At 44.6% G+C, this 72089-nt stretch overlaps 2 non-coding genes across 2 annotated transcripts; one reads left to right on the forward strand and one right to left on the reverse strand.

The window, feature by feature from the left end:
- Nucleotides 1–19667: 19667 nt before the first annotated feature.
- Trnat-ugu (transfer RNA threonine (anticodon UGU)) lies at nucleotides 19668–19742 on the reverse strand. Its single transcript has one exon. It is a non-coding gene; the product is annotated as a tRNA-Thr (tRNA).
- Nucleotides 19743–20179: 437 nt separating this feature from the next.
- Trnat-ugu (transfer RNA threonine (anticodon UGU)) lies at nucleotides 20180–20254 on the forward strand. The gene has a single exon. It is a non-coding gene; the product is annotated as a tRNA-Thr (tRNA).
- Nucleotides 20255–72089: the final 51835 nt, after the last annotated feature.

Here is a 72089-nt window from a genome sequence, read left to right on the forward strand (position 1 = left end):
TGACTAACAATAACCTATACCTTTCATGAATCACTTATCTCACAAAAATCTTCGTTACTCAAACTACTGCAATACAGCGTGCACCAATACTGCCAGATAAATAAAAGAATCTAACTACTGAAGGCACTAACTACTGATAGGCATAGTAAGCAAATGAATGATTTTGATGGAGAACAAATAATGTATTTATCTTAATAGTTATATATATAAGTTCATGACATCCGGTCTTACAAATTTCGTTTTTCTGACGTACACACGTCCAGATCGTCTGCTCTCAAAACTCTGCCATCTCTCTCCCCACATCCACCACTGCTGGTGGCTCACCTCCAACTGCACAACGCTACGCGCTGTTCACATCCAACTGCCCAACACTACAATAGCAAGTATTCCAACAACGCAAACCAGCCACAGACTGCACACAGCACAGTCAGTGATTTTCATACAGAGCACTACGTGGCGTTACCAACATAAAAACCTAAACAGCCTACTTACACTCTAACAAACAATTCCAAACTTGAGATCTTCAAACTCCCATATAGGAATTCCCTCAAAATAAATATAATGAACCAATTACAGCTAAAGGGTGACTTAATAAAACTTGAGCACTAGTGCCAAACTAAGATGCCATTACATGCTACGGTCGCAGGTTCGAATCCTGCCTCGGGCATGGATGTGTGTGATGTCCTTAGGTTAGTTAGGTTTAAGTAGTTCTAAGTTCTAGGGGACTGATGACCACAGATGTTAAGTCCCATAGTGCTCAGAGCCATTTGAACCATTTTTTGCCATTACATAATATGAAAGAATCACTTAATTAAAACTACAACAGAGACACTGATCTCCAAAAATAAATGTTTATGTACTCAGACGTGTTAACAAAAAGAATTACTAGAAAAAGCTGCACAAGGAACTCAGCGGATGCTTTGCAGCATAAGGTTTAGCAGTTGCCAGTCCGTAATACTTATGAAAACAAGTTCATATACAAACAGGTTACATACAAAATATATATCTACCAGCTTAACTTTACTTGACGGAAGAAAGATAAATAATAAACTTTCGAAGGGAATATGTGAACAGCTCCGGTAGTGGCCAGGTTGTTAAACACTGCCAGGCCTAGATCGCGGATGACATTTCACTCCCCGCCAAGGCGCTGGCACAATTAAAGTTTCAGCCCGAATCACAAAGACATTCCAATAACTCTGAAACATAGAAACACTGGGCAGAACCTTTGACTCACTTACACATGGACAACTGTATTAACAGAGTGCAGGCTTTAAAAACAGCAACGTAAAATCATTTGATTGCAAGAGACACCAAAAAAACTTCCGAGAAAATTTTCAAGTAACGGCCACCTTTTAACAACTAGGCTAAGAAAGTCTCCCATACTAATAATAAAGTTTAAAATCTCTGAGTGGGTCGGTGAACAAACAATTACGATGACTTAATCCATATCACGTACAAAATACGAGGGAGCGGGTTCCACAGCTTCACTGACTCCCTTCAAATTTTGTTCCCAGCGGAGTCACAGAACTTGTATCTCCAAGCTGCCCATGTCGGAAAAACGCCCAACCAATTTCACACCACAATATGTAATTGTCATCACACTTGTTCGGCAGCCGTTGACACTCGTCTCCTCCGCGAATGACACCACATCTCGAGGGTTCCGTCGAAGGCTAACAACCCACTCGTTTCACCTGCGAAGCCGCAAGATAAGACACGCGAAAAGTGGAGATAGTTTACCTCAACCACAATCGATCTCAACGACACATGAACAAAATAAGACAGGCGTCAGCTCGCCACGGCTCAATTTGGGTTCGATAACCTTAGCAGTTTGGTCCCTTAGGAATTCACACATTTGTTAACAATTCTCAACAAATGGAATCGAAATTCACTAAACAACTCGCTGCGGTCACGTTTAATGCTCGTATTAGCTGCAGCATGCACATCAGAGCGCTCAGAACACTACTGAACGCACACTGGCTGTCAGAGAATACCTGATGTAGGTGCGCAGAACCAGCCTAAAGTCGACCGCCATCGTTCGTGACTCCCAACTATAGTTCCGCAGGTGCTGGGTGAGAGACCTGACGATAACCAGGGCCCGGCTGTTCTCACACCCTGCCCCATCTCACCACGGCCCTGATGGCGGTTTCCTCAGGAAAAAATGTAGGGTGACCTTCGTCATGGGTGTAACTACATATCGCACCCTCCTCATATTTAGTGGTAAAATAGCCTGTCAAAAACGGAACATAGATCAAACATGAAAAGTGGAAGAAGGTGTACTGAACTGTGAAAAAAGAAGCAAAATATAAAACAGTGAACGGTCCAAGTTCAAGAGCGCGTTACAAGTATAACAGCGTCGTCGTCGTGTGCTCACGGGGTTGGACTGCAAAGTGGGAGAACCTATAACACTACCGTCTGCTACTGCTGTACCATTACCTTAAAGCTGGAAGCAGGATGTGAAATAAAACTATTTTATTAAAGGAATTATGGTACAACGCAACAGAGCAGTGTTACCCTCTGAGAGGAATTTTGTTATGTTTACCGTGTTGTACCTACTGGAGGTGGCTTATCGGATATGAAAATCAGAATTACGTAAATATTTGAACAGTAACAAACAAAATTTTGCCTATCTGCACTGTTTAACGTTTAAAGAAAACGGTCGCCAGCCTAACTAGGCAAGAGAATGATTAACATTCTCGTTCAAGAAAATAGTTATTAGTAATTTTAACGGATAAACACAACCTATACTTTGTCACACGCGAGTGCAATGAACTCTGACACATACATATGTTTACGGTAAGATTGAAACTAACAGTTAGAGCAGCACAAACTATTTGCAACATTATAACAGATACCGAAACACACTATTACTTTCAGGGCTTACACAAACTGAATGGTCTTTATAACGTTATTACTATTCAATGCAGAATCATTAATTGGATATAGGTTAAGTCTCTCTCAGTTAAATACTTTACTATTGAAAACGAAAGTTAATTGGAATCCACTAACAGGTTGCTTCTCACTATCATTTGAATAAAGATGTTATGGTTTTCGTAATTAGTGGTCTTTCCGTTACTTGTTACCGAGCATTAACACAATAGACAAACTGTGGATCCTGTTATACTATTAATATGCACTTCTAATACACAAGAGAGACAAACACTTAGCAAACATGAGTATATAACGTTTAACAACTGCAGTTTTCCGCTTTTACTACCGTCAGACACAAAATTAACATATATGTAAGATACTGACTCACCTTCTGCGATTTACAAAAGGCAGTAATGTGATCATTTACTAAGCAAAACTTTATAAGCCTCAGTCTTAAGAACTTTTAATTTGAAGTTGGCAACAACACATTAATAAGCAGTTTTACTAGGAAAATTATTTTTATCAAGCATCATTAACTTTAACTCACTCTCTTGCCACATTAACTTTAACTTTCTTTTTACTATGTTCAAGAGGCATCAATTAGCAAAACACTAGGCTTTAATGTTCTTTCAGTAAGGACACTCGGAAATCACTTTAGTTCAAACGGAGAGGAACCTGAGAGGTGTTATGATGAGGAGAAAATTCAAGGTAGGTACATAAATTCAGATATAAATTACCTTATATTTGAGCACATTAACACATCCATTAAGCTGATCCTTCACTGTACATCATTGTAGCATTCCGATGCAATGATTGCGCAGTGTGGTGGCAACTGCACGTTGGTAGGTGGAATTGCAGATAGAATTGCTGGACTCTGTCATTTCTTGGTGGCGATGATAAATACAAATTCCAGAATAGTTCCAGCTATTTATCCATCCATCCGAGGCATTGGAAAGCGGCAGGAAAAGCCTCTCTCGGAACCAGCACAATATGCAACATTTTACATGGCAGTGCACAGTTTGGTAGCTCGTCCCCGACTCGTAGCTCGTCCCCGACTGACTCTTGTTCCACCTTTTCTACCTAGGCCAACCACAATTTGCGCGCGCTACACAGTTCCGTTCCCGAGGGGAACCACAACAACTTTTACATACAGAATAACTAAGAACCCTAAGTGAGGATCAGCAGTTCACATAACAGCAAACAAATACAATAAATAAAGCAGAACATTTGCGCATATTGACATTTCTACCAAAAATTATTAACACAAAATTACAATTATATACAGTAAGTTTTGTTTCCTCCAAATGGGACAAAGAATTTAAATGACACATACACCACTTTGCATAGAACCAAACCATGACGTCAAAGTTTTACAAAGAAAGGAGTATACAATTTTGTGTTATCGATTCAAACAAACACATTTACAGAAGCTCAACGATGTAATATTAAATAAAACAAAAGCAAAATAAATCAGTAGAGTATTAGAGCTATGGTGTTACAAACCATGTTCAAATATCCCTCGCGCACCTCTTTCTTTTTTCACAAATTTATGAACTGTCCGTTCAGTCACTGACCTGTGTGTTCTCTTCCTACAGTCTTACAAGGGAACCTCCCCATCGCACCCCCCTCAGATTTAGTTATAAGTTGGCACAGTGGATAGGCCCTGAAAAACTGAACACAGATCAATCGAGAAAACAGGTAGAAGTTGTGTGGAACTATGAAAATAAGCAAAATATACAAACTGAGTAGTCCATGTGCCAGATAAGCAACTTCATGTAGAGCGCAGACTCAGGAGCGCCGTGGTCCCGTGGTTAGCGTGAGCAGCTGCGGAACGAGAGGTCCTTGGTTCAAGTCTTCCCTCAAGTGAAAAACTTACTTCTTTTTTTTTCGCAAAGTTATGATCTGTCCGTTGGTTCATTGACGTCTCTGTTCACTGTAATAAGTTTAGTGTCTGTGTTTTGCGACCTCACCGCAAAACCGTGCGATTAATAGACGAAAGGACGTGCCTCTCCAATGGGAACCGATAACATTTGTTAGCAAGGTCATAAGTCAACCGATTCCTCCACAGGAAAACATGTATGATATATTCTATACGACACTGGTGACGGCATTTGCGTCACATAATTGTCTGAAAATCAAAAATTAAAATACTCATTCGAGGGAGGATTTGAACCAAGGACCTTTCGTTCTGCAGCTGCTCACGCTAACCACGAGACCATGGCGCTCCTGCCCACGAGTTGTCCTTGATGTTGCTTATGTTGCACATGGACTACTCAGTTTGTATATTTTGCTTATTTTTTTCTTAGTTCCACACAACTTCTTCCTGTTTTCTAGATTGATCTGTGTTCAGTTTTTCAAGGCCTATCCACTGTGCCAACTTATAACTAAATCTGAGGGGGTTGCGATGGGGAGGTTCCCTTGTTAGTAGTTGTCACACAGTACATTGGTTACACACTGGATCTGCAAAGAGAGGGGGATAGGCATGTGTATTCATGTACAGAGATATGTAAACAGACAGAATAAGGCTCTGCGGTCGGCGACGCCATTATACACACATCAAAAAAAGTTTTGCATCACCCCGGTTCCCAGAACTCCAGAAGAAAGACGTTGACTGTGGATATTGTATCACAGACACAGTCCCTTTGACTGTTCAGAGATGTCACTAAACTCGCCCAAAGATGTAAACAACCATACATGAGCAGCGCCTATTAGACGGAGGGGGTCCGACAGGCGATCAGTTCCAGTCATTCCACCTGGAAAGAGGTACACAGCTCGTGTTGTCTGTAGTTCAACCACGCCTAGACGGTCAATAGCGCGATTCGATCGCGTCCGAATTATTACTTTATGCCAGGAAGGGCTCTCAACAAGGGAAGTGACCAGGCGTCTCGGAGTGAACCCAAGCGATGTTATTCGGGCACGGAGGAGATAGAGATAGGAACTGTCGATGAAATGCCTCACTCAGGCCACCCAAGAGATATTACTGCAGTGGACGACTGCTACCTACGGATTATGGCTCGGAGGAACCCTGACAGCAACGCCACCGAGTTGAATAATGCTTTTCGTGAAGCCACAGGACGTCGTGTTACGACTCAAACTGTGCGCAATAGGCTACATGATGTGCAACTTCACTGCCGACGTCCGTGGCAAGGCCCTTTTGCAACCACGACATCATGCAGCGCGGTACAAATGGGCCCAACAACATGCCGAATGGACCGCTCAGGATTGGCATCACGTTCTCTTCACCGATGAGTGTTGCATATGCCTTCAAGCAGACAACCGTCGGAGACGTGTTTGGAGGCAACCCGGTCAGGCTAAACGCCTTAGACACTCTGTCCAGCGAGTGCAGCATGGTGGAGGTTACCTGCTGTTTTGGGGTGGCCGACGTAAACCGCTGGTGGTCATGGAAGGCACCGTAATGGATGTACGATACCTGAATGCCGTCCTTCGACCGACAAATGCTTCAAATGGCTCTGAGCACTATGGGACTTAACATCTGAGGTTGGTTGGTTGGTTTGTCGGATTAAAGGGACCTGACTGCTACGGTCATCGGTCTCTTAACATCTGAGGTCATCAGTCCTCTAGACTTAGACCTAATTAAACCTAACTAACCTAAGGACATCAAAAATGGTTCAAATGGCTCTGAGCAGTGTGGGACTTAGCATCTGAGGTCATCAGTCCCCTAGAACTTAGAACCACTTAAACCTGACTAACCTAAGGACATCACACACATCCATGCCCCAGGCAGGACTCGAGCCTGCGACAGGAGCGGTCACGCGGTTCCAGACTGAAGCGCCTAGAACCGCTCGGCCACACCAGCCGGCAAAGAGGACCTGCTACTGGGTATTAGAGCTTACGGTGTGTACAGCAGTCTGGACAACCACCTCTGAACGTCTCGCTGTATTGTGGTACAACATGCAACGTGTGGTTTTCATGAGGAATAAAAAGGGCGGGCCGGCCGAAGTGGCCGTGCGGTTAAAGGCGCTGCAGTCTGGAACCGCAAGACCGCTACGGTCGCAGGTTCGAATCCTGCCTCGGGCATGGATGTTTGTGATGTCCTTAGGTTAGTTAGGTTTAACTAGTTCTAAGTTCTAGGGGACTAATGACCTCAGCAGTTGAGTCCCATAGTGCTCAGAGCCATTTGAACCATTTTTAAAAAGGGCGGAAATGATGTTTATGTTGATCTCTATTCCAGTTTTCTGTACAGGTTGCGGAACTCTCGGAAGCGAGGTGATGCAAAATTCTTTTTGATCTCCGCAAGACAACAAGTGTGTGGCGCAGGTGTCAGATCCGTTACTGCTACTACAATGTCAAGTTATCCAGATTTAAGTGAGTTGGAATGTGGTGTTATAGTCTGTGCACGAGCAATGGGACACAGCATCTGCGAGGTAGCAGTCAACTGGGGTTTTTCCTGTACGACCAAACCTCCGACATCGCTGCGGCCGGAAAAAGATTCTACAAGAACGGGACCAACGACGACCGAAGAGAATCTTTCAACGTAACAGAAGTGTAACACTTCCGCCAATTACTTGCAATGCTGGGCCATCAACAGTTGTCAGAGAGCGAAGCATTTAACGAAACATCATTGATAGGGGTTTTCGGAGCCGAAGGCTGTACCGTTGATGACCGCACGGCACAAAGCCTTACGCCTCGCCTAGGTCCATCAGTCCAGTCATTGGACTGTTGATGATTGGAAACATGTTGCCTGGTCGGACGAATCTCGTTTCACATTGTATCGAACGGAAAGACGGGTACTGCTGTGGAGACAATCTCATGAATCCATGGATCCTGCATGCCAGCAGAGGACTGTTCAAGCTGTTGGAGGCTCTGTAATGGTCTGGGGCGTGTGCAGTTGGAGTGATATGGGATCCCTGATACGTCTAGATACGTCTCTGACAGGTGACACTTACGTAAGCATTCTGTCTGATCACTTGTATCCATTCATACCCATTGTGCATTTCACACACTTGGGCAATTCCAGCAGGACAGTGGGACACCCCACACGTCCAGAATTGCTACAGAGTGGCTCCAGGAACACTCTTTTGCGGTTAAACACTTCCGCTGGCCACCAGACTCCCCAGACATGAACATTATTGAGCATATCTGGGACGCCTTGCAACGTGCTGTTCAGAAGAGATCTCCAGCTCCTCGTATTCTTACGGATTTATGGACAACCATGCAGGATTCATGGTGACAGTTCCCTCCAGCATTACTTCAGACATTAGTCGAGTCCATGCCGCTTCTTGTTGCGAGACTGCTGCGTGCTCGCGGGGACCCTACACGATATTAGGCAGGTGTACCAGTTTCTTTGGCTCTACAGTGTAGAATACGACTCATGTGGTAAGAATGTATTACCGCCGGACGTAAATGTGACGAGTGCTGGGAGCAGGTGAGATGCCGCATAGACCTATCACAGAAATGGAAACAGCAAATAAACTGGTGTGAACTATGTTCCAATAAAGGAATTCAACAGTCAAACTTCAAAAACTTCAAAAACCGAACGCAAGAGTCGTAACATGCGGCACTTGTGTGGAACAAATAGGAGCTACGTTCGTCTGGAGGTCCCTTCCTTACACCTCACTGTCGCAAACGAACGTTACACCACGACACAGACACAAACTTAAATACAGCTAACAAACATGCCAGTGACCGGACAGACAGTCCATAATTTTGTGAAAAAAAAAGGAGGAACAAGGGGGATCTGAACATTGATATCCCCCGTCGTAGCCCACTCCGCAATCATCTACATCTACATCTACGTGATTACTCTGCAATTCACATTTAAGTGCTTGGCAGAGGGTTCATCTCCCTACCATTCCACTCCAGAACAGCGCGCGGGAAAAACGAACACCTAAACCTTTCTGTTCGAGCTCTGATTTCTCTTATTTTATTTTGATGATCATTCCCACCTATGTAGGTTGGGCTCAACAACATATTTTCGCATTCTGAAGAGAAAGTTGGCGACTGAAATTTCGTAAATAGATCTCGGCGCGACGAAAAACGTCTTTGCTTTAATGACTTCCATCCCAACTCGCGTATCATATCTGCCACACTCTCTCTCCTATTACGTGATAATACAAAACGAGCTGCCCTTTTTTGCACCCTTTCGATGTCCTGCATCAATCCCACCTGGTAAGGATCCCACACCGAGCAGCAATATTCTAACAGAGGACGAACGAGTGTAGTGTAAGCTGTCTCTTTAGTGAACTTGTTGCATCTTCTATGTCCTGCCAGGAAACGTAACCTTTGGCTCGCCTTCCCCACAATATTATTTATGTGGTCTTTCCAACTGAAGTTGTTCGTAATTTTAACACCCAGGTACTTAGTTGAATTGACAGCCTTGAGAATTGTACTATTTATCGAGTAATCGAATTCCAAAGGATTTCTTTTGGAATTCATGTGGATCACCTCACACTTTTCGTTATTTAGCGTCAACTGCCACCTGCCACACCATACAGCAATCTTTTCTAAATCGCTTTGAAACTGATACTGGTCTTCGGATGACCTTACTAGACGGTAAATTACACCATCATCTGCGAAAAACCTAAGAGAACTGCTCAGATTGTCACCCAGGTCATTTATATAGATCAGGAACAGCAGAGGTCCCAGGACGCTTCCCTGGGTACACCTGATATCACGTCAGTTTTACTAGATGATTTGCCGTCTATTACTTCGAACTGCGACCTTCCTGACAGGAAATCACGAATCCAGTCGCACAACTGAGACAATACCCCATAGGCCCGCAACTTGATTAGAAGTCGCTTGTGAGGAACGGTTTCAAAAGCTTTCCGGAAATCTAGAAATACGGAATCAACTTGAGATCCCCTGTCGATAGCCATAATGCCGGGGCTGCTCATATTCGCTCGATGTCGCACGTCTTGAGCGTGGACCTGTTCATTGTTTATGTTTTGCTTCTTTTTTCACAGTTCAGTACAATTTCTTCCTGTTTTCACGCTTGACATATGCTCATTGTCTGACTGGTTATCCACTGGGCCATCTTATCACTAAATCTGAGAGGGATTAGATAGGAAGTTTCCCATGTCAGAAGTCTCCTTTGGTGGTCACAGCGCCGCCTACTGGCAATAATGAAAAATTCTTGTTAGCTTGTATGAGAAGAGTTACATTCGTGTTCGACAACATGGAAGAAAAACTATTTCAGTGCCATTTTCTGACCACTAACAGCTTTCTGTACTAAAAGACTGAAAATTCCATTATTTGTTCATTCAACAGGTGCTACATGTTGTTGTGATCTTCAGTCGAAAGACTGGTTTGATGTTACTCTATCCCGTCCAAGCCTCCTCTTCTCCAAGTAACTACTGCAACCTACATCCTTCTGAATTTGCTTAGGGTATTCATCTCTTGGCTTCCCTCTTTGATTTTTACCCTCCACGCTTCCCTCCAATACTAAACTGGTGACCCCTTCATGCCTCAGAACGTGTCCTACAAACTGATACCTCCACGCTTCCCTCCAATACTAAACTGGTGACCCCTTCATGCCTCAGAACGTGTCCTACAAACTGATACCTTCTTATAGCCCCACAAATTCCTCTTCTCCCTAATTCTATTCAGTACCTCCTCATTAGTTATGTGGTCTACCCATCTAATCTACAGCATTCTTCTGTAGCACCACATCTCAAAAGCTTCTATTCTCTTATTGTCTACACTGTTTATCATCCATGTTTCACTTCCATACATGGCTACATTCCATATAAATACTTTCAGGAAGGACTTCCTGACACTTAAATCTGTACTGAATGTTAACAAATTTCTCTTCTTCAGAAACGCTTTCCTTGCCATCGCCAGTCTACATATCCTCTCTCCTTCGACCATAATCAGCTATTTTTCTGCCCAAATAACAAAATCCACCTGCTAATTTAAGTGTCTCAGTTCCTAATCTAATTCCCTCAGCTTCATCTCCTTTAATACGACTAAATTCCATTATCCTCGTGCTACATATTAAGGTAAAATAGCAGGTGCGTCCTTTCATGAATGAACATTCGACATTGCCTCTTAACATTGAGCTACAAATAATTTGTCAATTAAAGACCAACACGAAGGGCACACAGGGAGTACGCAGTTTCTCAACACCTCATATTTCATCCATTACGTTACAGGGGCAAGAAAGGAAGAGAAGTTTAGAATATTATCAAGAGCGGGCAGGTAGGTTAGAAAATTTAAAAAGGGAAATGGATAGGTTAAAGTTAGATATAGTGGGCATTAGTGAAGTTCAGTGGCAAGAGGAACAAGACTTTTGGTCAGTTGAATACAGGGATATAAATACAAACTCAAATAGGGGTAATGCAGGAGTAGGTTTAATAATGAATAAAAAATAGGGGTGCGGGTAAGCTACTACAAACAGCATGGTGAACGCATTATTGTGGCGCCGGCCGGTGTGGCCGAGCGGTTCTAGGCGTTACAGTCTGGAACCGCGCTACCGCTACGGTCGCAGGTTCGAATTCTGTCTCGGGCATGGATGTGTGTGATGTCGTTAGGTTAGTTAGGTTTAAGTAGTTCTAAGTTCTAGGGGACTGATCAACTCAGAAGTTAAGTCCCATAGTGCTCAGAGCCATTTGATTTGAACCATTGTTGTGGCCAAGATAGACACGAAGCCCACGCCTACTACAGTAGTACAAGTTTATATGCCAATTATCTCTGCAGATGACGAAGAAATTGATGAAATGTATGATGAGATAAAAGAAGTTATTCAGATAGTGAATGGAGATGAAAATTTAATAGTCGTGGGTGACTGGAATACGATAGTGGGAAAAGGGAGAGGGGAGAGAAGTAAACGTAGTAGGTGAATATAAATTCGGGCTAAGAAATGAAAGAGAAAGCAGCCTGGTAGAATTTTGCACAGAGCGTAACTTAATCATAGCTAACACTTGGTTCAAGAAACATGAAAGAAGGTTGTATACATCGTAGAAGCATGGAGATACTAGAAGGTATCAGATAGATTATATAATACAAAATTGTTAAGGCTTTCGTGGCCACTTGTTGACAAACTGCCTATTGGCTTCTGTCTCGGGTTCTTCGGCCGACGTTCATCTAATGATTTTTCTGACGTTTCGCCAGCACGAGTGGCTGGCATTGTCAAAGCTTCACCCTCCATTGCCGGTGGTGAACTGGAGCCGAGCTCGCGGCCGCAGACTATATGTACCTGGCGCGCCAACGTCCGAGGGCTTCTCCGCGGTCATTTCCGGTGCAGTTCTCCTCCTGCTACCTGCGACGGTCGTTCGCTGCAGTACGGGAAGCCAGCATCCGTTTACCTTAAGGCTTTCCTCTTTCTTGTTTAAACTGTTCGCGTGTTTTTGTATTTCTACAGCTTCTCTGAACAAGCGCGTGTGATAGTGCTTCTCTACAGCCAGAACTTCCGTGTCGGCGAATTTTATTACGTGGTCGGTCTCACTCAGTGGGTGCTCTGCCACGGCCGATTTCTCCACCTGCCCCAACCTGCAATGTCGCTTATGCTCTTTGATCCTGGTGTTAATGGATCGTCCAGTCATTCCGACATAAACTTTTCCGCATGTGCATGGTATACGGTATATTCCCGACATTGCAAGTGGGTCTCTTTTCTCCTTCGCCGATCTAAGACACTCTTTGATCTTCCTTGTCGGTTTGAAAATCGTCTTTACGCCATGTTTGCGCAATATACGGCCGATTCTGTCCGTCACTCTGGGAATGTATGGCAGAAAGGCCGTACCCGACGTTTCTTTTTCTGGTTCCTTACTTCGCAGAGTGTTTGGCTTTGTTACACTTCTAATGTAATTTGTGGAGTACCCATTGCTCCTCAGGACAGTTTCCAGGTGTTGCATTTCTCGTTTGAGGTGTTGCGGCTCACATATTCGTCCTGCTCTCGTTACGAGCGTACTAATCATGCCTCTTTTCTGTTGGTTTGACAGTTTGTGCAGGTATCGGTCCGTGTGTGTCGGTTTTCGATACACGCTGTGTCCCAGGTTTTCGCCGTCCCTTGTGACCAGCACATCTAGAAATGGCAGTTTCTTGTCCTTTTCTACTTCCACGGTAAATGTTATGTTGGCATGGAGGCTGTTCAAGTGTCTTAGGAAGTCACCGAGCTGTTCTTCACCATGGCTCCACACCACGAAAGTATCATCGACGTACCTGTACCACACCTTAGGTTTCCAAGTCGCCGAGTCCAGTGCCTGTGCTTCGAATTGTTCCATGAAGAAGTTGGCCACCACTGGACTGAGAGGACTACCCATGGCGACGCCTTCCAGCTGTTCGTAGAAATCGCCATTCCACGTGAAATAGCTCGTGGTGAGACATGCACGGAAGAGCTTTTTGATGTCTTGCGGGAACATGGAACCGATGTGCTCCAGAGCGTCGCTGAGTGGCACTTTCGTAAATAACGAAACAACATCAAAACTGACCAGGATGTCGTTTGGTGCAAGTTTCAGTTTCTTCAGCTTCTCAATGAAATGTCCTGAGTCCTTAATGTATGTGTCGATCTTCCCCACGTGTGGCTGGAGCAGAGAGGCCAAGTGTTTTGCCAGTTTATATGTCGGTGAGCCAGGAGCGCTAACGATCGGTCTCAGTGGTTGTTCTTATGGATCTTGGGTAATCCATACAGCCGAGGTGGTAGGGCTTCTGTGTTGCGCAGGTTTATCTGTATGTCCGCCGGCAGAGAAGACGCCTTGATTAATCGATTCGTATTATGAGCAAAAGATCCGAGACCTATTAGATCCGACGACGTACTGAAAACTAAGCGCAGATCCGACGCAGCGTATCACACGGAATACTTGCCTCACCCTGCGTTCCTTTCATGATCTCTACAGGCCTTCTTGTAACGTACCCTCTCCTATTTAAGTGCCTCCTCGTCATATGTTGCACCATTAGTTACGTGTGGTCTCTGGACATAAAAAAAATGGCTCTGAGCACTATGGGACTCAACATCTGAAGTCATCAGTTCCCTAGAGTTAGAACTACTTAAACCTAATCTAAGGACATCACACACATCCATGTCCGAGGCAGGATTCGAACCTGCGACCGTAGCAGCAGCGAGGTTCCGCACTGAAACGTCTAGAACCGCTCGGCCACAGCGGCCGGCTCTCTGGACATTTGTCAGTTAGTTCATGTCACATTTATCTGTTTTTTTAAGTTGTGGGCGAGCTTATACAGGGTGTTACAAAAAGGTACGGCCGAACTTTCAGGAAACATTCCTCACACACAAAGAAAGAAAATATGTTATGTGGACATGTGTCCGGAAACGCTTACTTTCCATGTTAGAGCTCATTTTATTACTTCTCTTCAAATCATATTAATCATGGAATGGAAACACACAGCAACAGAACGTACCAGCGTGACTTCAAGCACTTTGTTACAGGAAATGTTCAAAATGTCCTCCATGCATCCAACCTCCGTCGCATGGAATCCCTGATGCGCTTATGCAGCCATGGAGAATGGCGCATTGTATCACAGCCGTCCACAATACGAGCACGAAGAGTCTCTACATTTGGTACCGGGGTTGCGTAGAAAAGAGCTTTCAAATGCCCCCATAAATGAAAGTCAAGAGGGTTGAGGTCAGGAGAGCGTGGAGGCCATGGAATTGTTCCGCCTCTACCAATCCATCGGTCACCGAATCTGTTGTTCAGAAGCGTACAAACACTTCGACTGAAATGTGCAGGAGCTCCATCGTTCATGAACCACATGTTGTGTCGTACTTGTAAAGGCACATGTTCTAGCAGCACAGGTAGAGTATCCCGTATGAAATCACGATAACGTGCTCCATTGAACGTAGGTGGAAGAACGAAATTAAAATGAGCTCTAACATGGAAATTAATCGTTTCCGGACACATGTCCACATAACATCTTTTCTTTATTTGTGTGTGAGGAATGTTTCCTGAAAGTTTGGCCATACCTATTTGTAACACCCTGTATAACATTATTTATTGTATTCTGCTGCTTGTGTGATGTTTGTGGAAGAGTTGTTTATCAACACTATTTATTCTATTACACCTACTATTGATGATGCCTCTTGTTACATTCTGCTCTATATTACTAAATCCATCGTACTTCGTTTTTCAATACTATGTAAATAACCTTGGGGGCCAAACTGGTCATGATATATAAAATAAAAATAAAAATGTATCTGATGCTGTCATTTTGCTTCAAAACATTGTTCTGCCAGACTAAGGAAGGCTGCTCACCGCCACCACGAATTAGATTAAGGGATATGGAAAATGGACGCAAAAATAATGAAACACAGCAGGAGTAGAAAGACAATCTGGTAAAATATCATCTCAAAGACGATAGGTCAACTTCTTTCCATCGATTTTCCATGATCGACACTTGGCCTGCATTCGACTATGCACTCCACTTTGAAGTACTTTTTTCACAACTCCATTTTATTATTTGATGCTACTGTACTATTAGATGCAAGGTATGTTTCCTTTGACCAGTCTTTTCTTGAACTCTCCCTTGACTAGAATATCATGTATATACAGTGTTTCACTTGTTCTACGCCTATGTCATTCTCATTGCTGATTGCTGCTAGTATCTTGTTGTTCTCTGCATTTCTACTGTTCCATCACCTTCATCTTGACTTTATGGATCCCTTACCATTATTGTGTATTAGTAGATTGTTCATTCTGTGCTAGTAGATTGTTCATTTCACACTCTTACTTTCTGCCAGAGGGGTTACGTCGTCTGCATTCATAAATACTTATCAAGATGATACTGTGCACAAGTTAAACTGACTTGTTAGTGTAAGTTATACAGTATGTGAGCGCAAAAGATATCTTCAGGTCAGCAATTTTTACCGCATCAGATGGGAGTGACGGACATCAAGCTTCCTGAACTTTCTAGAAAAGTTTCTTGACCTATCGGAAAAATTGTGTTGCGAGATTTTGCTAATAAATTTACGAAAAATAAAAATCCGTACACTAGCTGCGAAAATAAATGCCTTTAAATGTTTTAATGTATCTACATCTATAATCCGCAAGCCACCTTACGGTATTGAAACAGCTCCATTGCGAGTTTGTTAGTTGCATTTCTGGATTTTGTACATGCTTTGGATATCTCAAACGCTAAGCAACGATTTGAATTGCTTATTATTCGCGCGCAGTCTTTGGTCAGAGTAGCTGTGTCGCTGGAAAAAGCGCTTGTTTTATAATCGCTGCTTGGCAGCGAGGAGCGCGGGAGTTCTATCGTTTGAAGAGTAGCGAGACAGACGCCGAGCAGATGACTTGTGGCAATGTAGACGTAATGTTAAGTACATCTGTGTTTAAGTAAAATAATTAGTGACCGAATATTGTGAAACAGAGGAGAAAGATTCGATTAGTGTTGTAGGATGAAATGAGATGTAATGAGATTAGAAAAGCATGTGAAGAGGAATGAAGTAATATCTTTTATTTAGATGCATTGTAGTCGCGCGTAGTTTGGGGCCATTACTGAGAGAGACATCCATATCAGTGAACTTCATATTCTTATTAAAGCGTGAATAATCTTCATCATAAGGTATTTTTCATGTTAATTAATTATTTGTCTAACATTTCTGAGAGTAAGAATTTGATATCGATGTTGCCCTTTGTCAGTGTTAATGACTGTTGTAACAAGAATTTCATACAAATAATAATATATCGCATACTTTAAAAATAGGTAATTAAATAATTACTTCCCCTAAAACATTGTCCACATCCTCAATCCAAGTCATTTTTATTTAAAGGGTATGTGTATGAAATAGTTTACTTGTTGCCTGGAGCATTGCTGTGAGCTCTCAGCAACTGTAGTTAGAAATTTGCAGCTGACGCACAGAGAGCAGCAAGTACTGCATTTCTAAGCAATTACTTTAATACGTGAGATATTTTCATTTCAGGATCAGTTTGTTACGAAAATTATCAACCATTTCATGAACAACATTTTTAGGCACAACATTAAAGCACATAGATCACTTTGTTTAATTAAAGAGATTAATAGCGAAGTTCAGGATTTAACGAAGTTTGCACATTTTTAGGAAGATTATGAAACGGGTCAAATTAATGTTGTATTCTCGCAGGCGGATATATGTGGTACATCTCGCAGTGCGAAATGCACTGTCATCCATAGCTAAACAACAATCAAGTCAGTACGAGTTCAAAATCAAATGAAAATAATTTTTAATGTCGTGGAGGGCACATCAAGTATCACTATGGTCTTTCCCCCTTCCTATTATATTTGTGAATGGTGCTCCATAGAGCGCTAATATCTGTGCTTTAGCAGTCGTTGCAATTATGTAAGAAGCTTGTATTAACCCTGCCTGGAAAGAGACTGATGAACAGTTCTCAAGCACTCGTCGAACAACTGTTTTGTAAACCACTTCTCTCATGAATTTAGTGCATTTTGTAAGTTTTCTTTCTTTAAATCTCAGATCTGCTTTTTTACGGCTATTGTTACGTGGTCTTTCCACTACATGTCGGTCTTGACGTATACTCCCAGATACCATACGTCTGTCCTGTTTCTACTGACTTATCGAGTTTTTCACCTGTCTAAGCGTAATATGTTGCATTTGTTTATGAGAGACAAAGGATAATCCATACTCCAGGCGTTTATACTATTCAGGTCTGCTTTTCGCTACCGTTCTCTGACGTTGTACAATACACTTCCTTAAACACCGACGGAAAAAATTCGCCACGCCCAGAAGACGTTTTGCGACATAAACGAAAGTTGATAGGCGTGTTTCTACACCTGAAAGATGGTGTCTATTCAAATTTTGCGCCAGTCGCGTAAGAGTGGCGCTAGTAACGTCATTATGTAGTATCGCGGAACAGTAAAGAGTTGGAAACGTGGAATATTGTCAAAGTTTCGTTGCCTATGCCGAGAGCCAGAGGCAGTAGGTTAGCCAAGAGGTCCACATGTATCGGAATGTGTCGTCACGTAGGGGCAATGGTCTGGCTACACACAACAGGCGAGGGAGAATTGCTTAGCATGCGGGTATGTGTTAGACGGAGACTTTCGTAGAGTGTAAGACAGAGGTATAGCGTCAGCTGTACTGCATTTCACAACTTCGCGTATGTCTGTCGTAACGACATGTAACTCTGTCGCAAGAACACCTAAGGGGCGAGTACGACAGATGAATCAGCAGTATAAGTGGAACGAATGTGTTCATTACAAACGAGCATGACGTCAGGACGTCGCTCTTGCTTCCTTTCAATACGCCAGCTTTGACAGCAACAAGGCACTCGCAGTTAGACTTGCAGTTAGATGTGTACTGGGATGCTGCGTAGCGCTCGGCTCGGTGATCGACATGTTAATCTTTATTAAGGAGATGTTGCAGTAAGGGCGGCCCATCCAGCAGCAGACATGAGGAGACAGTACCAGCTCTGGTCCTCTCTGCTGCCGCTGTCAATCATCAACCCAGGATTAGCAGACATCGTGGCAGACTCGCTCGCCGCCAATGCTGACCACATCAGTTAGCCGTCGTCGAGATCGTGCGGGGCTTAGGCCCTGTGCATCCGCCGTCACAACCGGTTGAGCCGACGACGCTGGGGGACTGCAGCTCGTTCCGCCCGTCCACCGCGGACGAGCCACCAGGAGGAGCAGGGAAGAAGACGGGGTGGGATAGAGTACACTCCGCACTACAAGAACGCCTCTCGTGCCGACAGCGTCGGGACTCCAACCCGGAGCCTCCTACGCCTACGCGCAGCGACCTGCTGTCCGCAGCCGAGCCGGCCGGCCAGCCGAGCGGCACCAGCCACGCGCGGCCGAAGTACGAAGTAAGGACATTCCTTCGCTACTTCACAGCATGCGGCGCTGCACTAGCAAGACTGTGCGGCCCGGAGCTGGTGTCATCGCTACGAGTCAGCGAGGACTCGGGAAGGTCGTTGATATCACCAAGCCACATTGTACTCGCCAGGAATAAAGGTGTTACGAATTAATAACGTTTCTTTGGCGTTTATGACGCGTCCACAGTCATTTCCTAGCATCCTGACAACTGGAGAGGTCACCGCTCGGCCTCCAGTCCACCGCAGGCGACCGGGACCACCGGGGCGCCTACAATTATGAGGATGCATATCAGGATTGCTTGAAAATTCACGCAGTAACGGTGGGAGCATTAGTTAACTTTGAAATTGGACGTGGTGTGTTGATATTAGTCAAGAACGCCTTTAAGGCGACAAAGACGCCTTTATCAACACTTGAGGTCGTGTAATAGATCTGCGAGAAGCTGGCTGTTTCTTTTGCGATATTGCAGAAAGTATAGCCAGTGTACACAACTGATGCAGCAGTGGTCACGAGAACGTAGTGGTGTTAAGCGAGAGATCATTGAAGGGCAGGATGGAGGTTCCGGCGATGGCCGCGCGATGGTTAGAAGAAGGCCAGTGCAGGGCTTGCAACGATCCTCTCTGAATCCTAGACACACTGGACCTACACTTGGAGTTATGGTCGGTGAGGCTATTTCGTATGAAGGCAGGAGCACTCTCGTGGCTATTCCACACACCCTGCCGCAAATCTGTACGTCAGTCTTGTGTTTCGACATGATGTGCTGCCATTCATGGACAGCATTCGAGGGGTGTTTTCCAACAATATAACGGTCGCCCGCATACCGCTGTTGTAACCCAGCATTCTATACAGCGTGTCGACATGTTGCCTTGACCTGCTCGATCACCAGATGTCTCCAGCCGAGCACATGCGGGACATCATTGGACGGCAATTCCAGCACCATATACAAACGCCATAAAACGTCCGTGTATTGACCGACCAATGCGTTATAAACCACCGTGGGATACTCTCGAAATTAAATGATAATTAAATGGACACCATAGCTGCAAGCAGGCGTTGATACACTTCATTGGGGACATGTTGAAAATGTGTGCCCCGACCGGGACTCGAACCCGGGATCTCCTGCTTACATGGCAGACGCTCTATCCATCTGAGCCACCGCGGGCACAAAGGATAGTGCGTCTGCACGGACTTCTCCCTTGCACGCTCCCCGGGTTCGAGTCCCGGTCGGGGCACACATTTTCAACATGTCCCCAATGAAGTGTATCAACGCCTGCTTCCTGCTAGGGTGTCCATTTAATTATCATTTGATTTCTAGCAAAGCTGCATGGCCATTGACGGTAACTGTTCTTTCGGGAACAGATACTACCGTCATATATAGTTAAAAAAGTATGGGTTTCCGGCCTTTGACCTTCTTGTGGGAACGCACACGCTATGCCCGAACTCGTACGGGACTTGGTAGATTAATCTGCCACGAGTAATGAGTATGATGGGCAAACATCTATTAGGCGCACTACGAATGTAGTGTTGTGGACATGTTGGGAATGTGGATCTCACGGGGAGCGTGCAAGGGATAAGTCGCTGCAGACGCACTATCCTCTGTGCCCGCGGTGGCTCAGATGGATAGAGCGTCTGCCATGTAAGCAGGAGATCCCGGGTTCGACTCCCGGTCGGGGCACACATTTTCAACATGTCCCCAATGAAGTGTATCAACGCCTGCTTGCAGCTAGGGTGTCCATTTAATTATCATTTGATTTCTAGCAAAGCTAGACGGTAACTGTTCTTTCGGGAACAGATACTACCGTCATATATACCCTCGAAATTAATTTACATCTGATGATTTCACTCTTTTAAGACCGAAGTGTTGAATTCTCTTCACCACCAAAGCTTCCACAGGTGTTGGATGACTTGTGCCTCTTAGCTGACAGCTCGACACAATTCTCGACTGGTACTGGCCCGCGAACTTCGACACTGTTACGTGGAATGATATCAGCGTGGTACTTCGTCTGATGAACCAGGTTTAGTTGTATATAGCTAAGAGTGTGGTCCATAAACTTGTGCATCCTGCATGTCAACAATGTTATGTCCAGGTATGGATCGCTTAGTTATGGTTTGGATCCCACTGTCCGGCTGCAGGGACCAGTCACAGAAATTGCATCTTTTTCCGATACTGCATTATAGTAATGGAGATGTCAGGTTTCAACAACACAACGTGACTTTTCCTCGCTCTTTGGTTGAAAATATGTGGCTTGATGCGCAGTGAGTGTTCCAGATCGCTAGATCTTAACCCAGTCGAACTTTTATTGGATGTACGCTCATTGAATACAACACCAACTACACAAGAACTATAGTGAGTAGCATTTTACGATGTGTGAATCACTACCTCACCAAAACGATTCCAAGTGACACTATAGACGGAGCAAGGGCAGCACTGATCTTTATGCTCGCACTGTCAGGTCCTGTTACTTTCCTGTTTCAACTTTAAGCCTTCACAGCGTGAGATTTGAACAGTGATCGACTATAGCATGGCCGGCCGCTGTAGCCGAGCGGTTCTAGGCACTTCAGTCTGAAACCGCGCAACCGCTACGGTAGCAGGTTCGAATTCTGCCTCGGGCATGGGTGTGTGTGATGACTTTAGGTTAATTAGGTTTAAGTAGTTTTAAGTCCTAGAGGACTGATGACCTCAGATGTTAAGTTCCATAGTGCTCAGAGCCATTTGAACCATTTGACTATAGCATGCTTACGGCTTTCTCTCTTTCGGTGTTTATTATGAACTGATCTTCACTTACGACGGCATTACTGTGCCTCTGAGTTTCTGCCCAGGCGCTCATTGCAAGTAGTCTCGTTACACGCAGCTATTTATGACCATTCGGAGGTGCAGTGTGTTGAAATGATCATTTCATTATTGCATGGCGGGTGATAGTAAACTATTGCTACATGTGCCGAGTAGGATAGTAAAGAGTGACTCGCCTTTAATAGTACATCCAGTGCTTTCGCATGCCGGCCGCGGTGGTCTCGCGGTTCTAGGCGCGCAGTCCGGAACCGTGGGACTGCTACGGTCGCAGGTTCGAATCCTGCCTCGGGCATGGATGTGTGTGATGTCCTTAGGTTAGTTAGGTTTAAGTAGTTCTAAGTTCTAGGGGACTGATAACCACAGCAGTTGAGTCCCATAGTGCTCAGAGCCATTTGAACCATTTTGCTTTCGCATGACGTATGCCTAGTCAGTGTTCAGCGTCTCTACTATGCAGAAATAATTATTTAACTAATACAGAAAACTTACTGGCGCAATGAAAATTACAGGCTGGAAGAGTGCCTGGTGGTGATGTGAAACTAACTCCTGATTTGAGTAAAACATGTGCCTCAGTGTTGTGATGATAGGGGCCACCCCCAGGAATTATCACTCTCCCTGTTATGCACAAGTATGTGTGATTGTAAAAGAGTCTGTTTGGCCCCGTCTTTAGAGACAATTCATGAGCTAGCCCCTACACATAATTTACAGTATACTGAATATGTCCCTCAAAAATGTACTTAAGTGCTAGATATTGAAATGTGGTTCTGTAATTACTGATCAAATGGTTCAAATGGCTCTAAGCACTACGGGACTTAACATCTGAGGTCATCAGTCCCCTAGACTTAGAACTACTTAAACCTAACTAACCTAAGGACATCACACACATCCATATCCGAGGCAGGATTCGAACCTGCGACCGTAGGAGCAGCGCGGTTGCGGACTGAAGCGTCTAGAACCGCTAGGCCACAGCGGCCGGCTGTAATTACTGAAATGATAGCAGGATGCAGCATGAGATGTATTGACTTAAGGACCAAATAAATCCAGTCTTCAAATGTTATGACAATACGTGGCTATTAAAATAAATGACAAGTACAGCAAGTTTCCATGAATAATTAGTTATCAAAGTTGAAGGGGAGGGGATGATTATCCTAACATACTGATAATTCGCTAATTTGTGGTACTGTGATCGAGTAACAGAACTCGTCTATAGAATCCCCCCTGTAAATTAGATCCGCTGTGTGCACAGTACGGGCAGGCACAGTGGTAGGGGTGTCAAAATAACTGACTCAAGTCTCTACTTTGCCGTAGGTTAGTGGGCAAGTCTGGATAATATACCGGATTGTCTACCTTTCTGCCCGATACTCGCAGATATTTTTAGTCTCCACTTATACACTGTGTCTGCACGTCTGCCTTGGCTGATTCTAATTCGATTTAGAATTACCAAGTATTTCCTATGAAGATCAAAGCCAGAATTTTTGGAGGTCCACACTTACTTCCCCGACTTTCTTCTGGCATTGCCTGCGTGACTCCTATATGTATGCAAGATACATGCTGATTTTACTGGTGTACAGGGTGTCCCAGAAATATTGCAACAAACTTCAAGGGATTGTAGAGGGCGTCTTGAGGAACAAATCGAGGTTTGCAACCCGTCTCGGGAAGCGTCATCCAGCGACGCTACAGAGAATCGGAGTTAAAAGCGCCGGAGCCTGTCACTACATCACCACTTCGGCACAAACTTGACTTCGTATGCTGATGGTCAGTAGGCGCAACCCTTCGCAATGTTGTTTGTTACTCAGTGATCTCGACTGACTGCCACGATGGCCAGAGTAGAATATGGAGCTAATTATGTCCTTTTCTGCAATGGATGCGATGCTCTTTTGCTTCGGCTTTCATACACAATTTATTTTTCTCCTGGAACCCTCTAAAAACCCCAATGTTTTTTGGTATGCACGGGAAAAATAAACTGTGGATGGAAACCGGTATCCAAATTCATAGGAGACAAAGCCTGTCTACGCAGCGGCTAACACCATCTTTTCCCCTGCTGATCGTGGGAGTCAATCGCGAACACTGAAAAACAACATTGGGTGACGTTCCGATTACGGTCCGACAGCGGACAAAGTCACGTTTGTTGCCGAACTGGTGGTCAAGTAGCCGGCTCCGGCGTTCTGTAGAGTCGTTGAATGACGATTCCGGGCACGGGTTCCCATCTCCATTTGTTCTTCAAGACATAGTAGAACCCCTTGAAGTTTGTCGCTGCATTTCTGAGAGACTCGATATAGACACCTAATAGTGATATGTGTCAAGTTATAATAATTCATTTGAAGTAGCTGTGTTTTTCCTAATACACACATATAATCTAGAATTAATCAGCATAACTGTCAGTTTGAATAAATTATCATTAGTTTTACTGCGTTGTTAGTGTAGTTCACAGGAGTAGCCAGCAGTGATTGCTCCCACCTGTCAGTGTATTACTTGACTCGTCCGAAATGCCTGAAAGCTCTACTTTATGGCGGGATTCGCGTAACTCTATATGTGAGTGAATGAATGAATGGATGAATGGCCGAGCCAAGCGAAAATCTGGGAAAAAGCTAACTGGAGACCCCAAGCTAATTTCGTTCCTCTATTTACCATCATACACCATTTACAGCATTCATCGACGCATTCTCTACTTAACGCTTTCATTTATGAGAGAAGAAGCAAATGCTCGAGAATTCATATTTAAAACCCGAAGAGGTGTTGTGTGAGCAGTACGTTTACGGGATGTATGTGCAAACTTCTAGCTGCCAGCCACATCGGCGTTGGTCGGACTATCGTGAAACTCATGTGGGGAGAGATTTATCAATAAGACTTGGCCATGAAAGGCGAAGTTCAAAGAATACAGCGTGGAACGTTCTTGTCTAGCAAAAAATGCATCCTTGTCGTAAACAACATGTGCGGGAAAATGCGAAAAAAATTTTTTTTGGTGTCATAGCACTCGGGCCTTAAGTCGAAGATCGTAGACATGTCAACACTCGACCCTCCTCGCACGCGCTCTTGCACGGGTTCAGGCTATCGCACGACATTTCCAGGTAACGCTATTATCTACCTGAGCACGAGGCCTGACAGACACACTCAAGAAATGTATAGAGTGGAACGTCACACGTACGTCCCGCATCTTGGAACCGACTCGGCTACGTCTCATTGCCTTCCTTTGGTCTTGTTGTCTGGATGTTCTTCATTTGTTTGACGACGACTTGTACAACACATCATTCTTGCAGTCCGCTGGGAGCCACACCGCTGCGAAGTTTCCCGCCGCTACCTATCGCCACCATGCCACTGCCATTTCCTTCCCGTCACATCGTTATGATGTTAGTTTTCGACATAGTATAATTCTCGACCTACACTTCAGTCTGACACTAACTTGTGTATAGTACAAAGAAAAAGTGAATAAATACACTTGAGCTAGGATAAAATAATGATGTTTATCATGCTCAGCTTCCAAAACGCATTAATGTTAAGTGTATGAAAATACTTGAAGGTGTTATTTAAGGTGCATTTACTAAGGCACAACCTGTTTCATTCTATACGAAAATCCCCAGGAGATGAAGTTGCATTTTAAATCGTGACAGTGGCACATCTCCGCCAGTTTGTCACCCAAGGACGCTCGTATAGAATGAAACCGGTTGAAGATAATCAAATGCACCTGAAATAACAGTTGTGCTGGTTTTATTAACATTCAATAATAAAATTTCACATCACATAAATTTTTACAATAAATATCAAATAAGTCATTTATAAGATTACAAAATAAGTAAAATAAAAACTATAACAAAAAAAAAGATTTTCTATCCCTGGTGACCAAATGGATTATTATCGATCGCACTGCCGAAATTTCCTGCGGTTTGTATTGTAATCTCCCCCTCCTTCCTAATTCCAGTTATTGCCTACTATAAGCAAAGTCTGTTATGAAAAATTTTAGAAGAGCGAAGATTACAATAAACTTTCTAGTTTACTAAACTTTTCGTGTAGAGTTGGCTCCTGTTCTTCTTGTCTAGGGAACTGATTATTGAAGGTGAAATTCTCACGTTTTAGGCCCTCGTGGTTGAATTTATCTAAATAAGTTAAAAGATTGTTGTTGCAGAATTTTTGTTGTTGCGTTTATATATCTTGTCACATTTTAGTATATCATACAGTCTTTTGAATTTTCACATTTACAATGCCGAAATTACATTGTACGCCAAAATATAAAAATACGTCCGATTACGTCAGAGGCATGCGTACTACAACCTCACTTTATGGTAATAACCATATTCCAAAGGTTTAACAATTTTTCTTGACAAATGAATTTCTATCAGTTTCGATTATTATTTCATAAATGAATCCAGAAATAAACACAATACACAGTACTAGATTGCGTATTTAATAATAGAAATTTTAAGTGTTCCAAATAATTCGTAATTTCAAATGTTTCTAAAAACTATTTTAACTGTACATTCAGAACTAGTATTTATCGATTATAACATCCTAAATTAAGTAATTTCTTTTCATAAATTTTAGCTTGAAATATAACATACCGTGTATAAAATTATATCAAAGTTTTCAGAAAACCAGTTTAGATAATACTGACCTGTCCAAAATTTGAAAAATAATACTGGTATCGACAACAACTGTCGAGGAAAGGTAATGCTAGAGGAGGATGTCCCGTTACTCACTGACGAGGTCAAGATCATTGAACATATTTGCGGCTACGCCGTCCGCTCTTCATCTTGTCCACTGTGGACACCAAAAGAGGTTGATCTGTCCTTGGTGACCAAATGGAATACTGGCCGCAGGGCCGAAGTTTCCTCCAGCTTGCATTGTTCAAGGGCGAGGTCACTTTTGACCATTCTAACACATCCTTCGGTTCGCCGTCGCCTCATTGTCTTGTCTACCGCGGACAGCAGAGCCAGTACCCAGTGGACGAGGTTTTTGTCCGGACGGGGGAAGATTTGTTGGTCTTTATGAAATCCATCTGACAAGAATTCAAAAGCGTGGAGTTCTGCCACGTCATTTATCGGTTTCCTAAGTGTGTGTTTCAGTTTACTAAGCGTGCATCTGCTCATTAGTCAGGGGCCGCGTATTATATCGCGGAATCATTCGTTGAAGGCTTTCAACAAATGTGGCCGAGGTTTAAATGGAGCCAATAAATTACATGCGTTTTTGAACAATGTTTTTGTTGGACTTTTTCTCTGTTGATTTTGAATTATCATTTTTATACTTGTGGAAATTATTGGCGTAAGGTCTTAGAAATGAGCTAGAGATGGACGTTTTTCAGTCCAGTAGGTTGATCTCGGAATCCGTAAGCAGTCAGGTACCAAACAAATGTAAATGTCGTGTGACTTGGGCCTCCCGTCGGGTAGACCGTTCGCCGGGTGCAAGTCCTTCGATTTGACGCCACTTCGGCGACTTGTGCGTCGATGGGGATGAAATGATGATGATTAGGACAACACAATACCCAGTCCTTGATCGGAGAAAATCTCCGAACCAGATGAATCGAACCCGGGCCCTTACGAGTGATATTCTGTGGCGCTGACCACTCAGCTACCGGGGGCGGACAGTCAGGTATTATATTAGCGATGGATTTTCGAGTAGTGTTAAGTTCATTTCACAGGATAAACCAAGGCTGGCAACCCTTATTTAGACTGTTTGTAATAGTGGAGCAGTACAGAGAGTTAATACAGGTCCGCTAACAGCGCGACGTCGCGAGTGAGACAATGCGCGACGCCATGACTTCGTCAAGAACTGGACTAAGCGACGTCTCAGCGTGACAGTGTTCTCATCTGACTGTCTGGAGTGATGGAATTCCATACGCCACGCTCGTCTTCCATCATCAGCAACGATTGCGTATCAACCCGTACACTGATACTGTACAAGACGAAGTGGTCGGATCTTATTCACTGCCACGTGGTTTGAATGTTGCATGTTCCACGACTTTCATCCGTGATGTGCTGTCACAGTTGTCGGCGGAGTTTCAATACGACGGCGCACGTACCAATTTCGGTATTAATGTTTACGACGTAGACATTCTCTGAATTGTTCAGATGGGGCAGGAACGTGATTCATTTGGGCATATAACACGTCTCCAGTCATCCCATGATCAACTGTTTTCTCCTCGCTCGCTTTAAACGGGTAGCTTTGTTGGCAGGAACAAATAAGGGTTGTCTTTGTTCCCGATCTCCATTCGGTCGGCTATATACATCTGGAAAAATGAGCGATGACGTCTTACAGTCATTCAAAAACTAGAAGACTTTACTGGCTTTGCACCATGAAATTGTAACGTATGATGAAACTCCAAGCTATAAGCGGGAACAGCGTGACTTTTTGTAGAGCGAATCTGTGTGTGCTACAAAAATGGTTCAAATGGTTCTGAGCACTATGGGACTTAACATCTGTGGTCATCAGTCCCCTAGAACTTACAACTACTTAAACCTAACTAACCTAAGGACATCACACACATCCATGCCCGAGGCAGGATTCGAACCTGCGACCGTAGCAGTCGTGCGGTTCCGGACTGCGCGCCTAGAACCGCTAGACCACCGCGGCCGGCTGTGTGTGCTACACTTCAGACACTACATCACTGTTTGAACAAAAGCATCTGGATACCAATTAGTCGATATTGATATGAGGTATATCCAACTTTTAAAAATGGCTCTGAGCACTATCGGACTTAACATCTGTGGTCATCAGTCCCCTAGAACTTAGAACTACTTAAACATAACTAACCTAAGGACATCACACACATCCATGCCCGAGGCAGGATTCGAACCTGCGACCGTAGCGGTCACGCGGTTCCAGACTGAAGCGCCTAGAACCGCACGGCCACACAGGCCGGCTATATATACAACTTTACTGGGGACACGATCCATAAGGTTTCTGAATGTCTGTGCAGCAACTGGAGTCCAATCTTCCTCGAAAGCCGAAAGGAGAGTAGATAATGATGTTGAACACTTCGGTCTGGAGCGAAATCGAGGTTCCATCCGATTCAGTTGGGGACTCTGGGCAGGCCAATGTACACTACTGGCCATTAAAATTGCTGCACCACGAAGATGACATGCTACAGACGCGAAATTTAACCGAAAGGAGGAAGATGCTGTGACATGCAAATGATTAGCTTTGCAGGGCATTGACACAATATTGGCGCCGGTAGCGATACCTACAACATGCTGACACGAGGAAAGTTTCCAACCGATTTCTCATGCACAAACAGCAGTTGACCGGCGTTGCCTGGTGAAACGTTGTGATGCCTCGTGTAAGGAGGGGAAATGCGTACCATCACGTTGCCTACTTTGATAAAGGTCGGATGGTACCCTATCGCGATTGCGGTTTATCGTATCGCGACTTTGCTGCTCGCGTTGGTCGAGATCCAATGACTGTTAGCAGAATATGGAATCGGTGGGTTCAGGAGGGTAATACGGAACGCCGTGCTGGATCCCAACGGCCTCGTATCACTAGCAGTCGAGATGACAGGCTATCCGCATGGCTGTAACGGACCGTGCAGCCACGTCTCGATCCCTGAGTCAACAGATGGAGACGTTTGCAAGACAACAACCATCTGCACGAACAGATGGACGACGTTTTGCAGCAGCATGGACTATCAGCTCGGAAACCATAGCTGCGGTTTCCCTTGACGCTGCATCACAGACGGGAGCGCCTGCGATGGTGTACTCAACGACGAACCTGGGTGCCACAATGGCAAAACGTCATTTTTTCTGATGAATCCAGGTTCTGTTTACGGCATCATGATGGTCGCTTCCGTGTTTGGCGACATCGCGGTGAACGCACATTGGAAGCGTGTATTGGTCATCGCCATACTGGCGTATCACCCGGCATGATGGTGTGGGGTGCCATTGCTTACACGTCTCGGTCACCTCTTGTTCGCATTGACGGCACTTTGAATGTGGACGTTACATTTCAGATGTGTTACAACCCGTGGCTCTACCCTTCATTCGACCCCTGCGAAACCCTACATTTGAGTAGGAAAATGCACGACCGCCTATTGCAGGTCCTGTACGGGCCTTTCTCGATACAGAAAATGTTGGACTGCTGCCCTGGCCAGCACATTCTCCAGATCTCTCACCAATTGAAAACGTCCGGTCAATGGTGGCCCAGCAACTGGCTCTTCGCAATACGCCAGTCACTACTCTTTATGAACTGTGGTATCGTGTTCGAGCTGCATGGGCAGCTGTACGTGTACACACCATCCAAGCTCTGTTTGACACAATGCCCAGGCGTATCAAGGCCGTTATTACGGCCAGAGGTGGTTGTTCTGGGTACTGATTTCTCAGCATCTATGCACTCAAATTGCGTGAAAATATAATCAAATGTCAGTTCTAGTATAATATATTTGTCCAATGATTACCCAGTTATCATCTGTATTTCTTCTTGGTGTAGCAATTTTAATGGCCAGGAGTGTACACTCCTGGAAATGGAAAAAAGAACACATTGACACCGGTGTGTCAGACCCACCATACTTGCTCCGGACACTGCGAGAGGGCTGTACAAGCAATGATCACACGCACGGCACAGCGGACACACCAGGAACCGCGGTGTTGGCCGTCGAATGGCGCTAGCTGCGCAGCATTTGTGCACCGCCGCCGTCAGTGTCAGCCAGTTTGCCGTGGCATACGGAGCTCCATCGCAGTCGTTAACACTGGTAGCATGCCGCGACAGCGTGGACGTGAACCGTATGTGCAGTTGACGGACTTTGAGCGAGGGCGTATAGTGGGCATGCGGGAGGCCGGGTGGACGTACCGCCGAATTGCTCAACACGTGGGGCGTGAGGTCTCCACAGTACATCGATGTTGTCGCCAGTGGTCGGCGGAAGGTGCACGTGCCCGTCGACCTGGGACCGGACCACAGCGACGCACGGATGCACGCCAAGACCGTAGGATCCTACGCAGTGCCGTAGGGGACCGCACCGCCACTTCCCAGCAAATTAGGGACACTGTTGCTCCTGGGGTATCGGCGAGGACCATTCGCAACCGTCTCCATGAAGCTGGGCTACGGTCCCGCACACCGTTAGGCCGTCTTCCGCTCACGCCCCAACATCGTGCAGCCCGCCTCCAGTGGTGTCGCGACAGGCGTGAATGGAGGGACGAATGGAGACGTGTCGTCTTCAGCGATGAGAGTCGCTTCTGCCTTGGTGCCAATGATGGTCGTATGCGTGTTTGGCGCCGTGCAGGTGAGCGCCACAATCAGGACTGCATACGACCGAGGCACACAGGGCCAACACCCGGCATCATGGTGTGGGGAGCGATCTCCTACACTGGCCGTACACCACTGGTGATCGTCGAGGGGACACTGAATAGTGCACGGTACATCCAAACCGTCATCGAACCCATCGTTCTACCATTCCTAGACCGGCAAGGGAACTTGCTGTTCCAACAGGACAATGCACGTCCGCATGTATCCCGTGCCACCCAACGTGCTCTAGAAGGTGTAAGTCAACTACCCTGGCCAGCAAGATCTCCGGATCTGTCCCCCATTGAGCATGTTTGGGACTGGATGAAGCGTCGTCTCACGCGGTCTGCACGTCCAGCACGAACGCTGGTCCAACTGAGGCGCCAGGTGGAAATGGCATGGCAAGCCGTTCCACAGGACTACATCCAGCATCTCTACGATCGTCTCCATGGGAGAATAGCAGCCTGCATTGCTGCGAAAGGTGGATATACACTGTACTAATGCCGACATTGTGCATGCTCTGTTGCCTGTGTCTATGTGCCTGTGGTTCTGTCAGTGTGATCATGTGATGTATCTGAGCCCAGGAATGTGTCAATAAAGTTTCCCCTTCCTGGGACAATGAATTCACGGTGTTCTTATTTCAATTTCCAGGAGTGTATTTCAGAAACATCATTGTCAGCAAAGGATTGCCTTACAGATGCTGATTTATGGGAGGCAGCATTGTCATGTTGATACAGTCATCGTCTCCGAATTGTTTCTTTACTGTGTGCAGTACACAGTGTTGCAAAATTTGTTCTTATCCTTCAACATTTAGCTTTTCCTCAAGCGTAATAAAGGGACGACACCGTAACACCGCCATACCGTGAAATCACCTTCTCCGTACTTCACTGTCGCAACTACGCGTGGTGGCGGGTAATGTTCTCCATGCTTTCGCCTAATACAAACCCTACCGTGGAATTCCCACAATGCACCAGGTGGTTCACTACTGCGAAGCAATCGTTTCCAGCCATCCACTGTCCAATGACGTTGCTCTTTACACCACTTAAACGTCACTTAGCATAGAGTAAAGAAACGTGTGGCTTATGAACAGATGCTCGACCACTGTGCTCCGTTTTCTATGCACGGTCATTGGGCTAGCTGGATTTCTCGTAGCACTTCGCAAAAAGCGAGCGATTCCTTCCGTTGATTTCATGTGATCTTTTACAGTCACCCTCTGCAGTGCTCGACTTCCCCGACCGTCAGTAATGAGGTCTGCCTGGTCTTTGTTTATATGTAGTTGTTCTTTCGCTTTTCCACTTCAGTCACATCACCAACAGTTGACTGGGCAAGTTCATAAGGGCTAAAATGTCCTTGTTGCACTTCTTACTCAAGAGACATCCAGTGGCAAGTCCATATTCAAAGTCACTGAGCACTCCTCAACGACCCTTCCTGCTGTTATTGCTTCTCAACTGACAACACAGTACTCATCGCCACCTCTTGGGTCGCCCCTCGATACATCTAGAGGTAAATTTCTCATTACGTAGGTGTGTACGGATATTTTTGATCATATATACCAATACGAGGGTCATCCCAAAAGTAAGGTCTTTTTTTTTATAAGTACATAGACCTGTTTATTTCTACAATGGTTTACATCAGTTTAAAGCTTGAACATTTGGCTATTTTTCGACATAATCACCATTTCTGTCGATGCATTTTTGTAGACACTGTGGCAGTTTTTGTATGCCCATGTCATACCAGCTCGCCGCCATGCTGTTCAGAAAGTTATGAACCTCTTCTTTCACCTTGTCGTCGGAGCTGAATCGCTTTCCGGCCAAATGTTCTTTTAACCTGGGGAACAGGTGATAGTCACTGGGCGCCAAGTCAGGACTAAAGGGTGGGTGGATTATTATGTTCCACTGAAACTGTTGCAGGAGAGCAACGGTTTGCCTAGCGATGTGTGGGCGAGCGTTGTCATGGAGAATGTGTACGCCCTTGTTCAACATTCCTCTTCTCCGGTTCTGAATTGCCCGTTTGAGTTTTTTCAGAGTCTCACAGTACCTGTCAGTGTTAACTGTGGTCGCAGCGATTCAGCTCTAACGACGAGGTGAAAGAAGAGGTTCACAGCTTTCTGAAAAGCATGGCGGCGGGCTGGTATGACATGGGCATACAAAAACTGGCACAGCGTCTAAAAAAATGCATCGATAGAAATGGTAATTACGTCAAAAAATAGCTAAATGTTCAAGCTGTAAACTGATCTAACCCACTGTAGAAATAAACGGGTCTATGTACTTATAAAAAAATAGGAGACCTTACTTTTGGGATTACCTTCGTGTATGTATCAAGTACTTTATCAATCGAGAAACATCGTTAAAAAATAATACGAACAAAAGGTTCTATATAGACATAAACACATGTTTCCTTTAGTTACAAACATTCGTCGAATGAAAAGAAGAAGTTTCAACTAGTTTTTTCATATGAAGCAAAACACAACAGAGGACGCTGGGGTTGCACATCACAGATGTTTCCACATTCTTTAAGCCATTTTTGGCATAGAAATTTGTTACTAGAATGTTAAACTCCATATTTTCTTCGTCAAAACGCCATATGTTGTTAACCTTTCTACATTAGTGACGATTTGATGTATCAAGCTAAGCTCTGTAATCCAGTAACCTGTCTAGGTGTTACAAGTCGAATCGAAACCAACAAATGCGGCTCATTCGCGAAACATTTTCCAGAAAATAATCGATTGGTTTATTGGTTACACTGAACATGTCGGGGCCATTACTTTATGCGCTCAAAGAACAGTGAATACTGATTGCCTTAAAATATTTATTTGCCACAAATCATCAATGAAATCAGGAAAAAAAAAACTGAGAAGAAAAAACGATCGGATATTTTGTGAAATGATTTCTCTAAAATCACGAAATGAAGTAGGCACACAAACATTGGCGCGACTGTTTGCGTTGCTGGAAATCACGTACAGCATATGAGACTGCACGGCTTACATAATCCACCAGACAAATATCCCCTACTACTCTTTGCAATTTTAAGATTCTAAGTTAAACACAAATCTGAATTCTCAATCGGCACCTCATTTACTGTATATGATTTCGAGTATCATTCAAAGACGTATAAAGTATTTCTTTTAGCTATTTTATTTATGACTCAGAAAAATCATTTCACAAAACGTTTGACCTTTTTCGTAATTTTTTTATTTGGAACTTTTTTACTGTTTTTTAACTTTTCATGCGCAATAGTTAGGCCTTGGAGAAATGAACATTTTAAAATTTCATTCATATAGCTAGCAGCAGCTGGTTGTGAAATACTTTAATTTTCCTTCAAATCAGTAATTAACGTTTCATTAATTACCCTGATTACTGTCAAGCAACTTAACCTTTTATTGGCAAATCTAGACCTTACGCTGGCCAATTTGATACCCCATTTGTCCGTTTCCCTCTCTCCGTTTCGTTATGAAAATTCGGACAAAAATCCATAGTGTAATTTGTAGAGATTCTCTTTTTCGTTCCACTCAAACACTGGCTAACAACGGAAAATTTCTCATCGTTCTTCGTTATGATCTTCACTGTACATGGGTCCGCAGCTGCGATAAATTATTTAAACGATTACATACTGCCTGCAGCTACCTGTATCACAGTACGTCCAACAATTAATTATCTGGCCAAGAAAAACGTTTAAGTAATGCCTCACTGTCCGTATTCACCTGAATTAACAAGGAGCGACTTCTTTTTGTTCACTTATGTCGAGCAAAAATTTCGTGCACAATGAATTTCGTCATCTGGGGAAGCTGCTGAATCATTTGAAGGGCATGTTTTTGAGGGATCAACATCGGAATGAAAAAAGTATTTCCAGAATTGATTCGAAAGCATGTGATAGTGCCTAAATTTTACGAGCGATTGTTCTGAGAAACAACAAAATTATTTGTCTCTGCTTGTTTCCGTAAATGCTCTTTTCTATCGTCGGAGAGCGATGAGACTCAACTGTCTACTTAGCTACTGAAAAAGATCAAGCTAACACACAGTCTCACGCTCTGAGCGCATGGAATTAGTCTCACAAGCTGCGGCACTCACGAGTAACGGGCTAATGGATGATTTGTAGCGCCAAACTAGAATCCATGGTGGACTCTGATGACGAGAGGCTGTCTTAGAAATTTTCTTCACTGTGTGTTGGAGCAAAGGAGCAATGACTAGCCTTGTGTATTTTATAAGCAAGGAGACACGATTTGTTTATGTGACGGGGCATTTCACTGAGCCGGTACCCTTCTTCCACCATAGACCAAGATGCGCAGTTGTTAGGGTTGCCACAATGTGTCGTCATCGCCGGTGAAGTGCCCCGCGTGTGGTAGCGGAGGCCCGCGGTGTCGTTGGCGGGGCTCGTGTCGAGCGTTCCTCCATTAGCCGCGCTGTCTCATTAATTATGCAGCGGCTTTCACCCCTGTGGCATGCAGCAGCACGCCGCTGCACCGGAATAGAAAGGCTTCACCACTAGGACAGTCCGCAAGTCGGTGCCTCTCTGCAACCTGTTACACTAGGAGCAGCTCCCGCAGAGTGGGCCAACTCTACTTTCAGGTGAACAAGTATCTAGAGGAAAGATACCGGTGAACAATCTTTGACTCATCGCCAGAATCCACTAGAAAAAATTATAGTTATGCGCGCATGTAGCTTAAACGGTTTCAGTGTAATATCTCTTTGTATTCTACTAATTCTCCCTGCACAATTCTATGAGTGAATTACGTTTCCTACTTGACCATCTATATACTCGCAGAATCGATGCCCAAAGTAGTACAGTACTATTACTATTGCATGAGCGCATCATTACTCTTTGGAATATTCTCTCTGGTGTGTGTTGAGAGGACTTCTAGGATCTTCTCCGTGCCGAATAGCCGCATTTAATAATTGTAATTTTGCTATCGAGATTACTGGAAGAAAGAGATTGGAAATACATTGTATGCCAATCAAGAGAATATATACTGAGCATATACATCAAAGGTCTGTAAGGAATTTCATTATATATGTATTCTCTAACTGGAAATTTGCGCGGAGGTGTCGTTTCGATGGTAATCAGAAAGGAACTTCCGATGAATTGGAAACGAACCTGCAATTATTAGATCCAAGAGCTCAATTATTGCATCGGATGATTAAACTCTATCAAAGCAAACTTTCCGCTTGATCTGAGGTTTCCCGACTGACTACGCCACGCAAGAAAACCAAGACATTTTATTTACACAGGATTGCAGATCGCTTCCAATCATCGAGACTGCGGACAAGGATAGTCATCGTCCGATTATGATTAAACAAGTAAAGCTTAATTATAACTTTCTTCAGTGTCTGTGATAACTGTGATAAGGCTGCTTATGAATGAGATCATTAAAAAATACTAATAACTAACTTTCTTCCTCACCAGAAACCAGTATAAACACAATAATTAATTAAAATTATATGAGACATGCTCCCAGATAGCTCAGAAAAGTTCCACGGGACTGGAAGAAGGCCCAGGTCATAGCAATCTATAAAAAAGGTAGAAAATCGGATGCACATAATTACCGGGCAATTTCACTGACATCGATTTGTTGTAGAATCATTGAACATATTTTGTGTTCAGACATAATCATCTTTCTAGACTCTGAGAAGCTCATCTGCAGAAACCAGCACGGTTTTAGGAACCAGCGGTCATGCGAGACACAGCTGGCCCTCTTTGTGCATGATACACAACAGGCTCTAGATACCGGCTTCCACGTTGATGCCCTATTTCTCGACTTTCGACTCCGTTCCGCAATGTCGCTTGCAACAAAAAGTGCGAGCTTACGGTCTATCTGATGACATATGCGGTTGGATAGAAAGTTTTCTAACAGACAGGGAGCAGTATGTCGTCCTGAAGGTGGTGACTTGAAAAGAAACAAGCGTAACTTCAGGTGTACCCCAGGGCAGCGTAATAGGTCCTCTGCTTTTTACGATTTACATAAACGATCTGGTTGATGGTATTGACAGCAGCCTTAGACTGTTTGCCGATGATGCTGTAGTCTACAGGAAAGTAGTATCACACGAAAGTTGTGAAGATATCAATGAGGATTTGCAGAAAATAAATGCGTGGTGTAATGACTGGCAGTTATCTCTCAATATTAGTAAGTGTAACCTACTGCGTATAACAAGGCGAAAATCCCCATTAAGGTACGAGTACAAAATAAATGCCCAGTCTTTGGAAGCGGTAACGTCCATCAAGTATCTGGGTGTGACTATTCGTAATTATCTCAAATGGAATGATCAGATCACAGAAGTAACGGGTAAGGCGAACTCTAGATTGCGGTTTATTGGTAGAATCCTGAAGCGATGCAGTCACTCAACAAAGGAAATAGCCTACAATACGTCAGTACGTCCAGTCTTGGAGTATTGTTCGTCTATATGGTACCCTTACCAGTTGGGTCTGATTCAAGAGATTGAGAAGGTCCAAAGAAGAGCCGCAAGATTCGTGACTGGTACATTTAGCCATCGCGAGAGCGTTACAAATCTCATAGAAGGTCTGAAGTGGGACACACTTGCAGAAAGACGGCGCGCTAAACAGAAGGGGCTGCTCACCGATGTTCACCGAAATGTAGAGCATATATTATTACCACCAACTTTCAAATCGCGCAATGATCACCATTCATTGATAAGGGAAAGAAGAGCTAGTACTGAGGCGTTCAGACAGTCGTTTCTCCCTCTCGCGATCCGTGAGTGGGACAGAAGGGGGGGGGAATATGACATTGGCGCGAATTGTGCCCTCCGCCACACACCGCTTGGTGGCTAGCGGAGTATATATGTAGATGTAGATGTATGTAGATGTAAACTATTTATTACGACAGTTAGCCAAGCCATATCATCTATTTACGTGCACTACATTACATCTACGTACACTATCTTATCAAAAGTAACCGGACACTCTTGCGTAATGCGGAACTTGGACCCACCAGTATAAAGGTACGGAGCGACTGCTTTGTCGTCAGTAGAGAAGCACAGAGTAGATCAGTCAGGAGACTACACTGACGTCGGACGTGGGCTAGTCATTCGATGTCAGCTGAGTAGTAGATCCCTCAGGGATATTTCACTCGTTCTAATCCTGACCAAGTCGACTATTGGTGACATGACTGCAAAGTGGAAACATGAAGGAACAAACACAGCTAAACCAAAACCAAGTAGACCTCATGTGCTGACAGAGCATTGATGGGGGGGGGGGGGGGGGTTCCAAAAAACACATGAAATCAGTGAAAGTTACCGCCTAGTACATTCATAATGCGAAGGGCGTTAAAACGAATTGGATACAATAGTCGAGCAGCTCCTCATAAACCACATATACATTGACGAAAAACTTATCGCAACACAGAAATAATTTGTGGAGGGTAATAAAATTTGGGGACTACACTTGTCTAGTTAACATATATAAGTAATTAATATTGCAAGCTCACGCGTCAATACACTACTGGCGATTAAAATTGCTACACCACGAAGATGAAGTGCTACAGACGCGAAATTTAACCGACAAGAAGAAGATGCTGTGATATGCAAATTTCAGAGCATTCACACAAGGTTGGCGCCGGTGGTGACACCTACAACGTGCTGACATGAGGAAAGTTTCCAACCGATTTCTCATACACAAGCAGCAGTTGACCTGCGTTTAGGAGGGTAATACGGAACGCCGTGCTGAATCCCAACGGCCTCGTATCACTAGCAGTCGAGATGACAGGCATTTTATCCGCATGGCTGTAACGGATCGTGCAGCCACGTCTCGATCCCTGAGTCAACAGATGGGGACGTTTGCAAGACCACAACCATCTGCACGAACAGTTCGACGATGTTTGCAGCAGCATGGACTATCAGCTCGGAGACCATGGCTACGGTTACCCTTGACGCTGCATCACAGACAAGAGCGCCTGCGATGGTGTACTCAACGACGAACCTGGGTGCACGAATGGCAAAACGTCATTTTTTCGGATGAATCCACGTTCTGTTTACAGCATCATGATGGTCGCATCCGCGTTTGGCGACATCGCGGTGAACGCACATTGGAAGCGTGTATTCGTCATCGCCATACTGGCGTAACACTCGGCGTGATGGTATGGGGTGCAATTGGTTACACGTCTCGGTCACCTCTTGTTCGCATTGACGGCACTTTGAACAGTGGACGTTACATTTCAGATGTGTTACGACCCGTGGCTCTACCCTTCATTCGATCCCTGTGAAACCCTAGATTTCAGCAGGATAATGCACGACCGCATGTTGCAGGTTCTGTGCGGACCTTTCTGGATACAGAAAATGTTCAACGGCTGCACTGGCCAGCACATTCTCCAGATCTCTCACCAACTGAAAACGTCTGGTCAATGGTGGCCGAGCAACTGGCTCGTCACAATACACCAGTCACTACTCTTGATGAACTGTGGTATCGTGTTGAAGCTGCATGGGCAGCTGTACCTGTACACGCCATCCAAGCTCTGTTTGACTCAATGCCCAGGCGTATCAAGGGCGTTAGTACGGCCAGAGGTGGTTGTTCTGGGTACTGATTTCTTAGGATCTATGCACCAAAATCGCGTGAAAATGTAATCACATGTCAGTTCTAGTATAATATATTTGTCCAATGAATACCCGTTTATCATCTGCATTTCTTCTTGGTGTAGCAATTTTAATGTCCAGTAGTGTGTATTTATGTACTGTTACATTAATAGCCGGCGTAACCGCCAGAATGCCGAATGCAAGCTCGCAAACTTACACGCATTGTGTTCTACAGACGCAGGGTGTCATTTTATGGGAAGAAGCTCCATACCTGTTGCACTTGGTCAGTCAGTACGGGGACGGTTAATTCTGTTTGTTGATGACGCTGGAGTTGTCGTCCGATAATATCCAATATGTGCCCCATGGTAGACAGACATGGTGATCGAGCAGGCCATGGCAATATGTCGACAGTCTGTAGAGCATGTTGGGTTACAACAGTGGTATGTGGGCGAGCCTTATCCTGTTGGAATACACCCCCGGAAATGCTATTCGTGAATGGCAGCATATCAGCTAGAATCACCTGATTGACGTACAATTTTGCAGTCGGGGTGCACGAAACAACCACGAGAGTGCTCCAACTGTCATAAGAAGTCGCCCCCCAGGCCATAACTCCAAGTGTAGGTCCAGCGTGTGTAGCTTGCATACACAGTGGTTGCAGGCCCTGCACTGGCCTCCTTCTAACCAACACACTGCCACCACTGACACCGAACCAGAAAAAGGTAATAGACCTCCAACCTGCCTTCCAATGCGCCCTCGCTTGACAATAGTGAAGTTGCAGTTGGCGGTGGTTTGGGGTCAGTGGAATGCACACTACAGGGAGTGTGGTCGGAGCTGTCCTTGAAGTAACAGTTCGTTGTGTCACTGCGGTGCCAACTGCTGCTCAGATTGTTGCTGGAGATGCGCGAGAGGCACGCGCCGAACACGGTGGTTTTCCCTCTCGGCAGTGCCATGTGGCTGTCCGGAGCACGATCTTCTTGCGCGAGCACATTCTCGTGACCACCGCTGTCAACAATCATGTACAGTGGCTACAGACCTGCCAAATCTTTCTGCACCATTGTAGAAGGAACATCCACCTTTTCGTAGCCCTATTATACGACCTCGTTGGAATGCAATGAGATGTTGATAATGGCATTTGTCGCCTTAATGGCACTCTTAACTAACATCAGTTCACCACGTCCAAAGGCAACTAAAACTCACGACTTTTATAGCGTTATTTAAAGCGAAGCTGATTTGCATCCTCATAGTGGCACTACTAGCGCCACTCTTAAACGACTGGCGCTAAGTCTGAACAGAGGTCATCTTTAAGATCTAGAAATACGACTGCCATATTTCGTTTATGTTTCACAGCTCTTACTTGGCGGTGCGCTTTTTTTCCATCAGTGTATATGTAGAGTCATTACTAAGCGACGCTTAGGGTGGCGTGAAGAGCTATGCCACTGGACGCTGGGCGACTGGAAACGAGTGATTTGGAGTCATGGATCACGCTATACCCTGTAGCAATCCACTGGAGGAGTTTGTGCTTGGCAAATATCTAGAGAGCGATACCTGCTATAAGGTTTAAATGGTTCAAGTGACTCAAAGCACTATGGGACTTAACATCGGAGGTCATCAGTTCCCTAGCCTTAGAACTACTTAAACCTAACTAACATAAGGACACCACACACAGGATTCGAACCTGCGACCGTAGCAGAATCGCGGTTCCTCACTGAAACGCCTAGAACCACTCGGCCACAGCGGCCGGCTATCAGGTTCTCCAGATGTTCGCCACCCCCAGATTCCTAAGTTGCTATCTGTGTAGCGCCAACAATAAAACACAGAGGATGTAGTGCAAAGGTATTGGGTGCTTTTCGTGCTCAAGGTTTGCTCCACGTATTGCGCTTAAGAAAACGCTAAATCCGGAATGATATGAACAAATTTTACAATGTCGTGTACTGCGTACGGTAAAGGAAAAATGCGCAGATGATGGCTCTTTGTATCAGTATGACAATGAACAGTGTCACAAAGCAGCGTCTGTGAGCTAATGGTTTGGGGCAATAATTATCCTGACATGGACTAGCCAGCCGATGGTTCCGATCTGAACCCAATGAAACACCCTTGGGTTGACAGAGAACGTCGGCTCCGCTCCAAACCCCAGAGTCCAACATCACTACCTTGTCAGTTTCGGTAATTGGTTTAGGATTTTACTGTAGTTCTGTAGTGGTAGAAACTAGTTGTAAGGTTACTATTTTTGTAGTATTAGCGTTTTTGTAGTATTTGAATTTGGTGTAGCATCCAAAAGCAGCACTGAAGAGCGAGTCAGCCTGGCATATCTTGGACGATACTGCAGCTGCGGTATCCAGGGAGACCAAAGAAGACTTCACGAGTCATATAAGCACTAGTCAGGATATTGCCATCCCGGCTAGACAACATGGTCAACAGATACTGGGAAATCAGCTGAGGTCGGCGACCAGTAAATGAAATAGTATGTAGAGCAAAAACCAAGCCACTGCCGAATTTCAGTTATTTCTTGTTTATTTTTCTTTAAGCTACCCGTTTCGACACTTCACTGATGCTGGTGATGTACCACGTAGCTTGGTGCAATACAACAGAACCACATCAGAAAAACAATCACCGGATCCAGATTTATTTGATGGTTCCTGCTGTGTGGAACCAAGGTGTGTGGTACATACTTTCACAGCATAGGCATAGCGGCCTGAGAATGGCACCAATGAAGTGGCGAAACTGGTAGCTTAAACAGAAACAAATCACAACTGATCGAAATGCGGCTGTTGTTTCGTTTTTGCTCTACATACTGTTTGATCAGTCGCTGACCCATGATGGATCGAAGAAGACTAAATTAAATAGTTTCACAAGAGTGTACTTTGCGTTAATGTGATCACTGAAGTGTGGATTCTAAGGCTTAATAGAGAATTGTGGAATCGCTCTTTGTAGTGGAAATTCTGCTGACGTGCTGCTCTGCGCCCAATGCATCCGGCAGGCAGGAGTTTATTAATCGGGATAGTCTCAGGGCGGATCAAGTAGGGAAACAACCATCTACAATTTAAATGCACCACAATAAATGAACAAAATCAGAACAATTTCTCTAGTACCAACAGTATTATTGGTTGTTGCACAGTTGGCTAAGGATTTTATTGTGGTTCTGTAGTGGCACAAAGCAGCTGCAGTAGAACACATATATTATCCGTCTTGATTGCATTAATGTTTTACAGTGACCAGTGCGTGAATGTGTTGGTTACAAGAGCACTGCCCGCCTGTTTAGCCGAGTGGTAATGTGTTTGCCTACCATGCAGCGGGCCTGAGTTCGATTCCCGGGCGGAGTGCAGATTTTCTCCGCTTTTCGTCTGGGTGTTGTGTTGTCGTCATCATTTCCTCATCACCGACACGCAAGTTGCACAATGTGCCGTTACCTCAAACAAGGCTTGCAACTCGGCGGCCGTACTTCCCCGGGCGTGACCTCCGGGCTATTGCCTTTTTTTTTTGTGAGAGTAATGACGTCCAACTATCATCAACATTTACATGCTACATCACTTAATTAGATAACAGTTTGGTGAATTCATGTTGCCAATACAACCCAAAAGGTTACTGTCAAAAGGTGGCGTCTGGTGCATTTGTCACATTCGAATAGAACATGTACTCCCACACTGAATTAATAATAACTACTGCATGTATGGTGAGAATACTGTTCTTGGAGGTAGGCCTGGTTATATAAAATTTGTGGATCGTTAAGGTTAAAATGTGTTGCGTCTAGACAATACAGCCTAGACACAATGAGAGGAAGCCGAAAGGCACGCGCTTAAACTCACGCAGGCTGGCGTGAGGTCTGAAACAGGATACGTAATGAATGCTATAAAGAAAAGTACGTAGCTTCTGGAATATTTAACTTTAATCCACATTTGTAGAACATCGCTCTTGTACAGATATAATCTCCATTTTTATATACACTGGTAATGGCGCCTTGCTAGGTCGTAGCAAATGTAGCTGAAGGTTATGCCAACTATCGTCTCGGCAAATGAGAGCGTATTTGTCAGTGAACCTTTCCTTGCAAAGTCGGCTGTACAACAGGGGCGAGTGCCAGGACGTCTCTCTAGACCTGCCGTGTGGTGGCGCTCGGTCTGCTATCACTGACAGTGGCGACACGCGGGTCCGACGTATACTAATGGACCGCGGCCGATTTAAATGCTACCACCTAGCAAGTGTGGTGTCTGGCGGTGACACCACAAAATGCATCATAAAATTGTAGCAATGGAAAAGGCGGCAGCGTCCATACCCACGTCGTTGCTGGTAGGCACGTCTTCGTCGCAGTTTTTTTTTAACTCAGTTTTTTTTATTACAGAGGCCAACCGGCTCGCTGACCGAACACGCTGAGCTACCGTGCCGGCGCTCGCTTCCTCACGTGTTCTCTGTTCTGCTGTCGTGTCGCGGGCCGACCGGTCGTCGGCTGACCGATACCGTGGCCAAAGGACTGCGCACGAGGGACTCTGCACTGATGTTAGGCGCATATGTGTTCTCTCATCTTTCACCTTGGACATACATATGCAACAATCACCCCCTTAGCTAGCCGTCACCGATATTGCAGTAAGCATTACGACTGAGTCTGTTTTACTCATTCAGAATTAGATTTGGCTCTTGCTTTTCGTGAATTCAAATTTTAAGTTCCTCCGAGACGATTAGGCAGGGGTGGCCAAAAATTCAGCTCCCGAGCGGTGACCTGACTCACTTGCCATAGCGCTCAGCGTGTCTGGCACATTTCCCCCACCACCACGCCACGCTGTCTGAGCGCGGGGAGGGGGGAGAGAGGGGGAAATTGCGAACGAGTCGCATTTAAATGGCAATACAGCGGCACTGCATACGGCTTAGTTTCATATTACATATTTCTCAACAAAAACAAAAAAGAATGTTTCATTAGAGGCAAAGGTGGAAAAATGGGCCCCTGCTGGTATTATGGACCCCCTACATATTTGGAAGTACAGGCCACGAATTCTAGCGGAGAGCATATGAACTACTAAAACTAGTAGCCAAACTTCACTGTACAGTGCGCAGACGTAGTAGCTGTCATGGTTTGTGAGTAGTTGTGCTGTGAATTTTTTGGCTGTCATCAAAAGTTTGAAAGGTTAGTGTTTACTTGAATAAAACTCAAATTTCTAACATGTTATTAGTAGAACTAAGGTAAGGTACGTATTTGGCTTGCTGTTGGGATACCGTTTTACGTTAATTAACGTCGATTGCAAAGCAAAGTAACCGTAGGCAAAATCGTTTTTCCCAAGATGGCGAGGGTGGATATATGGGCCCCTTTTGCTGCTGGTATTATGGGCCCCGTAAAATCAATCAGATATTGTTACTCTTTATGTTTCGGATGCCTCGAACACATCTTGTACCCCCAAAAAAATCGAAACGGCACTCGTGGGACAAAGCAAATATGGCAAATGCTATTGTAGCTATTAAAGAGAAAAAAATGGGGTTGAAAAAAGCGGTTAAAGTGTACTCTGTCCCTCGTTCTACGCTCCAAAGGCTTTCCACCGGTTTTACCACAGGGACTTGAGGACGAACTGGTTAAATATCTTCTCATTATGGAATCCAAATTCTACGGCCTTACCAGGAATGACGTCAGGCGCATGGCCTACCAGCTTTGCATAAGAAATAAAAAGTTGGTGTTTCTGTCCCTGATGTTGACAACGCTGTGTATCTATTTTGTGAAGGGATTTTTTTCAAAGGACACAAAAGGTGAACTTTGGGACCAGTGTATAGCCTGTGAGATGTGGCCTCAAAACGAATGCTCTGGATGCGAAAAAGATGTTTATGTGTGTGACTATTGTAAATAGGCTAGGCGTAGGCTGTGAAAATCATCCCACCAGTAGACTAATTAACAATGTTCAGAGTGAATCTTTCTTTCATTATACAGTAAAATTAAATAAAATTATATTTTTCAAATTTTTGTTTCTTTTTATTTCAAACTACCTTGGGGCCCATATTACCAGCACAAACTCTTGACGCAACAAAATGCAGAGTATCAGGAAAAAAATAAAATTTTGTTTTAAATATTAAAAAGTTGAACCAAAACATGTCGTAACTATTGCAGGACATACTAGAGAAATGTTTTATGTTAATTTTAGGTGATTATACTAAAAATAAAAGGTGTTATATAAAAAAACAGAGTGGGGGCCCATTTATCCACCTTTACCTCTATTATTTAGTTATTTTTGACGCATTAAAGACGTGATATAATTTTTATCTGATACAACCTGTCAGCATACGAAGTGGCAAAGACAACTGTAGGTAGGCTGTTTAGGTTTTTAAGTTGGTAACGCCACGTAGCGCTCTCTATTAAAATCGCTGGCTGCGCTGTGTGGAGTCTGTGGCTGGCTGGACTCGTTGTTGGAAGTTATTCGCCAGTGTAGTGTTGGGCAGTTGGGTGGGAACAGCCCGTAGCGTTGGGCACTTGGAGGTGAGCCGTCAGCAGTCAGCAGTGGTGGATGTGAGGAGAGAGATGCCAGAGTTCTGAGATGTTAATATGAGCGGACGATCTGGACGTGTGTCCCTCAGAAAAAGGAAATTTGTTAAACTGGATGTCACGAATATATATATATATATATATATATATATATATATATATATATATATATATATATATATATATATATTACGACTTTTGAACACTATTAAGATATATACATTGTTTGTCCTCTATCAAAATCTTTCATTTGCTAACTATATGCCTATCAGTAGTTAGGGCCTTCAGTAGTTAGAATCTTTTATTTAGCTGGCAGTATTGGCGCTCGCTGTATGCAGTAGTTCGAGTAACGAAGACTTTTGTGAGGTAAGTGATTCACGAAGGTCATAGGTTATTGTTAGTCAGGGATATTCTTTTATAGGGATTATTGAAAGTCAGATTGCGTCGCGCTAAAATATTGTGTGTCAGTTTAGTTTTGATCAGAATAAGTAAAGAGAAAACAGTCTCAGTACGTTCAGTTTCACTCTGGAGTTTGAAAATCAAGTAACGTAGAAATTTTACCAGAACACTCATTCTTTACCTTCAAATTGGAAGTTTCACAATTTCACAGATTTTTGCACTCAGGTTGCCACGTAATCGTGACTTGTTTGGCTTCGTAATCAAAAAAGCTAAACCCATTTCAGACACATATGTTGGTCGAAAAATTGCGTTACTTTTGCAGCGTCGTTTTGGAGACGTGGAAACTCTACCTGAGGAAAGCAATGTATACATCCTGGGCAGTCTTAATGTTAAACGGATTTGTCTTTAAAACGGTAATTACCTAGCAGATCAGTCAGTTATATCTGCACATGGAATCATCAAAAAGTTTAGGTAACTACCCTTATAATAGTTTCAAGGTCACAATGGATTCTTAAGCTTCACGATTTCTTTAATGCCTGTGAGCTTAGTGAACTGAACTCTGCTTGTCACAATGTGCCCATTTCACAACCCTATTTTTCCCTTTAGATGCATCCCCAGCAAATCAGAAAGAAACTGTTTCTTACCTTGCAGTGTATTACTGTGGGCAGTTTGCAGTCAAGTCCACTGAAATGCAAGATCTGCAATCCTATTCCAGCTGTTCTAATTTGCATTCCTACACCCGTTTTTCCTAATTCAACAACAGCTAGTTTCAAATCGAAAAATCATTCCAGGCAAGCCCATGGACTTAATCAGTGTACTTTGCAGTAATATGTAAAATGTCGTACTCTTCTTTCAAATCCAATGAAACGTGACAGTGGAATAATGAGTGTGACATCAGAAATTTGATTATACACTCCTGGAAATTGAAATAAGAACACCGTGAATTCATTGTCCCAGGAAGGGGAAACTTTATTGACACATTCCTGGGGTCAGATACATCACATGATCACACTGACAGAACCACAGGCACATAGACACAGGCAACAGAGCATGCACAATGTCGGCACTAGTACAGTGTATATCCACCTTTCGCAGCAATGCAGGCTGCTATTCTCCCATGGAGACGATCGTAGAGATGCTGGATGTAGTCCTGTGGAACGGCTTGCCATGCCATTTCCACCTGGCGACTCAGTTGGACCAGCGTTCGTGCTGGACGTGCAGACCGCGTGAGACGACGCTTCATCCAGTCCCAAACATGCTCAATGGGGGACAGATCCGGAGATCTTGCTGGCCAGGGTAGTTGACTTACACCTTCTAGAGCACGTTGGGTGGCACGGGATACATGCGGACGTGCATTGTCCTGTTGGAACAGCAAGTTCCCTTGCCGGTCTAGGAATGGTAGAACGATGGGTTCGATGACGGTTTGGATGTACCGTGCACTATTCAGTGTCCCCTCGACGATCACCAGTGGTGTACGGCCAGTGTAGGAGATCGCTCCCCACACCATGATGCCGGGTGTTGGCCCTGTGTGCCTCGGTCGTATGCAGTCCTGATTGTGGCGCTCACCTGCACGGCGCCAAACACGCATACGACCATCATTGGCACCAAGGCAGAAGCGACTCTCATCGCTGAAGACGACACGTCTCCATTCGTCCCTCCATTCACGCCTGTCGCGACACCACTGGAGGCGGGCTGCACGATGTTGGGGTGTGAGCGGAAGACGGCCTAAAGGTGTGCGGGACCGTAGCCCAGCTTCATGGAGACGGTTGCGAATGGTCCTCGCCGATACCCCAGGAGCAACAGTGTCCCTAATTTGCTGGGAAGTGGCGGTGCGGTCCCCTAGGGCACTGCGTAGGATCCTACGGTCTTGGCGTGCATCCGTGCGGCGCTGCGGTCCGGTCCAAGGTCGACGGGCACGTGCACCTTCCGCCGACCACTGGCGACAACATCGATGTACTGTGGAGACCTCACGCCCCACGTGTTGAGCAATTCGGCGGTACGTCCACCCGGCCTCCCGCATGCCCACTATACACCCTCGCTCAAAGTCCGTCAACTGCACATACGGTTCACGTCCACGCTGCCGCGGCATGCTACCAGTGTTAAAGACTGCGATGGAGCTCCGTATGCCACGGCAAACTGGCTGACACTGACGGCGGCGGTGCACAAATGCTGCGCAGCTAGCGCCATTCGACGGCCAACACCGCGGTTCCTGGTGTGTCCGCTGTGCCGTGCGTGTGATCATTGCTTGTACAGCCCTCTCGCAGTGTCCGGAGCAAGTATGGTGGGTCTGACACACCGGTGTCAATGTGTTCTTTTTTCCATTTCCAGGAGTGTATGTATCCCCAATTTCTTTACGTGCTTCATGCCTGCAAATTTAGCATAAAGTGCTTTTCGGTATACAGGACAATGAATTCTGTCTGTCTATCATTGTAATTTTTTGGTGTTTCATTGCCAACTAAATTCTTCCTCTGGGCTATTTTAACGTCGTTTATTAACAGATGTGGCAGTACCCATCGCCTATGTGGCTGCATTATGTATACTGAGAATTTTCATTCCTCTCTTCTGTTATCCACATTTATTTTTAAAGGCTTGCGATGATAGTTCCTATATGCCTCTTTTTGTACAGGTAGCCATTGGACTTGTGAACGTTCTTTATGCAACGAACAAATAGCGAAGAGTAAATAATGCTGACACCGCGATTCTGTCGAACTGAAGAGTGTTGTACCATGTGAAAAATGCCACATCTCAATAGGCAATTAAATGTCACGCTGTTCCGGGTACGTACGAAAAGGACCGAACAAAGCCGAAAATAGGCTGAGCTTTGGCTCACACGCGGCCGGCACACACAGCGGGCGTGACGTCCGGTATAGTGTGGCTGGCCCTGCTTAAAGGTAGCCTCCTTTTTTATCTCCGTGTGGGCTCTCCGAATTTTGTTCAGTCTTTGTGACTGAATGCTTTGAAGTTTCCATATTTGCCCCAAGCGCTGTCTTGAGTATGTTTCCTCCCTGAATCCAGTTTCAAAGTTCCTCCCTGTTTGCCTATGTACCGTTTCCTGTAGTCATTGTGTTTGATGTTAAAGCACCTGAAACTTATTTCTGCTGTTACGGATTTTATGTTGAAGCCCGAATATTAACTTTTTATTTGTACGCTAACCTCTTGTCGTATTTGCTTTACTTGTTTCACTCAAATGTGACAAATGTCACCTGTTGGCAACAGCCTTATGGCCTATATTAATAACGTAGATTCTAATAACCAACATTTTTATTGTGTGACATGGCATGTAAATTTTTCTGATAGTTGGACAGGTTAGTCTTTTAACCGACATAGTCAGTGGAGTTCTGCTGCATTTGATGTTTGGTTAAGGCATTGTATAACATTTTCGAATGTCTTAGATTATTTGCTGATTAGTTGTCTACAGGTCTGTGGATGGTTCACGTTCAACCAAAACCGGTCATTCATTTTAAGACATTAATGTGTGTGTGTGTGTGTTTCAAAGGCAATTATTGGGGAACTCATCTCCAAGGAAATTATGCCAAATCTTGCGAAGTAGTTGTAGAATTGGATTTTTTCATGAAGTGCCAGGAATAACTAGTTAATACAAACATTTGTTATGGTCCACAAAAATATGAATTCTTAGGCCTATTTTAGCTCCTCAGATAATGGGCTGTAATTGTAATGACTAAATAAGTAAGTCACTGCATTCACTGATATCGGCTCTCTTTGAATAACATGCTGTCATTCCTACACAGACATTCCTACACTTCATTGAAAGTGTGCTCAGCAAGTGTTTAAGGCGTCACGAAGGCGAAGTGTGGATGTCCACTAATATGGATACTTGTGAGTATGTGCTGTATCGACCATATGCTTTCACAAAATGTTGGGACACTCCTACAGGTGCTTCACTTACGACGCTTGCGGTGTGTCTGGCGTTGGGTGGGTACCAGTACCCGGGGAAGCATCGGGCAGACTCCGATCGCCACATACGCTCCGTTCCTCGCACTCTGTAAAATGGTGTATTGGTTTTAGCCTGAATAAAATAAATAAATAAATAATAAAAAGTAAAAAATAAAAATAAAATAAAAAATTAAAACATAAAAATAAAAAAATATGAATAAATAAATAAATAAAAATAAAATGAAAAAATTAAAAAACGCGCTGTCCTTAGTAAAGAATCTGTAAAAATCGTTGCGCCACTATGCACTTCACATTAATGTGTTATTAGCATCTATTCACAGACCTGTACACGAACTCAACACTGAATCCATACAAAGTAACGATCGTGCATCGGCTGACCAACTCAAATAATGCAATTGGCTATTACAGTCTGTACATGATGGTGAGGTCGATCCTGGAGCGGCCTTATTTTTCTGATGAAGCATCGCTGTGTTTATCACAACACACAAAGTCGCGGGACAATCGGTGCTGATGTCTGAAAATTTAGTCAGTTACTTCAAGAGGCTCTGCATAGCGCGGAAACTAGAGTGTGATGTCCGATTAGTGCAATACGATTTATTGGACCCATCTTTCTCATATCAAACAATAATTTCTGTGTATTACTACGTTGTCTTGCTTTGCTCCTTAGTTGTTAGTCATCGGGTTGGTAAGAGAAAGATCAGTCCAGTAGTTCGTGGTGCACTAATCGCACACTAAACTCTTCTTCTCACTCCATGCAGAGGCTCTTGATGTAAATGATGGTGATTTTCAGGATTCCAATACCGACTGGTTAGCGTACATTTAGCAGCAGCATAGGCTAAAGAGTGGAAGTGACTTTGGTTTGTGCGGGCGTATACAGTTCTTATCAGAATGCACGACTTATTAACAACATTATTAGCAATTCCGAACAATTGACAAAATCTTCTATTAAAATGTCCACAGTAGTGGTATAATCTTAACTGAAGAACTTTAAAATAATACACAATAAATAGAAGAGAATCCTATCCAGAGAAAAGCCGACAGCTAACTTTAAAGAACAGCTCATAAAAGCTCTCTAAATAAATGTTGACTAAGTAGAACAGTTTTTATCGGTAATAAGTGTCCGACTACAGTTATAAGTAATATTAACGTTCACATTGAAAGTGGTAGGGAAGATAGAATATCCAAAAACGGAAATGCTAAGGCTCAATCTAGATATAGTGGGCGTCAGTGAAGTGAAACGGAAAGAAGACAAGGATTTCTGGTCAGATGAGTATGAATAGATCAGAAGCAACAGAAATTGGTATAACTGGAACAAGATTCGTTATGAATAGGAAGGTAAGCCAGAGCGTGAGTTACTGTTAACAGTTCAGTGTTATTTTCATCAGAATCGACAAAAAACCTACACCGTCAACGATAGTTATGGTATACATGCCGACGTCGGAAGCCGAAGAGGAAGAGATAGAGAAACTATATGAGGATATTGAACGGGTAATAAAGTACGTAAAGGGAGATGAAAATCTGATAATCATGGGGGATTGGAATGTGGTTGTAGGAGAAGGAGTAGAAGAAATGGTTACAGCAGAATATTAGCTTGGTACTAGCAATGAGAGAGGAGAAAGACTAATTGAGTTATGCAATAAATTTCAGCTAGTAACAGCGAATACTCTGTTCAAAAATCACAAGAGGAGGAGGTATACTTGGAAAATGCAGGGAGATACGGGAAGAATTCAGTTAGATTACATCGTGGGCATGCAATGATTTCGAAATCAGATACTGGATTTTTAGGCGTACCCGGGAGCCCATATAGACTCAGATCACAATTTATTTCTGATGAAGAAGGCGTTTAAGCTTAAACAGGAAGAATCAATGCGCAAAGAAGTGAGATAAAGAAGTATTAAGAATGAAGAGATAGCTTGAAGTTCTCTGAGCCAATAGGTACAGCGATAATGAATGGCTCAGTAGGCAGTTCAGTTGAAAAGGAATGGACATCTCTAAGAACGGCAATCATAGAAACTGGAAAGAAAAACGTAGGTACAAAGAAGGTAACCGCGAAGAAACCACGGTTAACAGAACATCGGTTCAGTTGATCACTGAAAAGAATGTTCAGGGAAATTCAGTAATACAAAAAATACAAGTAACTTAAGAATGAAATAACTAAGAAGTTCAGAGAAGTTAAGGTGAAAAGGGTGCATGAAAAATGTGAAGAAATCGAAACAGAAATGATTGTTGGGAGGATGGACTCAGCAGATACACAAGCCAAAATGACCTTCTGTGAAATTAAGATGCAATGGATATTCTACTATTAAAGGTAGAGGAGAGAGCAGGTATATAGAAAGGGTACATTGAAGGCCTGTATGATGGGGAAGATTTGTCTTGTGTGATAGAAGAAGAAACAAGAGTCGATTTAGAAGACATAGGGGATCCAGTATTAGAATTTAAAAGGGCTTTCAAGGACTTAAGATCAAATATGGCAGAAGGTTCAAATGGTTCAAATGGCTCTGAGCACTATGGGACTTAACTTCTAAAGTGATCAGTCCCCTAGAACTTAGAACTACTAAAACCTAACGGGACTTAACTTCTAAAGTGATCAGTCCCCTAGAACTTAGAACTACTAAAACCTAACTAACCTAAGGACATCACACACATCCATGCCCGAGGCAGGATTCGAACCTGCGACCGTAGCAGCAGCGCGATTCCGGACTGAAGCGCCTAGAACCGCTCGGTCACAGCGGCCGGCATGGCAGAAGGGATACATCACATTCTATCAGCATTTCTAATATCGTTGGGGGAAACGTCAACAAAACGACTGTTCACGTTGATATGTAGAATGTATGAGTCTGTCGATATAATATCAGACTTTCGCAAAAATATCACCCACACAATTCAAAAGATTGCAAGAGCCAACAAGTGAAAGAATTATCGCACATTAGCTTACCTGCTCACGCATCCAAGTTGCTGACACGAATAATATACGAAAGAATGGAATAGAAAATTGAGGATGTTCTAGATGTCGGTAAGTTTGGCTTTAGGAAAGGTACAGGCACCAGAGAGGCAATTCTGACGTTCCTGTTGATAATGGAAGAAAGACTAAAGAAAAATCGAGCTGAATTCACAGGATTTGTCGACCTGGGGAAAGCGCTCGAGAATGTCAAATGGTTCAAGAAAAACTAGGGTAGGCTATTGGAAACACCGGTAATATATAATATGTGCAAGATAAAAGAGGGAGCAATAAAAGTGGAAGACCAAGAACGAAGTGCACGGATTAAAAAGTGTGTAAGACAGGGATGTGGCCTTTCGCCCCTACTGTTCAACCTACACATCGAAGAAGTAGTGACGGAAATAAAGGTTCAAGAGTGGAATTAAAATTCAAGATGAAAAGATATCAATGGAGACCCACAATGAAGTCTCTTTCAAACTCTGTCAGGAGCTGGTAATGCTGTGTCACATGAGTATGTGGCATCTGTACGTCCTTCACAGTGATCACCCAACATACGAAGCTGGTTTCGCCCTTATATACCTCACCAGGCCTCATAACAACATGACAGAAATATTGTAGCACCTTTGTAACCTCGTTATGGAAGCTTGGAATCTCTGTCTCAGGAAAACAATGTAAATGTCAGTGACAATTTTAATACAAAAGGATTTGTCTTTAAAACGGGAATCAGTCAGTTTCATCTTTGGGTCAGTCAGTTCCATTTGCACATGAACAGGGGTGCTTTCAACTTAAATGGAAAATGGTCTCGAAACAGCTCAAAACAGATGTAGGATTGGCAGCGTCTTCAAAACGTTTAGAAAAATACCCTTACAATACTTTCAACGCCACAACAAATACTTCAGGCTTCGCATTTTATTTAACGCCAATGAGCTCAGGGAACTGGTCGGCGTTCTTTCTATAATGCGATTTTCTTTATAAATACACCCCTATAAAATCAGATATGAGTTGTTTCTCACCTTGCAGTGTCTTAATGTGGGGAGTTTCCAGTAAAGCCCTCTCAAAATGTGAGGTCTGCAATTCATTTCGCACGTTCTAATTTTTGTTCTTGAACACTTTTCTCCATCGTAAATTCAACAAAAGCGGGTTTTAGACGCAAAACTCGTTCGAGCCATTCCCCTTAACGTAACAGACTTACTTCGTAGTAATATACAGGGTGAAACATAACATCGTGCGATTTTTAAAAGCGTGCGAATCAAGCTGCGAGGTAGAGGGGATACCGTCAGTTAACGTTAGGCGCGGAATAGCATTTAGTCATAACGGAGCGCTGGACACCACAGCATCGTGCGTGCGCTGTCAAAGCATTTTATCCATACGGTAGGGCTAGTTCGTACCGGCTACCACGTCGTGAATTCCGCAACCACTTCAACATTAATCGGAATCGGCCGGTGCTATCAGCCTGTGCGATTAAAAAGTGGGTTGAGAACTTTGAGCAGACGGCGTCAACGACAAAGAAGAAAACTGGGGGATCAGAAAGTGTGCTCACACCTGAAAACATCGAACGTGTAAGAGTTGCCATTCAGAGAAGCCCTCGTCGCTCAGTTCGCCGGCGCAGCGCTGCACTTAGGATTTCAAACAAAACGGTAAGAAGAATTTTACACCAAGACTTGCACTTTCACCCCTACAAAATCCAATTGGTTTACTCCCGTAAGGAGACAGATTAGCCGGCCGTTGTGGCCGTGTGGTTCTAGGTGCTGCAGTCTGGAACCGAGCGACCGCTACGGTCGCAGGTTCGAATCCTGCCTCGGGCTTGGATGTGTGTGATGTCCTTAGGTTAGTTAGGTTTAATTAGTTCTACGTTCTAGGCGACTGATGACCTCAGAAGTTAAGTCGCATAGTGCTCAGAGCCATTTGAACCATTTTGAGACAGATTATGTGAGCGAAGCCCGTTCTGCTTAGAATTTTTGGACATGATTAATCAAGACGAGGACATTGTAAACCGGTTACGGATCAGTGATGAAACTCATTTCCATCTCTCCGGTTATGTAAACGAGCAGAACTTTCGATTCTGGAGTGACGTTAATCCTAGAGAACTGCGTCAGCAACTATTGCACTCCGCAAAAGTTATTGTGTGGTGCGCATGTCTTCATTAGGGGTCATAGAGCCATACTTTTTTTGAAGATGGCCTTAGCAATGCTATAATAGTAACTTCGCAGAGATACGCAGACACGTTGGAAAACTTTTTTACTTCACAACTCGCACACTACCAAGTGCATGATGAAAGGTTTTTCCAGCAAGACGGAGCAACCTCCCACATTGCTCGAGTAAGCATGAATGTTGTCAATCGTTTGTTTCCAAATCATGTGGTATCCCGACATGGGGATACTGCATGGCCGTCTCGTTCACTAGACCTCACAACATGTCGCTTTTTCTTGTGGGGTTATCTGAAAAGCAAAGTTTAGCAAGGTTACCCTCCTCGAACAATTGAAGCCCTGAAAGAGCGGATCCGACGGGAAGTTGTTAAAATCCCACTGGCAATGCTGCGCAATGTGACGGCTCACTTGAAGGTCCGGCTGGAGGAATGTTTGCGTCTAAACGGATGCCATCTAACCGGAGTTATCTACAAAAAATAACTGATCTTTTACTATTGCAGAAAATTCTTTTTCACGTATTTTAAGATTATGAAATAAAAAGAAAATTTTAACAAAGTGTTTTTATTTAACAGCCTTTTAAAAATTGCTCTTTATTATGTCCCACCCTGAATTCCTCGTTCAGTTCCATACAAACTGTAACAACTGACAGGAGAGTAATACGGGTGTCTTCAGAAATTTTACTATTCGTACCACCAATTTCGTCTCATGCTGCATACCTCCATATTTAGCACAAAGTGATCCTTGGTGTACAGAATAATGAATCCCGTCTGACGATCGTTGTAATATTTTGCCATTTCACTGTCAGCTAAATACTTAAATTCTTTCTGCGTGGTGTTGTGATGTTGTTTCATTGGCGGCGAACGTCGATTATGCGACTGCATAATAGATATTTAGAGTCCTCATCCCTCTTTTCTGTCATTCCCAAAAATTTTTAAATGTAGATACTGCCTGTTTTTGTGCAATCGGCCTCTGGACCTGTCATCGTCCTTTATACGACGAACAAATAGAAGAGGCTGATCAGCGCTGACACCAAGGATCTATCGAACTGAAGAGAGTAATACCGATCGATAAATGTCGCATCGCAATGCAAAAATGGTTCAAATGGCTCTGAGCACTATGGGACTCAACTGCTGTGGTCATAAGTCCCCTAGAACTTAGAACTACTTAAACCTAACTAACCTAAGGACAGCACACAACACCCAGCCATCACGAGGCAGAGAAAATCCCTGACCCCGCCGGGAATTGAACCCGGGAACCCGGGCGTGGGAAGCGAGAACGCTACCGCACGACCACGAGCATCGCAATGCAGTACTGAATGAAATGTTGCGCTGCACTGGGTACTTCGGACAAGGAACGAACTATCCTCAGGCCAAGGGTCGGCCAGCACGCAGTCCGCATGTCGGGCTCGAGTGCGGTTTGGCATGCTGTGAGCAGTCCTGGCTTAAACTAATGCACCAGGTAGTAAAACTGAACTTACATTAATTATGAATTCAAAATAAACCACATATAACCAGAACGTGTAATATTCATAAATCACCAACGGGCCTCAAACGAGATAGACAGGAGGCAGACAGTCCACTCCGAATAACTGTGACATAAAAATGTATGTTGGAACAGGTAAACTCTTTAAATAAATTCGGAGTGGCTACGGAACAATGGATATCTGCGAATAACTGTTCTTTTAGTCTACACATAAATGTGCTCATCAAGTAAATACAACAAAATTCGATGACTACACCTCGCTGATCCCACTTTTCCGTAGACACAAATAACAGGCAAAGTTCCAAGACCACTTCCACCAAATCCGAGGGACGTGCTCTTTGAGCAAGTAATTGGCAGGATAGAGAAATACACACTCCTCAAAGCCGTGTTCAACTTCGGCAAGTGCTCATAGCGTGCGCGAGCCGTATGACCGTCAGCTGTTGTTCTTGGATGGCATTCCTGCAAAAATGGTTCAAATGGCTCTGAGCACTATGGGACTTACTGCTGAGGTCATCAGTCCCCTAGAACTTAGAACTACTTAAACCTAACTAACCTTAAGACATCATACACATCCATGCCCGATGCACGATTCAAACCTGCGACCGCAGCGGTCGCACGGTTCCAGACTGTAGCGCCTAGAACCGCTCGGCCACTCCGGCCGGCAGCCTTCCTGCAGTTATCGCCGATAAACGACTGACGAGGTGAACACGGCAGGTTCCATAACCCGATTTCCCAAAACCTCCGCTCAATGGAAAAGAGCTCAAGATAAAAGAACACGTGTCTCGGATTATGCGTAGATACTAGACCGTTTCTGAGAAAACGACAGTCAAAATTTTCGAGCTACTTTATGTGCCTTTGAGTGAGTTAGTGGTTCATCCGAAGCGGTGGCACAATGGCTAGCTTCTCGGCTTCCAACCTTTGCCTCCAGTGTTCGAAACCCGATCACCATTTTTATTTTTGTTTTTCTTTTATCTGCCCATGTTCGCAGAACAAAATGTGAATGCTTACCAATGTACATTTAAATAACGTTGTTATCCTTATTCGTCTACTAATGGTATTTCTGGGAAATGAATTAAAAAGTACTGTAACTAATTGTAAAATTATTTGAAACTGTTTTCGGTGAAATTCGTTTGGTGAATCGTTATTCTAATCAATTGCAAGCGCCAGTTTTCGGAAACGTGATCCGTTATGCGTGGTTTGCCGCGGAATTATTGTCAACACGTGATATCTTCAGAAATGTTAACGACGTTTCTTTCCAGAATGAGATCTGTACGAAGAAATGTCGCTATGGCAAACTTAGTTTCCCAATACGCGTGGTGATCCGAATTTCTATGATTGGAATGTTTTTACGATCGGTGCAGTCCAAGGGAATACACAAAATCTTTCTGAAGAATAAACATAAGAATATAAGAACTCATATAAAAATGAAATATAAGAACATGAGAATTTAAAAAGCTTGTAACCCCTGAAAATACCATACACATATGCATTATGTAATAAATGTATGACACAAAATTGTTAAGGCTTTCGTGGCCACTTGTTGACAAACTGCCTATTGGCTTCTGTCTCGGGTTCTTCGGCCGACGTTCATCTAATGATTTTTCTGACGTTTCGCCAGCACGAGTGGCTGGCATTGTCAAAGCTTCACCCTCCATTGCCGGTGGTGAACTGGAGGCGAGCTCGCGGCCGCAGACTATATGTACCTGGCGCGCCAACGTCCGAGGGCTTCTCCGCGGTCATTTCCGGTGCGGTTCTCCTCTTGCTACCTGCGACGGTCGTTCGCTGCAGTACGGGAAGCCAGGATCCGTTTACCTTAAGGCTTTCCTCTTTCTTGTTGAAACTGTTCGCGTGTTTTTGGATTTCTACAGCTTCTCTGAACAAGCGCGTGTGATAGTGCTTCTCTACAGCCAGAACTTCCGTGTCGGCGAATTTTATTACGTGGTCGGTCTCATTCAGTGCGTGCTCCGCCACGGCCGATTTCTCCACCTGCCCCAACCTGCAATGTCGCTTATGCTCTTTGATCCTGGTGTTAATGGATCGTCCAGTCATTCCGACATAAACTTTTCCGCATGTGCAAGGTATACGGTATATTCCCGACATTGCAAGTGGGTCTCTTTTCTCCTTCGCCGATCTAAGACACTCTTTGATCTTCCTTGTCGGTTTGAAAATCGTCTTTACGCCGTGTTTGCGCAATATACGGCCGATTCTGTCCGTCACTCTGGGAATGTATGGCAGAAAGGCCGTACCCGACATTTCTTTTTCTGGTTCCTTACTTCGCCGAGTGTTTAGCTCTGTTACACTTCTAATGTAATTTGTGGAGTACCCACTGCTCCTCAGAACAGTTTCCAGGTGTTGCATTTCTCGTTTGAGGTGTTGAGGCTCACATATTCGTCCTGCTCTCGTTACGAGCGTACTAATCATGCCTCTTTTCTGGCTCGGGTGGTGGTTCAGAGAAGCTGTAGAAATCCAAAAACACGCGAACAGTTTCAACAAGAAAGAGGAAAGCCTTAAGGTAAACGGATCCTGGCTTCCCGTACTGCAGCGAACGACCGTCGCAGGTAGCAAGAGGAGAACCGCACCGGAAATGACCGCGGAGAAGCCCTCGGACGTTGGCGCGCCAGGTACATATAGTCTGCGGCCGCGAGCTCGCCTCCAGTTCACCACGGGCAATGGAGGGTGAAGCTTTGACAATGCCAGCCACTCGTGCTGGCGAAACGTCAGAAAAATCATTAGATGAACGTCGGCCGAAGAACCCGAGACAGAAGCCAATAGGCAGTTTGTCAAATGTATGACACTTATTGCGAAACCAAGCTGCAATTTTACAATTAATGTAACGCCCTTGCATCGCATAAACTCATAAGAAACATTCCTGTTGTAACCTTCTACGGACATGAGTAGATAAATGAAAAAAAAACAAAATAAATAAAAACGACATTCTGGTTTCAAAGGACACAAAAGCGTCAGGCCGCAACGCTGTCTACTTTGCCGCCAGTTGGGCTGGGCTTTTCGACCGTTAAAAGGCATCTAAATTACGTCGAAAACTTTGACGCTCATTTTCTCAGAAACGGCTGAGTGTCTACGGATAAGCCGAAACCCATGTTCGTTTCTTTTGGCTCCTCTTCCATTGAGGGAAGTTTCTCAGAAATCGGGTGATGGCACTTGGTCTATTTCTCCTCGTGAGAGGAATACGAAGGAAGCGGTTGCCTAGCTACACAGGCAAAGAGATTTCACCACACTTTCGAGTTCATATCGAAGCGCTGTACAGCTCACCGTCAGCTGACCCTTCCCACATACATGAAGGGTTTCCTTCGTAATAGAATTCATGGAACACCATGAACGCATAATAAACAATTTCATGGAGGGGGTAGGCACTGCGTTTATCCCATATACAGGCGCACTCTCGGGGAAAATCGCCTGCATTTTGAAGAAACACCGGGTCGGAACTTTGTTTTGTCCTCCGAATAAAACTCGTGCACTGGTGGGGAGCGCCAAAGATGACCTCGGTTTGAGGAAGGCCGGCGTGTACCAGATTCCGTGTCAATGTGGCAAGTCGTATATTGGTCAGACGACGCGTACCGTCGAGGATCGATGCCGTGAACACCAGAGGCACACTCGACTGATGTATCCGAGCAAGTCGGCGGTCCCTGAACATTGTTTGTCGGAAAATCACGCTATGGAGTATGAACGCACGAGGATTCTGGTACAGACGTCGAGATACTGGGACAGCGTTGTTAGAGAGGCCATCGAAATTCGCACCAATGACGACCTCATAAACCGTGACTGTGGCTATAATCTTAGCAAGGCTTGGGAACCAGCGATTGGGTTAATCAAGAGTAAATAGTTGTGACGACCACGGCGGACAGAGCCATCACACCGACGTCATCTCAGACGGCGTCGCAATCTGTTTCACCGCGCGACCGTGGCGCGGGTAGCGGACGGCGGAGTGAGAGCGCCGCGGGCGGAGGGTATTTAAATCGGCCGCCGCCGCGACCGAACCCAGTTCCCCCTGAGCAGCCATAGTGTACGGATCTCCGTGCCGGCACGTTCACAGGAGCTCAGTCCGTCAGTTCACCTGATGATGGCGACATGTATGATCGCCGAAATATTGTGCCCGTTGGACACTGTAGACCGGCAGTACACCCGTGGATATTTTGATTATCAAATACGCCGGGATAAACTCAAGAATCACAACAATTTCAGCTTTTCACGACAATTCGCTTGAAATATCCTTAGAGCTGCTTACAGTTGCTTTGTCCTTCATTTCAGCATTACAATCGCTCACAGTTATACAGTCTCTTTGAATCCATGATGACTGATATTAAATTTCTACTTTGAATCTGTTGTGTCTATTTCATACAGCATAGACACAATGAGGTAGCTAGGTGCACGCTAAACTAACGCAGACGGGCTTGAAGTTCTGGAACAGGAGACTTATTAATGCACTAAAGAAAAGTACGTAGTTTTATAATACTTAACTTTATTCTCTTGTTGGAATACATCTCTCTTGAATATTAGTAAGCTATAAGCACTGATACAAATGGCGCCTTGCTAGGTAGTAGCTATGGACTAAGCTGAAGGCTATTCTATCTGTCTCTCGGCAAATGAGAGGAAGGCGTCGTACTTCTGGTCGCAAGCAATGTCGTCCGTACAACTGGGGCGAGGTCTAGTCCGTGTCTTGTGACCTGCCATGTGGTGGCGCTAGGATTGCGATTACACAGTGGCGACACGCGGGTCCGACATGTACTACAGGACCGCGGCCGATTTAAGTTACCACCTAGCAAGTGTGGTGTCTAGCGGTGACACCACAGAATCCATGATGACTGATATTAAATTTCTATATTTGTTTCAATGTACCTCTTCTGTATTAGTCATTAACCAGACACGTTTCTGAAATGGAATGTCGCTTCACAACTGTCTTCTAATGTTTCGGAAGCAAACAAATCAGCCACTACGTTCTTCTGATTTCTCAGATTAAGATCCTTAAGTATTGCTAGTACGGATGTTATGCTTTACAAATTGTGTAGGTTTCCACCTCGAAAAAATGGCGGTAGTCATAGTATATAAAATTACTTTTCTCAATAAATCTTTTTAAGAAAAGAAACAGAAGGTTGCTAAAGGCTCAACGTTCAGCACTTATTATCTCGGGTTCTTGATCCATTTGATTGTTTGCCAGGCTGGTGACTGTGTAGTAAGTTGAATTTTTGTTGTACACTTCTGAATGATAGTCCAAGGCTTAGATTTTGAAATGAAATACGAGCGACGAACCGAGGATACTCCTACGGCAACACCTGCATACACAAGGTACAATACATTAACGGTGACCTGCATTCTTCTTCGACAATACTCTTCACACATTGCAATATTACCAGCATTTATTCAAAATGCTTTGAGCATATATTTAGTTTTCATAAATCACTGATTTCTCAGCCAAGCTGTGGATGACCAGGCGCCCCGTTGCAGCCTCTTCGTCGGAAGGCCAACTCTCATAGCAGTGTCGGAGTCCCTCTACAGCAGTCGTCCCCAACCTGGGACAGCTATAACTGAGGGGTAAAAGGAAAATTTGTGAGGGGTGAAAATAAGATGGATTGAGGGAGGAGTTAGTTACAGTTATAAATTATTTATTTAAACAATAAAGCGTTTCTGAAGAAGAGAAATTTGTTAACATTGAGTATATATTTAAGTGTCAGGAAGTCGTTTCTGAAAGTATTTGTATGGAGTGTAGCCATGTATGGAAGTGAAACATGGACGATAAATATTTTAGACAAGAAGAGAGTAGAAGCTTTCGAAATGTGGTGCTAAAGAAGAATGCTGAAGATTAGATGGGTGGATCACATAACTAACGAGGAGATACTGAATAGAATTGAGGAGAAGAGGAGTTTGTGGCACAACTTGACAAGAAGAAGGGATCGGTTGGTAGGACATATTCTGAGGCATCAAGGGATCACCAATTTAGTACTGGAGGGCAGGGTGGAGGATAAAAATCGTGGAGGGAGACCAAGAGATGAATACACTATGCAGATTCAGAAGGATGTAAGCTGCAGTAGGTACTGGGAGATGAAGGATAGAGTAGCATGGAGAGCAGCATCAAACCAGTCTCTGGACTGAAGACCACAACAACAACAACTATTACAGTGTACTCTAATTTATAAAAGATCATCATTATCACTCATTTGACATCCAAAAATGGAAAAATGTCTTTGTAGATATGTCCCTGCATGTCTTCAGCGACACGAGTCCCTTATTACTCCTGCATATTACGCAATATCATCTGCCTGCCTTCCATTAGATTGCCTTCTTAGACGTCTGTTGTTTCTTTGCAATCCAGAAAACTTCCTTCGACTATCTACCATCCATTTTCCTCGCTACTGTTCAGCCCGCACCGGCCTCGGTGGCCGAGCGGTTCTAAGCGCTTAAGTTCGGAACCACGAGGCTGCTACGGTCGCGGGTTCGAATCCTGCCTCGGGCATGGATATGTGTGATGTCCTTAGGTTAGTTAGGTTTAAGTAGTTCTAAGTTCTAGGGGACTGATGACTTCAGATATTAAGTCCCATAGTGCTCAGAGCCATTTGAACCATTTATTACGCAACATCATCTGTCTGCCTTCCCTTAGTTTGTTTTCTTAGACGTCTGTTGTTTCTTTGGAATCCAGAAAACTTCCTTCGACCATTTACGATCCATCTTCCTGTCTTCTGTCCAGCCCACCCCATTTTACTGTCATCACAATAATAGTTAAATCCATCATTCTAATCTGTTACTTAGTCCATTCATCTGCATTCCTCTCTCACCCACCTCGCGTTCACCATGTGTCACTCGACTGGTCGCTGAGCCACCTTCAAATTTTGAATAGTCTTAGTGTCTCACTGATGTGAATAAAAATTGATCATACAAACCGTTCGTAAATGATCCGTTTCATACCCATAGAAATCTTCATTCTGAAAACTTTCTTAGTTTACCAAGAACACTCTAGGCCATTTTTAATGTTCTATTTGTTTCTTTTGCCGTTCATCCTGTGGTAGTAGCTATCACTCGTCGTTGATAGTAAAATTTAAGAGCAATTCACTTTTTGATATGGAAAACTGACAAATAAATATCTGGTCTGTAGGGCCAATTTCTGTGAATGGGGGAATGTTTTTCAGATTGTGAAATTCGAGCGGACGTAAAATTTTATGCGTCTCGAAAAGGCCTGAACTACATCCTCGACACACTACCTATTTGAACGTTGCCCTGCATTTTTTTCACATCTCCAATCATCTATTGTCCATTTTCTGTGTTTTTACGCCAGTTGCCGTTGAAGGGATGCTGTTTTACATGCACGTTGAGCAGTGGCCTTTTGCGAGGTGCCGTAAATGGGCATGGCATGCAGTGCATTTAGCAGTGTTCGCTCAGAAATTGTTTGAGATGGGTGTACATTAACTGACAGCAGCAAGTCCTACAGGGTTTTGTAACTGAGAGTGCGTGACACCAGTCTGAGATCAATGTCGGCTAGAAATAAAACAAGCAGTAGAAACTCTGCATGTGTGGGCTGGCATTTCTTGCTGAAATGTATGCCAAGGATGGCTTGCCATGAAGGGCGACAAAACTCGGCGTAGAATATCGTACACGGACTGCTGTGCTGTAAAGGTGACGCGGATGACAACCAAAGTGGTCCTTGTATGGAAAGAAATGTCACCCCAGCTCATCACTCCCGGCTGTCAGGCCGGTTGGCGGGTGGCAGTCAGGTTGGCATCCCACCGCAGTCTGGAGCGTCTCCAGATATGTCTTCGATAGTTATCGGGGCTCACCTGGAAGCGGAACTGTCACTGAAAACCATTCTACGCCATTAAGTGAGATCGCAGACCGTAGACGCGTATGCAGACGTCCTGAACAGTCTTAGGATAGCAATCTGACTGTCACCCGCCATAGGGCTCGGCAACCACGACTGACGGCCTGGGCTGCCACTTGTGTACGTGGCAGAACCACTATGGTTGTCATCCGCGATTCCATTACAGCACAGCGGTACGTCGACGGTATTCTACTCCCGTTTTGTTGTCCTTTACGACAAGCCGTCCTGGGCATACATGTCAGCAAGCTAGTGCCAGCCCACACACTATGCTTGATAGACCCTGACTTGGCCGGCAAGTCTCCGGATCTTTCCCCAGCTAAGAGCGTTTGCAGCACTATAGGGGATTTTGACGTTGTAACGCGCCAGTTGCACAGAATTTGCCACAATATTCCTCAGGAAGACATCAAACAACTCTGTCAATCAATGCCAAGCCGAACATTGCTTGCATAAGGGCCAGAGGTGGATGAACGTGTTATTTGCTTCCTCAATTTGTAAAGCTCTTTCTCTTGAATTGATCATTCAATTTTTCTCAAATTGATACTTTTTTATCACAAGCTGCCAATGTCCGTGCTATTCCGATTTTTTTTGTCTTAGCGTGTATTACGACCGCTGTTTTACGCTGTGTTGCATGGTTGCGAGTGGTAGACCAATCCATTTAGACATGTTGAGAACTGCTTGTTGATACACCAACAGATCGGACAACTTCCTGCACGGTGTGGTAATGGACACCTCTAAACACAACGGCTCCTTGCTATCATTTTGTCTTCTTCAGGTCTACCCATATTACGTGATGATTCCATACAACCCCCCCGGCACGTAAACTCCACTTCACTGCCATGACTTACGGAAATGGAAATGCCGTGCGGCTAGGGCCTCCCGTCGGGTAGACCGTTCGCCTGGTGCAAGTCTTTCGAGTTGACGCCACATCGGCGACTTGTCTGTCGATGGAGATGAAATGATGATGATAAGGACAACATAACACCCCATCCCTGAGCGGAGAAAATCTCCGACCCAGCCGGGAATCGAACCGTGGCCGTTAGGTATGACATTCCGTTGCGCTGACCACTCAGCTACCAGGGGCGGACGCCATGACTTATGCTAGCTATGCAAGGTCATATGACCTCCTCGCCACACCATCTACAGTGGCTCAAAGCGACTAGTGCGCTCTAGGGGTGACTAATTTTGGCTGGGCCGGCAGGTGTGGCCGAGCGGTTCTAGGGGCTTGAGTCTGGAACCGCGCGACCGCTACGGTCGTAGGTTCGAAACCTGCCTCGGTCATGTATGTGTGTGATGTCCTTAGGTTAGTTAGGTTTAAGTAGTTCTAAGTTCTAGGAGACTGATGACCTCAGATGTTAAGTCCCATAGTGCTCAGAGCCATTTGACATTGGCTGTTGAGCTTAATTAGTTACTTTCATCCCGTACATCTTTCATATTTCATCCGCGTTACACCCTTAACTATCAGTTGTATGCTGCCAATATCCATATTATCTAAGCTCAAGTCCTAAAAACTTTGCCCTTGTCGTAACAGATATGAGTGACAACGTCTTTTCTGCATCCCGTAGGCCCAAAGTTTGGGTTTCCTACGTAATTCCTGAGAACTAACAGGTGTTCCGAAAATCGCAGTTGATCAGGACACGCTTTCGTGGAATATTTTCTCTTATACTCCTTGATGGTAAGCACTTACACTATCAAAACACAGTAAAACATATCGGTATATCTTTGGATGAACATCTAAACTGATAAGAACAAACTATGCAGTGACTGCTTGGGGAGTTGAAGGCAATGGGAAAGTGAACATCAATAGTAATAAAAACACAATTTATTAAGCCCCAGGTGTGCTACGATAAATTAATAATAATATAAGAATTACAACAATACAGTAGACAAATCTGGTGGCCCGCTCCCAAGAAACATACGTCGAGACAGCACTCAAACCCCGGCGTCGCGCACTAGTTTCGACGCAATATCTCACACGACGATGAGTGACACGAGCACCGGGAACATCTAAAACACATATAAAAAATATCTTAAAACACATACGAGTACAAATACACTTGGCAATTCACGGTGTTTAAAAAATCAAAAAGTTCAGAAAGATAGATGTGTTGTCGATCAGTCAGAAGGTATCTGAAGGTTTAAAATATCAACATACAATAGGATATAAACCTTACCCAAAACAAGATTAAAATCGTATTCGAATTTTAGTCTGGTGCCGGGTTAACTAGATAACACTCCTCCCCGGCACTATTCAGTGAATGCAAATAACAGTTTAGTAACATACAAGGTAGGGTTAATATACAGCAGTTACTTAATGCAGAAAATTGAGTAAGCGATAAGCAGTGAGTACGTATCAAGAAAAAAACTATGTAAGGAAGTCCAATTAACATTTGGCATACAATAGTGATTTAAATGACACAGAAAAAAGTTATTAAAACCAGAGGACAAGTCCGAAATTCCTTAGTAAATTTACGCGCCGAGAGATTAAGCTGTACTGCTGACCAAAACGTTGAATTTATGAACATTAAAAAAGATTCATGAAATACAAGTAACAAGAAAGAAACTCTTTAATACACTAATGTGACAAACGTCATGGGATGCCTCCAAATTTCATGTCGGAGCTCCCTTTGGCCGGCGTAGTGCAGCAACTCGACGTAGCATGGACTCAACAAATCATTTTATGTCCCCTGCAGAAATATTGGGCCACGATGCCTCTGCAGCAGTCCATATTCGTGAAAATGTTGCCCATGCAGGATTTTGTACACGAACGACCTCTCCGTTATTTCCAGTAAATGTTCGACTGGAATCATGTTGCGCGCTCGGGTAGTCAAATCATTCTTTCGAACTGTCCAGAATATTCTTCAACCCAAGCGTGAACAATTGTGGTCTGGTGACATGCCGCGTTGTCATCCACGAAAATCCCATCGTTGTATGGGAATTCCACGATTGGCTGCAAAAGGTTTCCAAGCAGCTGAACGTAACCATTTCCTGCGAATGATCGGTTCAGTTGGACCAGATGAACCTGCCCGTTCTATGTAAACACAGCCAGCACCAACTAGCACAGTGCCCGTTGAAAAATTGGGTTCATGGCTTCATGAGGTCTGCACCACCCTCGAACCCTACCATCGGGTATTACCAACTGAAATCGGGACCCATCTGATGCAGCTACGGTTTTCCAGTCGTCTAGGATCCAACCAGTATGATCACGAGCTCAGCAGAAGTGCTGCGTACTGTTAGCAAAGGCTTTCGCGTCGGTCGTGTGCGGCCATAGCCCATTAACGCCAAATTTCGTCGCACTGTCTTAACTGATACCCTCTTCGTACGTCCCACGTTGATTTCTGCAGTTATTTGACGCAATAGTGCTTGTCTGTTAGCACTGACAACTCTACGCAAAGGCCGCTGCTCTCGTCCTTTAAGTAAAGGCCGTCGGCTACTGCGTCCTTTGTGAGAGGAAATGCCTGAAATCTGGTAGTCTCGGCACACTCTTGACATTGTGGATCTCGGAATACTGAATTCCCTAATGATTTACGAAATGGTATGTCCCATACATATAGCTGCAACTACCATTCCGCCTTCAAAATCTGTTAATTCCCATCGATGGGCCATAATCAAGCAGAAAACCTTTTCACGTGAATCACCCGAGTACAAACGACAGCTCCGCAAAGCGCTGCTCTTTTGTACCTTGTGAACACACTACTGCCGCCATCCGCATATGTGCATAACGCTATCCAGTGACTTGTCATCTCGGTGTAAATGTACGCCACGAGAGGCTGAGCCGTTCCTATGATAGAGACATCTAATTTGTGAACATTTGAGATTATCATAGGGCTAACCGAACAGCAAATTGAGCTGCAAATGCTTCAAATGGTACAAATGGCTCTGAGCACTATGGGATTTGACATCTGAGGTCATTAGTCCCCTAGAACTTAGAACTACTTAAACCTAACTAACCTAAGGACATCACACACATCCATGCCCGAGGCAGGATTCGAACCTGCGACCGTAGCGGTCGCGCTGTTCCGGACTGAAGCGCCTAGAACCGCTCGGCCACTCCAGCCGGCCATTGAGCTGCAGCTAAACACAACACAAAATGTCCACCAAACTACACTCATGCTCAAAAATTAGAGATAATTGCAGAATGTGGTGCCACACAACGTGGCACTACACAAAACTGGTGTTAATAGCATAGGCACATAGGGAACACACACGACACACATCTGTAAGTCCACGGTATTGGTGATAAGTTGAGAAAACCGTCCCGAAACAAATGTGCTATAACATGCCACTGCTTCCTGCGCAAGTACTCCGACATCAATATGGGATATGATCACCATGCACACATACACGGGCCTACTCTGGATCAGGTGGTCGAGCAGCTGCTTGGGCATAGCCTCCCATTCTTGCACCAGTGCCTGTCGGAGCTCCTGAAGTGTCGTAGGGGTTTGAAGAAGTGCAGCGATACGTCGACCGAGACATCCCAGACGTGCTCGATGGGGTTTTGATCTGGAGAACAGGCAGCCCACTCCATTCGCCTGATATCTTCTGTTTCAAGGTACTCCTCCACGATGACAGCTCGGTGGGGCCGTGCGTTATCGTCCATCAGGAGGAAGGTGGGACCCACTGCACCCCTGAAAAGGCGGACATACTGGTGCAAAATGACGCGTCCCGGTACACCTGACCTGTTACAGTTCCTCTGTCAAAGACATGCAGGCATGTACGTTCACCAAGCATAATCCCACCCCACACCATCAAACCACGACCTCCATACAGGTCCCTTTCAAGGACATTAAGGGGTTGGTATGTGGTTCCTGGTTCATAGTAGTTGAAAACCCGGCGAGAATCACTGTTCGGACTACACTTGCACTCATCCGTGAACATAACCTGCGACCACTGTTCCAATGACTATGTACTGTGTACTTTACACCGGGCTTTACGGCCTCTCCTGTGACCAGGGGTCAGTGGAATGCACATTGCAGGTCTCCGGGCGAATAAACCATGTCTGTTCAGTCGTCTGTGGACTGTGTGTTTGGAGACAACTGTTCCAGTGGTTGTGGTAAAGTCCCGAGCAAGGCTACCTGCAGTACTCCGTGGCCGTCTGCGGGCACTGATGGTGAGATATCGGTCTTCTTGTGGTGTGGTACACTGTGGACGTCCCGTACTGTAGCGCCTGGACACGTTTCCTGTCTGCTGGAATCGTTGCCATAATCTTGAGATCACACTTTGTGGCACACGGAGGGGCCGTACTACGACCTGCTGTGTTTGATGATCCTCCAGTCGCCCTAGTATTCTACCCCTCATAACGTCATCAATATGTGTTCTTTGAGCCATTTTCAACACACAGTCACCATCAGAATGTCTGATAATGTCTGCACACTTACTCGCTGCACCGTCTGATAATGTCTGCACACTTACTCGCTGCACCGTACTCTGACATGCACCAACACACCTCTGCGTATGTGAACTGCTGCCAGCACCACCGTGCGATGACTGCAGGTCAAATGCACCGCATGGTCATACCCCGGGGTGATTTAAAACCCGAAAACCGCCCACCAGAGCGTGTATCAGCATTATCCTTAATTTATGAGCATGAATGTAGATGCCTGGGCGTGCCCATTCCAGTCCAGTTTGCGCGATGCAACCGAGCACCCACAACTTTAAATTTTTCAGAAACGCGATCTTCCGGTACAGGCTTTTGGCAGGGGCCTTCCCGTTGGTAGCAGACTCGCACAGGCGGCGGGGCCGTCTTTTCCCGGCCGACTGTTCCCTCTTCCGTGGTCTACATTGCAACCGGTCTCCTGTTCGCTCCTCGGCTGTCGTGCGCTGTTGGTCTGATGTATTCCGGGGCGCCGCTGTGATCAGTCGTCCAGCAGTACCGACTCAGACTGCTTGTCCATCGTCCCAGCCGGAAAACTTACTAGCTCGGCTGCTAACGGCGTACTGCGCTCTACAAACAACCATGCTCGGTTCCCGACTTAACAGTCCCTCCGTCGTACAGTGAAGGTAAGAAAGACCGATGCGCGACATACACGCTCCCTAGAGGTCAACGCCATCGGAGTAAACTCTATGGGATCCAGGAACGTGGCGCGAGATATCGATTTTCGCGACACGGCTCGTGGATGCAGGAAATAGCAATCGAAAAGTTCTGAAAATAAAATAAAAGCTAGATCAGTCTTTCGTTCTGCCGAATTCTAAGTACTATAATGTAAACAGAAGTGATTTCAGGCGTTCCCCAAGGTAGTGTTATAGACCCTTTGCTGTTCGTTATCTATATAAACGATTTGGGAGACAATCTGAGCAGCCGTTCTTCGGTTGTTTGCAGATGACGCTGTCGTTTACCGACTAATAAAGTAATCAGAAGATCAAAACAAAGTGCAAAACGATTTAGAAAAAATAATCGAATGGTGCGAAAAGTGGCAATTGACCCTAAATAACAGAAAGTGTGAGGTCATCCACATGAGTACTAAAAGGGAATCGTTAAATTTCGGTTACACGTTAAATCAGTCTAATCTAAAAGCCGTAAATTCAACTAAATACCTAGGTATTACAATTACGAACAACTTAAATTGAAAGGAACACATGGAAAATGTCGTGGGGAAGGCTAACCAATGGCTGCGTTTTATTGGCAGGATACTTAGAAAATGTAACAGACCTACTAAGGATACTGCCTACACTACGCTTGTCCGTCCTCTTTTAGAATACTGCTACGAGGTGTGGGATCCTTACCAGGTAGGACTGACGGAGTATATAGAAGAAGTTCAAAGAAAGGCAGCACGTTTTGTATTATTGCGAAATATGGGAGAGAGTGTCATACAATTGATACAGGATTTGGACTGGAAATCATTAAAAGAAAGGCGTTTTTCGTTGCGACGGAATCTTCTCACGAAATTCCAATCATCAATTTTCTCCTCCGAATGCGAGAATAATTTGTTGGCACCGACCTACATAGGGCGGAACGATCACCACGATAAAATAAGGGAAATCAGAGCTCGTACGGAAAGATGTAGGTGTTGATTCTTTCCGCGCGCTCTACGAGATTGGAATAACAGAGACTTGTGAAGGTGGTTCGATGAACCCTCTGCCAGGCACTTAAATGTGATTCTCAGAGTATCCATGTCACTTTGGTGACAAAAGCCATGGGATAGCGATATGCACATACACAGATCGAGGCATTATCGTGTACAAAAGGTATAAAATGGTTGGTTTGTTGATATGGTGAAGGGGACCAAACAGCGTGGTTATAGGTCCCATCGGAAGGATGGGGAAGGAAGAAGGCCGTGCCCTTCGAAAGGAACCATCGTGGGATTTGCCTGATGCGATTTAGCGAAATCACGAAAAACCTAAATCAGGATGGCTGGACGCAAATTGAACCGTGGTCTTCCCGAATGCGAGTCCAATGTGCTACCTCGCTCGGTAGGGTATAAAAGGGACAGTGCGTTGGCAGAGCTGTCATTTGTACTCACATTGTAGACGTGAAGAGCCGCAGAACGAGAATTAAAAGAATTTGAACGCCGAATGGTAGATGGAGGTAAACTCATGGAACATTCCATTTCGCAAAGCACTCTCCGTCTTAAGGCCACGAGTGGACTACCGGGACCATCCGACCGCCGTGTCATCCTCAGTGGAGGATGGGGATAGGAGGGGTGTGGGGTCAGCACTCTCCCGGTCGTTATGATGGTATTCTTGACCGAAGCCGCTACTAGTCGGTCGAGTAGCTCCTCAGTTGGCATCACGAGGTTGAGTACACCCCGAAAAATGGCAACAGCGCATGGGGGCCTGGATGGTCACCCATCCAAGTGCCGGCCACACCTAACAGCGCTTAACTTCGCTGATCTCACGAGAACCGGTGTATCCACCGGGGCA

The sequence above is a fragment of the Schistocerca nitens genome, chromosome 5, assembly GCF_023898315.1.
Source record: "Schistocerca nitens isolate TAMUIC-IGC-003100 chromosome 5, iqSchNite1.1, whole genome shotgun sequence".
In the NCBI taxonomy this organism is placed as follows: domain Eukaryota; kingdom Metazoa; phylum Arthropoda; class Insecta; order Orthoptera; family Acrididae; genus Schistocerca; species Schistocerca nitens.